Source organism: Lolium rigidum, chromosome 5, assembly GCF_022539505.1.
Source record: "Lolium rigidum isolate FL_2022 chromosome 5, APGP_CSIRO_Lrig_0.1, whole genome shotgun sequence".
NCBI classification, from domain to species: Eukaryota; Viridiplantae; Streptophyta; class Magnoliopsida; order Poales; family Poaceae; genus Lolium; species Lolium rigidum.
Genome location: NC_061512.1, coordinates 178,620,027 through 178,688,872, shown reverse-complemented (window position 1 = coordinate 178,688,872; position 68,846 = coordinate 178,620,027). Strand labels below are relative to the sequence as shown.

The 68,846-nt window shown below is 45.0% G+C and overlaps 4 protein-coding genes and 1 long non-coding RNA gene across 7 annotated transcripts; 3 read left to right on the top strand and 2 right to left on the bottom strand.

The window, feature by feature from the left end:
* Window positions 1-22,223: 22,223 nt before the first annotated feature.
* LOC124654292 lies at window positions 22,224-24,266 on the bottom strand. Its single transcript, XR_006988290.1, has 2 exons — window positions 22,748-24,266; window positions 22,224-22,591 (listed from the first exon to the last, which is right to left on the bottom strand). It is a non-coding gene; the product is annotated as an uncharacterized LOC124654292 (long non-coding RNA).
* Window positions 24,267-38,206: 13,940 nt separating this feature from the next.
* Window positions 38,207-42,331, bottom strand: LOC124657972 (disease resistance protein PIK6-NP-like). The gene is made up of 2 exons (XM_047196428.1): window positions 41,253-42,331; window positions 38,207-40,854 (listed from the first exon to the last, which is right to left on the bottom strand). Exons 1-2 carry the CDS (start codon window positions 42,062-42,064, stop codon window positions 38,748-38,750), a joined length of 2,919 nt encoding a protein of 972 aa, XP_047052384.1. The 5' UTR covers window positions 42,065-42,331; the 3' UTR covers window positions 38,207-38,747.
* Window positions 42,332-47,504: 5,173 nt separating this feature from the next.
* On the top strand, window positions 47,505-50,063 carry LOC124655373 (F-box/LRR-repeat protein 14-like). Of its 2 annotated transcripts, none has more exons than XM_047194279.1 (2): window positions 47,505-47,565; window positions 48,380-50,063. In XM_047194279.1, exon 2 carries the CDS (start codon window positions 48,380-48,382, stop codon window positions 49,862-49,864), a length of 1,485 nt encoding a protein of 494 aa, XP_047050235.1. In that variant the 5' UTR covers window positions 47,505-47,565; the 3' UTR covers window positions 49,865-50,063. The 2 variants fall into 2 exon arrangements, with proteins under 2 accessions (XP_047050235.1, XP_047050236.1); XM_047194280.1 differs by lacking the exon at window positions 47,505-47,565 and adding an exon at window positions 47,974-48,079.
* Window positions 50,064-52,041: 1,978 nt separating this feature from the next.
* Window positions 52,042-56,161, top strand: LOC124653315 (F-box/LRR-repeat protein 14-like). The gene is made up of 3 exons (XM_047192384.1): window positions 52,042-52,153; window positions 53,255-53,315; window positions 54,171-56,161. The coding sequence occupies exon 3, from the start codon at window positions 54,184-54,186 to the stop codon at window positions 55,819-55,821; it is 1,638 nt and encodes a 545-aa protein (XP_047048340.1). The 5' UTR covers window positions 52,042-52,153; window positions 53,255-53,315; window positions 54,171-54,183; the 3' UTR covers window positions 55,822-56,161.
* Window positions 56,162-62,046: 5,885 nt separating this feature from the next.
* LOC124653745 (F-box/LRR-repeat protein 14-like) lies at window positions 62,047-64,976 on the top strand. 2 transcript variants are annotated; one of them, XM_047192806.1, is made up of 2 exons: window positions 62,047-62,187; window positions 63,146-64,976. In XM_047192806.1, exon 2 carries the CDS (start codon window positions 63,159-63,161, stop codon window positions 64,617-64,619), a length of 1,461 nt encoding a protein of 486 aa, XP_047048762.1. In that variant the 5' UTR covers window positions 62,047-62,187; window positions 63,146-63,158; the 3' UTR covers window positions 64,620-64,976. The 2 variants fall into 2 exon arrangements, with proteins under 2 accessions (XP_047048762.1, XP_047048763.1); XM_047192807.1 differs by having other exon boundaries at window positions 63,122-64,976.
* Window positions 64,977-68,846: the final 3,870 nt, after the last annotated feature.

The following is a 68,846-nucleotide window of genomic DNA, read 5'->3' as shown; positions in this document are numbered from 1 at the left end:
GAGCCGCTCGCCGTTTTCTCGCCGTTTGTGGTTTCGGTAAATCCTAGTAAAGAAATATTCTCGGAATTGGACGAAATCAACGCCCGGGGTCCTATTTTTGCACGAAGCTTCCGGAAGACCGAGGGGAAAGGAAGTGGGGCCACGAGGCGCCGACACGGCAGGGCGGCGCGGCCTGGCCCTTGGCCTCGCGGCCCTCGGCGTGTGGGGCCCTCGTGTGGCCCCCGCGTTGCCCTTCCGCCTACTTAAAGCCTTCGTCGCGAAACCCCCAGTACCGAGAGCCACGATACGGAAAACCTTCCAGAGACGTCGCCGCCAATCCCATCTCGGGGGATTCTGGAGATCTCCTCCGGCACCCTGCCGGAGAGGGGATTCATCTCCCGGAGGACTCTTCACCGCCATGGTCGCCTCCGGAGTGATGAGTGAGTAGTTCACCCCTGGACTATGGGTCCATAGCAGTAGCTAGATGGTTGTCTTCTCCTCATGTGCTTCATTGTCGGATCTTGTTTGCTGCCTAACATGATCAAGATCATCTATCTATAATTCTATATGTTGTGTTTGTCGGGATCCGATGGATAGAGAATACTATGTTATGTTGATTATCAATCTATTACCTATGTGTTGTTTATGATCTTGCATGCTCTCCGTTATTAGTAGAGGCTCCGGCCAAGTTTTTACTCTTAACTCCAAGAGGGAGTATTTATGCTCGATAGTGGGTTCATGCCTCCATTAAATCTGGGAAAGTGACAGAAAGTTCTAAGGTTGTGGATGTGCTTGTTGCTACTAGGGATAAAACATTGATGCTATGTCCGAGGATGTAGTTATTGATTACATTACGCACCATACTTAATGCAATTGTCCGTTGTTTTGCAACTTAATACTGGAAGGGGTTCGGATGATAACTCTGAAGGTGGACTTTTTAGGCATAGATGCATGCTTGGATAGCGGTCTATGTACTTTGTCGTAATGCCCAATTAAATCTCACAATATTCATCATATCATGTATGTGCATTGTTATGCCCTCTCTATTTGTCAATTGCCCGACTGTAATTTGTTCACCCAACATGCTATTTATCTTATGGGAGAGACACCTCTAGTGAACTGTGGACCCCGGTCCATTCTTTTACATCGAATACAATCTATCGCAATACTTGTTCTACTCGTTTTATGCAAACAATCATCATCCACACTATACATCTAATCCTTTGTTACAGCAAGCCGGTGAGATTGACAACCTCGCTGTTTCGTTGGGGCAAAGTACTTTGGTTGTGTTGTGCGGGTTCCACGTTGGCGCCGGAATCTCCGGTGTTGCGCCGCACTACATCCCGCCGCCATCAACCTTCAACGTGCTTCTTGGCTCCTCCTGGTTCGATAAACCTTGGTTTCTTTCTGAGGGAAAACTTGCTGCTGTGCGCATCATACCTTCCTCTTGGTGTTCCCAACGAACGTGTGAGTTACACGCCATCACCTTCCGGGGGCAACTCCCCCGTCCCGGCTGCGTGCCGGAACAGAGACTTCTGTCCCCCGAATCTTGGCTTCGCGATGGCGGCGGCTCTGGAACTTTTCTCGTATCGTGGCTTATCCGTCTAGGGTTTTCGCGACGGAGACCTTAAGTAGGCGGAAGGGCAGCCTCGGAGGGGCCCTGGTGGGGCCACACAATAGGGGGCGCGCCCCACCCCTTGGTCGCGCCACCCTGGCGTGTGGGGCCCCCTGGCTCCTCTCTGGCCCTTCTTCGGTGCTCTGGAACCTTCCGGGAAAAATAAGATGTTGGGCGTTGATTTCGTCCAATTCCGAGAATATTTCCTTACTAGGATTTCTGAAACCAAAAACAGCAGAAAACAGGAACTAGCACTTCGGCATCTCGTTAATAGGTTAGTTCCGGAAAATGCATAATAATGACATATAATGTGTATAAAACATGTGAGTATCATCACAAAAGTAGCATGAAACATAAGAAATTATAGATACGTTTGAGACGTATCAAGCATCCCCAAGCTTAGTTCCTACTCGCCCTCGAGTAGGTAAACGATAACAAGAATAATTTCTGAAGTGACATGCTACTTACATAATCTTGATCAATACTATTGTAAAGCATATGAGATGAATGAAGTGATTCAAAGCAATGGTAAAGACAATGAGTAAACAACTGAACCATATAACAAAGACCTTTCATTAATAGTACTTTCAAGACAAGCATCAATAAGTTTTGCATAAGAGTTAACTCATAAAGCAATAGATTCAAAGTAAAAGGCATTGAAGCAACACAAAGGATGATTAAGTTTCAGCAATTGCTTTCAACTTGTAACATGTATATCTCATGGATAATTTTCAACACAAAGTAATATAACAAGTGCAATAGGTAAACATGTAAGAATCAATGCACACAGTTCATACAAGTGTTTGCTTCTAAGATAGAAAGAAGTAGGTAAACCGACTCAACAATAAAGTAAAAGATAGGCCCTTCAGAGGGAAGCATGGATTACTATTTTTGTGCTAGAGCTTTTCATTTTGAAAACATAGAAACAATTTTGTCAACGGTACTAATAAAGCATATGTGTTATGTATAAGATATCCTACAAGTTGCAAGCCTCATGCATAATATACCAATAGTGCCCGCACCTTGTCCTAATTAGCTTGGATTAACATGGATTATCATTGCATAACATATGTTTCAACCAAGTGTCACAAAGGGGTAACTCTATGCCGCCTGTACAAAGGTCTAAGGAGAAAGTTCGCATTGGATTTCTCGCTTTTGATTATTCTCAACTTAGACATCCATACCGGGACAACATAGACAACAGATAATGGACTCCTCTTTAATGCATAAGCATTCAACAACAGTTAATATTCTCATAAGAGATTGAGGATTAATTGTCCAAACTGAAACTTCCACCATGAATCATGACTTTAGTTAGCGGCCCAATGTTCTTCTCTAACAATATGCATACTCAAACCATTTGATCATGAAAATCACCCTTACTTCAGACAAGACGAACATGCATAGAAACTCACATGATATTCAACAAAGGTGTAATAGTTGATGGCGTCCCCAGAAACATGGTTACCGCTCAACAAGCAACTTATTAAGAAATAAGATACATAGGTACATATTCTTCACCACAATAGTTTTTAAGGCTATTTTTCCCATGAGCTATATATTGCAAAGACAAAGAATAGAATTTTAAAGGTAGCACTCAAGTAATTTACTTTGGAATGGCAGAGAAATACCATGTAGTAGGTAGGTATGGTGGACACAAATGGCATAGTTTTTGGCTCAAGGATTTGGATGCACGAGAAGAATTCCTCTCAATACAAGGCTAGGCTAGCAAGGTTGTTTGAAGCAAACTCAAGTATAAAACGATGCAGCAAAACTCACATATGAACATATTGCAAGCATTATAAGACTTTACATCGTCTCCTTGTTGTTCAAACACCTTAACCAGAAAATATCTAGACTCTAGAGACCAATCATGCAAACCAAATTTTAACAAGATCTATGTAGTTCTTCATTACTAGGTACAAAGTACATGATGCAAGAGCTTAAACATGATCTATATGAGCACAACAATTGCCAAGTATCAAATTATTCAAGACATTATACCAATTACCACATGCAGCATTTTCTGTTTCCAACCATATAACAATGAACGAAGCAGTTTCAACCTTCGCCATGAACATTAAAAGTAAAGCTAAGAACACCAGCGTTCATATGAACAAGCGGAGCGTGTCTCTCTCCCACACAAGCATGAATTTATTCAGAGAATGAAAATAACAAAACGAAAATAAAATCACACAAACGCTCCAAGTAAAGCACATAAGATGTGACGAAATAAAAATATAGTTTCACTACAGGTGACCTGATAAGTTGTCGATGAAGAAGGGGATGCCTTGGGCATCCCAAACTTAGATGCTTGAGTCTTCTTGAAATATGCAGGGATGAACCACGGGGGCATCCCCAAGCTTAGACTTTTCACTCTTTTTGATCATACTGTATCATCCTCCTCTCTTGACCCTTGAAAACTTCCTCCACACCAAACTCAAAACAAACTCATTAGAGGGTTAGTGCATAATTGAAAATTCATATATTCAGAGGTGACATAATCATTATTAACACTTCTGGACATTGCACAAAGCTACTGAAAGTTAATGGAACAAAGAAATCCATCAAATATAGCAAAACAGGCAATGCGAAATAAAAAGCAGAATCTGTCAAAACAGAACAGTCCGTAAAGACAAATTTTTCAGGGGCACTTAACTTGCTCAGATGAAAATGCTCAAATTGAATGAAAGTTGCGTACATATCTGAGGATCACGCACGTAAATTGGCAGATTTTTCTAAATTTCGTACAGAAGGGGCTGCTCAATTTCGTGACAGTAAGAAATCTGTTTCTGCGCAGTAATCCAAATCTAGTATTGACTTTACTATCAAAGACTTTACTTGGCAGAACAATGCAATAAAATAAAGATAAGGAGAGGTTGCTACAGTAGTAACAACTTCCAAGACACAACAAAACAGTAGCAAAACAAAAAAACATGGGTTATCTCCCAAGAAGTGCTTTCTTTATAGCCATTAAGATGGGCTCAACAATTTTAATGATGCACTCACAAGAAATAAGAGTTGAAGCAAAAGAGAGCATCAAAAGCAAGTATGAAACACTTTTAAATCTAACCCACTTCCTATGAAAAGGAGTCTTGTACACAAATAAATTCATGTAGAACAAAGTGACAAGCATAGGAAGATAAAACACAAGTAACTTCAAAATTTTCAGCATATAGAGAGGTGTTTTAGTACCATGAAAATTTCTACAACCATATTTTCCTCTCTCATAATAATTTCCAGTAGCATCATGAACAAACTCAACAATATAACTATCACATAAAGCATTCTTACCATTAGTCTCATGCATAAAATAATTACTACTCCCAACATAAGCATAATCATTCTTATTAATTGTAGTGGGAGCAAATTCAACAAAGTAGCTATCATTATTATTCTCATCATCAAATATAGGAGGCATAGTATAATCATAATAAGTTTTATCCTCCATAGTAGGTGGCACCAAAATACCACTATCATTATAATCATCATAAATGGGAGGCAAAGTATCATCAAAGAAAATTTTCTCCTCAAAACTTGGGGGACTAAAAATATCACAACCAGCTTCCCCAAGCTTAAATTCTTCCATAGCATTAAAAATAATGGTGTTCGAAGCGTTCATACTAATATCATTGCTACTAGCTTGCAAATAAGATTCCATAGGTTTTTTAATTTTCGCATCAAACAATCCATGTCTTAACTCAGGAAATAGAGTAAAAAGATCACTATTATTTTCCATTATGCCTAACTAGTGAACAAGAAACAAAAAGATGCAATTGCAGGATCTAAAGGAAATAGCTTCGAGCACTCACACACCGGCAACAGTGCTAGGAAATAGCTTAGTAGTCAGAGGATGTGAATACCTTTTACCTTACCTCCCCGGCAACGGCGCCGAGAAAATAGCTTGATGTCTACACACGCTTCTATTCCTGTAGACGGTGTTGGGCCTCCAAGAGCAGAGGTTTGTAGAACAGCGAGCAAGTTTCCCTTAAGTGAATCACCCAAGGTTTATCGAACTCGGGGAGGTAGAGGACAAATATATCCCTCTCAAGCAACCCCGCAATTACGATACAAGAAGTCTCTTGTGTCCCCAACACACCTAATACACTTGTCAGATGTATAGGTGCACTAGTTCGGCGAAGAGATAGTGAAATACAAGTGATATGGATGAATATGAGTGGTAATAGCAATCTGAATAAAATATGGCAGCGAGTAAACATGCAACAGAACAGTAAGTAAATGGAGTTTCGATGCTTAGAAACAAGGCCTAGGGATCATACTTTCACTAGTGGACACTCTCAACATTGCAATCATAAAGGAAAGAAATAAGCACTTCACTATGCGATTCTGAATTACTCTTTGGCAAGATAACGAATACTAATTCATCATGTAGGCAAACCTTAAAGATGTATTCCCAAGTACTAATAAACACCCCACGCTGTCACTTGTGAGCATTCATAGGAGGTACTAACACACCACAATTTCATAGAGACATCCAACTCAAATCATAACTCGGTGAATAAGTATTCTGTGAAATATAGCCTAAGAGACCCACACGATGCACACACTCGTCACCTTTACACACGTGGGACAAGGAGTCTCCGGAGATCACATAAGTAAAATCCACTTGAATAGCATAATGACATCTAGATTACAAAGCTCATCATATGGATCTCAATCATGTAAGGCAGCTCATGAGATCATTGAATTGAAGTACATGGGAGAGAGATTAACCACATAGCTACCGGTACAGCCCTTAGCCTCGGGGGAGAACTACTCCCTCCTCATCATAGGAGACAGCAGCGTCGATGGAGATGGCGGTGGTGTCGATGGAGATGCCTTCCGGGGGCAATTCCCCGTCCCGGCGGCGTGCCGGAACAGAGACTTCTGTCCCCCGAATCTTGGCTTCGCGATGGCGGCGGCTCTGGAACTTTTCTCCTATCGTGGCTTATCCGTCTAGGGTTTTCGCGATGGAGACCTTAAGTAGGCGGAAGGGCAGCCTCGGAGGGGCCCTGGTGGGGCCACACAATAGGGGGCGCGCCCCACCCCGCCCTGGCGTGTGGGGCCCCCCTGGCTCCTCTCTGGCCCTTCTTCGGTGCTCTGGAACCTTCCGGGAAAAATAAGATGCTGGGCGTTGATTTCGTCCAATTCCGAGAATATTTCCTTACTAGGATTTTGTAGCGACCTCACCTTTTAAGGTGCCGATCTCTGTGCGTATCTGTGCTAGTCCCTAGATCAATCGCTAGCACACACAATACAAGATGTAATACCAAGAAATAAAGGTCTTTATTACATCGTATGATCCAGAATTTACATAAAGGATTACAGATTGCATAGCACAAGGCTATCATATCATCAGAGTTTCACAACGAATAAACATAGACAACATGGAGTCCTTCGTCTTCGTGTGCCACAGGCGAGCATGTTGAGGATAGACTCGTAACCCTAACCATGGTAACTCACTCGTCTTTCAAAACATCTGCAACATGAAAAGTTACAGCCACGAATGGTCAATACATTTGGAATTGTATTGGCAAGATGACACTATAGTGGACTCAAATGGCAACCTAACATTTAAGTGTACATTTGGCTGGTAGAGCTCAGGCATATTTGCATAAAGCCACTTTTCTCCTATTTTTGTCAAATCATTTTCTTTCGTACTAATTAAGTGGTACCATTGATAGAAATCAATGAACCTGGAAACCACCGGTAAAGCCCCGGTGAATCCTCCTATCCACGATCAACTTGGTTTGGGCGAACTACCCCTGTAGACTCAGGCCATAGACATGGCACGGGACCTACTAGCCGATAGTCACTTACACCAATTGTCATAACCCCGTTCACCCATCAAGTTTTATTTAAGAAGTTGGGATGAGGAGACTTTCGAACATGTGTCTTGTCAGTTCGCTCAAATTGTCCGTAACCGGGGACACGGCTAAGTACTTAGATTTAACACTTTGCAGAGGTTGTACAATTTACCCACATGACCTAGTCTGCTCTTCTTCCATGATGCACATTTTGCTCAAATGGACAGATGTTGACTAGGACGAGACTTTTCCGAAGTGATCACCCAGACCTTTCTCTACGGACCCGCTCCAACCTACATTCCCCTACATCATCATGTCGCGTAGGGCCCAGGTTCACACAACATACTCCATCAAGCCAAAGCCCATATAGCATGTGGTTGTACGGTAAGCTAATGAGCAAGGTTGTCTATTATCTCTTTGTTCCTGGGTGGCCGTCCACAAGTGCGATACACACGACCGCCATAGATATGACTCCGGTGTAACCACTCAACATAATCCAATCCAAGCCACATTCCACCCAGGCAATTCATTGAATTTAGTTGTTTTTTTCATAACCACTAATAAAACATTTTCATAGCATAGCTAAGCATCAACTAAATTCAATGGCGACAAAAATATAGTCAGGTGGAAGTAGCTATCTACTGGGATTACAAAAGCAAAGCATATCCCTAGACTTACTACAAAAATCACTACGATGCATGAATAAAATCTAGGACATTTGTGAGGGTGTGTCACTTGCCTTTTTGGTAGTCTAAGAGCGTTCTCTTTTCTTTCAACAAAACACGTCGCTCTTCATACGAACTATAAGAGAAAATATAGCACAACATAAACACACAATTCATAACAACATAATACAATCAAGATAAACCATTTGGAAAACGCTCTATGGTACTAAGGTGTGGCATGAGGTTTGACTTGTAAGGTATGGTCTTGAGGTGCTGGAATGACAAGGTCATCAAGTCCAATACTCATAAGAAAAATGTTCAATTAGGTATATTGGAAAGAAATAGGTTAACACAGAACATAGATAGTCTTTGGGAGGGTCCATGTGGATAGCATTCACATAGACTCAAATGCAATTTGACATAGTGTGATAACACTTATCAAAGTAGCACAATATCATACATAGCATTGGGTATGAACTAATGCTATGTTGAACTACTCAAGTAACTCATTTAAAAGTTGAATAGTTCGAACTAAGTGAAAGGATTGAATGGTATGAGGGTGTATGGGTATGAATGATATGGGTTTGGTTCGCGGAGCCTAATCTTCTCTTTCTTAATAGATGGCCCCATTTTGCTGGTCTCACAATGAGCCACGTCACTAGATTAAAAGTTTTCAGCCAGCGACACGCCCAATGGCCCTCTCCCCATCGATCTGTGCTTGCCAGACGACACGCCCGATGGCCACACGCGTGGACCAGATGGGCCGACACCGGCCCATGACCTGGCCGACTCTCTTCCTCTTCCTCGCCTACTCTCCGTCTCTCCCCATCGATCTCCACCCCACCACGTTTTCACCCGGGTCCGCCATTCGTTTCCATTGTAGTGGTACCATCGTCTCCCCTTCCCATGCTACACATTGATTAACGCCTAATTCAACTCTCCATTAGTGCCCACCATTCATTAGTGCAGCAATTATTTCCCGTTTTACCTTCTCCTTCCCAGTCATTATTCTCTGGCCATGCCAACCGACGGTGAAGCCACCATCGCCCCGCGGTTATTTAAGCTCGATCTGCAGGGCCAAGGGGAACACTATCGTCAAGGAGGCTGACGGAAGATGCCAATTACACCAATAATATTCATCTGAACTTCTGAACCCCCATGCTCAGAAGATTTTCCACGGCCTCGACTTGAATCTTTGTGCTACCCAACACAGGTCCTGAGTAATCTAAGGTCGCACGTTTTATCTTCAAGTTGTGGCATTTTCCACGCCTTATTTCAGCTGAAGAGCCGTCGATCTGCGAGGTCGATCATCTCATGGCATTCGTGTTGTTGCTGGTAAGACTGAATGTTCAGTATCGATTTATTTTTCTTGCACTCCTTTGACTTCGGTTCTCTGTAGTGTCTACATGAGAATCTGTCTTTTGTGCTGCTACTGTTGCCGCCACTGGTTTTACAGTATTGTTAGATTTGGGTTACACGAAAGAGAGATTAGCATGTGTGTACACAAGAAACTAATGTTGCAGTATGACTTTCTCTACCTTGAGATCATATTTCTCTGTCAATGTTCCTTGGGAGCTTCTTTTCACATATAAAATCTTATGGCTTATTGTGAATCAGGCTACCTCAGGTGATAACTTTATTTCAACTAATCTTCTATGCAGGCATCGTATCCAATCTATATGCTGTTTTCATTCCTCCTTCCTTCTCATGGAATAACCAGAGGTGACAGCTTCTTTGATTCTTCAGCTGTCCAAGCACTCTGCCATAGAGAGACACGGGCATTCAGTTTTTTCCACCAGCATATCTGTATTGCTTTAATTAGTGTGCTTTTATGAAGCCATAGCATAGCCCGGATCTAAAATTTGGTCTGGTACAACATGAATTGAGTTTGGACTTTGGAATTGTTATTGTATGCAAATTTGTGCGCTTCTTCTTTGCAATGAAAGTTTGGGTATGCAGGTTCTGGAGGTGTATTGGAAGTTGGAACTAAGGCTTATGTTACAGGATTTGATCATGAATGACTTAGCTAGAGGTTTATTTCTGCACAACTATGAAATTTATAGCTCCACTATGATATAATTTGTGATGTGTGGACACTGGTTTTCAGATTAAGGTACGAAAGTGTGATGTCCCATTTTTTCCAGGTTTAATTCTCCAACCACGACGCAGTTGAAGTTGTATTTTTCAGGGAGAAGTAAAATTTATTGGTATATTTAGTGGATGTGTAAGAAGTGATTTGGAGTAGCAAATGCTTTTTAGGACGACATGAACACCCACAGTACATTATCATTTTAAGGACGACATGTACTACACAGATGTTGACATGATTTATACAAATAGTCCAGTGTTATAGTACCTAGGAATGTAATACAGAAAATGTGTACGTTTTACTCAGCTCCTTACTCACTCTTTTCATACACCAGGCCAGTGCACTCTTTTCATGATTATATATGTAAATACTACCTTATCGGGTGACTGCACTCTTTCTTATTGGCCTGTTACTATTGTCCCATAGTAATCATGCCGGCCCCAATGCTAGAATAGCATTCAACATTTCTTTTTTTTCTTTGAACTTGCTGTTTAAGAAAGGATCCAATTAAATACACTGCATGGTCTGGTTATCCTCTTTTACACCACAATAATGTACCACCATTCATGCAGTTTCATCCTAGCACTTATCAGTAGTGTGACCATTCTCAATTAGGCCACAGTGTTACATGTCAAGTCTTGCCTCATTTCACATCTACTTCAAACTGTGCCGACTGAATCTGAAAGACACCTTATGTTGTGCTCTTCGAACTGTGACACACTTTTGTTCTTGCTCATCAGTTAGTTACACTATTGGTCCAAGGTGTTACACATCAAGTGTTGCCTCATTTCACATGTACTTCAAACTGTGACGACTGAATTTGAAAGACACACTAGTGGAAAACGGGGCAATAGGCCCGGTCCATTTGGGCCTTTAGACCCGGTTCCCGAACCGGGACCAACTAGGCGGGACTAAAGGGGGTACCCTTTAGTCCCGGTTCAAAGATAAACCGGGCCTAAAGGCCTCAACACGTGGTGCGACCAGGGAGCTCGCGCTGGAAGGGCTTTGGTCCCGGTTCGTGGTACGAACCGGGCCTATAGTTTCTCTGCCGCGGCAGAGAATTGCTATTTCTCTGCCGCGGCACAGATTTGGGCTGTACCAGCGTTTCTCTGCCGCGGCAGAGAAACAGTCTGTTTCCCTTGCCGCGGCAGAGTTTCAGCAATGCATATATATATCATTCAAGAAACCACAGAAAATCGTCATGAATATATATAGACATCGTCAACAGTACACGACATCGTCAACACAGTACACGTGTAATGCATGCATATTTACAATACAACACGTCCTCGACGAACATCCTCCGCCGTCACGATCTTCCGATAGTGCTCTCCACCTGGGGTAAGGACCTCGGTAATAAAGAATCCCGCGATTTCCTCTTGAATTGCTTTTATTTGATCCGCTGTTATGAGAGTGTCCCGCAGGCGTGTCATCTATATTTAAAAAAGGAGATCAATATATGAATGGAACTCAATACAATAGATGGTACTAATTAAGATTAATTGTGAAAATTTGTTATCGTACACGAGTGTGGTGTATTTGGGCATCCCCACCCTTGGGACAGGACATGTCACGCATGAAGGTGCGGACGTAGTATCCACATAAGTTATTCCCTTGTTCCTGCCTCATACACTTTACGAAAAAATAGTTCGATCAAACTAATAATCAAGCATCGTATTGAAAGTAAATATCATATATAAAGTTTCACGGACATAGCTATATATATAGTACTACTTACAGGGTAATCTCTAAATGTAAGCTCCGGTTTCCATTTACCCGGAACAGTATTGATGAACCGTTTCCAAGCCCTGCCCGGCAAAAAATAATGAGTAAATGAGTAATTGATTAGTTGATGATATCTTCGAATTAGAGCAGATGAAGATGCCAATACGAAATTGATTGAAACTACCTCTGGAGGATGGCAGCCATGTCCGCCCATTCCGCATATTCTTTACGTTTCGAGTCCATGACGTTTACGACTCCAAGGTGAAGATCAATGATTAGGAGAATAAAGTGGAAACCGCACAAGCATAGCTCAATGATTACGAGAATAAAGTGGAAGGTGCACAAGCATAATGTATGTTATATATAACACTCACTTGAAGTTGTAGGGAAAGAATATATCCTCTTTGTCCGCTTGCTTCTCTAAAAACATTACGATGTTGTCCTCTCGTGTCCTTGGGGTACTCGTCGAGCCGTAACTTCATGAACTGTGTTTGGGTCTATGAACCCCAGCGGTAGGAGCTTGCCTCTTTTGTATTCCAGCTTCTTCATTCCGCATAATTAAATGTATAGCGTACACAAAGAATATAATAAGGATAATTGTTAGTGCAAATGAATGAGCTACAAACTTAATTACACAAATAAATCACTTACAGAGCGTAGCAACCGATAACGACTTTGTCGAGGGCGTCTTGATTGAATAATCGAAACAGCTTCTTCTATCTCAATGTTTATCTCGTCTTCCCCCGGAAGTAATGCTCATCTCTAAGATACACCGTGAGGTAGCTTTCACTTCTTCGACAGGCTTTCAGGTACCATTCATGCAACCTTCGCATCCGAGTCCCTAGACGCGCGAGCTCGCCGGGTTTGACGAGATCTTTTCCGTATCTATACGTGTTTACCACTTGAGCCGTTGGATAGTAATCTTCGTACTCAACCGATGCTCCCCGAGCTCTAGCCGCCCGTTCGATCATCGATGCCGTCTCCGGATCATGATATGGCTCCACGATGAAGTGGGGTGCGGCCCGAATGTCCTCGCTGTCCAAGCTGTGCGACTTTTTTGCTTCTTTACTCGCTCTAGAGGATCTGTCCAAGAGAGCGGTCATAATCAGCTCTCAGCTCAGGTCTCTTCATTCTCGTCTCGGCAAAGTGCTTCACCGTCCGCGGTGGAATAAACATCTTCTTCGGCGCAGTTGCAAGAAACGCCTTTTGCTCTTCGATCTGCTCATGTGGTAACAACTCCGGAGTCTCGTGCCCTCATTGGAGTTGATGATCTCTTCGGAGCTGTAGGAGGTGCCGCGGACAGCTTCCTCTTTTGCTTAAGTGGAGGCGGCGGAGTCTCCCGACGAGGAGGAGGAGGAGGCGGAGGAGTATTTTCACGCGGAGCAGACCGGTCATGGATAGGGGAATCATCATCGCGCACGGGAGAATCATCACGCGGAGGAGACTCGGGTGGCGGAGGAGGCGGAGGTGGCATGCTTGTTGGCTTCTCACCCGGAAACACAATGTTCTCCTTCCGCCATTGCACGGTGGTTCTACGGGCTTCTCCCAGTTCTTTGATTTCCCCATCTTCACCTGCAGGGTGCTCAAGCACCAACCCCTCATAAGCTGTCATCACTTCATCCACCATCACAACAACAAAGTCGTCTTGGACCGAACGGCAATGGTAAGACCTTGTAGGTAAGAGGATGCCGACCGCCGCCTTGAAGGATAGGTTGAAAACTTTAACATGCAGCTCACAAGGACGGCTCTCAGTGAGATCATCCACGGGGGGGTAGCGACGAGGCTCGACCACCTGGTCATCATCATCATCATCATTATCCACCTGCTGAGAGGAAGCCACGCTGCTTTTCCGGTGTGGTTGAGATTGCAGCGGGGCGATGGCATTGAGCAGTGCAGGATCTACAGCCTGCCCCCGAGCCATCGGAGATGTAAGTACTTGGGTTACCATGCTTAAGTGGGCTTGCGTGGTGCTCATACCCTCCTCTAAGTTAGCCGGGCGGTCTGTTTCCCTTGCCTTCCTCCTCTCATGGCTTTTATCGGAAATCTCTTCCTTTCCGCGGAAAGCCATACTTCCACGGAACGGAGCCTCGCCGTGCCTCGTGTTCGTCCGCCGTGTTCTTTGTTCCCAAGGGCGCGTGTCGGCTCATCGTTCTCTCTTTCGGGCTGGAACAACCCCGCCTCCACGTCCCTATGTGCTTTTTCCGGGGCATCAATGGGAACCTTCGGATGAGCTTTCTTATAGATGCACTTCCCTGTTTCTGGATCCAACGTTCCCCCAATCCCGTAGAACCACTCCTTGCACCGTTCGATCCAACCGTGTGTCCCTAATCTGATCCCTTTACTCGGTCAGTTCCGCCTCAGCTGCCTGCCACTTAGGACGGTTAGCCCTGTATCCACCTGGACCCTGAATTTGGTGATATAGCTTCAACGCAGCATTTGCCTTATTTATTTCCGACCTTCTCTTAAATTCTTCTGACTCCGTGCTGTACTTCACGAATTCGTCCCGGTGAGTTTTTACCTTCTCATTGTCCGGAGTCTTCTTTATCTTGATAAGGCGGCGCAATCTTTTCTTGTGGCTCTTGAATAGTTCGGCCATCTTCTTCTTGCCAAACTCGCGGAGGGCCTGCTCCATCTTGGCCTTTTCAGCGTCACCCCCTCTTCGGGTACTATGTTGAAATGTGACATGAGCTTGTCCATAATGCTGTTTTTGGCTACATCATCGATATAAAGACCTTGACCTTCTTCCTCTGCAGACAGCACTAGTCCCTTCGGCTTGTGCCATTCTCGAACGGTGATCGGGACGTGGTCCCGAACAAGCACTCCGCATTGAGCTATAAATGCCTTTGCACCTTTCTCTGGAGCAATCGGTTTACCATCATTTTCGATGTGGGTGATGTCGTGCCTAACACCGTCATCCAACTTTTTGGCCGGGCCTCGCTTCCTCGACTTTACAGAAGAAGTGCTCGATCCGGAGGGCTAAAAAAGAAATAATTCATAGTCGGTACAATTTAATTAGTTAATGCATCTAGTCGATCAACAGCGGCTTAATTAGTTTATATACCTCGGTGATAACTACGGTTCGGGAGCCATTATGATGATCTTGTTCCTCACCGGCGCCACTAGGATCTTCTTCCTCAATATTCTCCGCTCCCTCACCGGAGTCATTCAAATAAGTTGCGGTGACATCGTCACCGCCATCATCTGGAATAACGTCGTCGTCGCGATCATCCGGAGTACCGTTTGCTATGAGTTCCTCCATGAAATTTTCTTGAATTTCATCTCTCTCCATGCTTTCTACAACGACCTGCAAGCTATACATAGGAACCATCATATGATCAAATTAAGGATAATGCGGAAAACTGAAAAAATGGAGTTACATATGTGTAGTTCTTAACTAAGGATCGATAATATAGTGCTAAAAGCAGATAGTGCAGTTACATGCATACATAGATCGGGTTCATGTTTATTTAACCCTAATACATATCAATCACTAACCACTCAACCGCGCAGACCGGGTCCTAGAGGGCGCCGACCGGGTCCTGAGCCGCGCTGGGTGTGCCCCCAAAGCCACGGAACAACAACGGGAGCATAGCTAACATGAGATCCCCGCATAACGCTCCATCCGGTCCTATACATGTTGTCTAACGCGTACATGTAACGGCGAACGTGCTCGTCCTCCGCCGCAATGCGCTGAGCTACCTCCTCGGCGGGGCCGGCTCCTCTCGAAACGACCGTGGCCCATAAGACCTCCACCATAGAATATCCGGGTCGACGACGGGACCCGGATTCCGCACCAAGGTGCGCGACCCTGAAGCTAAGACCTCCCAGTGCCACCCCGGCGGAGCCCAGTCCCGGACCTCCCCCATCTGCTCCATCTCCTCGGTGAGAGTCGGACCACGGCCCGCCGGCTGTCGCCTGTCGCGGCATCGTAGCTACGAAAACAAATCATATATATATGTACCAACGTTAACATACATTAAAAAATAACTTCACTACTTAGTCGGCGCCGGCACTACCGTTTGGGGGCGCCGGCACTACATACTTTATTTTGGGCCGGGCGCGGTGGCACTACATACTTACTAACTAACACTAACACTAACTAACTAATTTTTCACTAACACTAACTCTAACACTAACTTTTTCACTAACACTAACACTAACTTTTTCACTAACACTAACACTAACAAACTAACTAATTTTCTATCTAACACTAACTTTTTCACTAACACTAACACTAACAAACTAACTAATTTTTTATCTAACACTAACACTAATTTTTTATCTAACTAATCTAACATATATTAATCTAACATATATTAATCTAACTAATCAAACTAACTATTTTTGTACTAAACTAATTAATCTAACATATATAAAAACAAAAATCTAAAAATCTTAAAACTTAAAAAAAAAATGGTGGCCGGCTCACCTTGGCGCCGCGGCGGAGTGGAGGCGCGCGGCGGGCGGCACGGCGGACGGCGGCGGGCCGGCGGCGGTCGGGCGGACGGCGGCGGACGGCGGCGGGCGGACGGCGGCGGCGGACGGCGCGCGGCGGGCGGACGGCGCGCGGCGGGCGGACGGCGCGCGGGACAGCAGCCGCGGGCGCGCGGGCGTGGCGGTGGGCGGCGGCGCGGTGGGCGGACGGCGGACGGCGCGCGCGGACGGCGGCGCGGCGACGGCGAGCGGTGGGCGGCGGCGCGGTGGGCGGCGGTCGCGGGCGGGGCAGCCTGGCGGCGTCGGTTGCTTCGTCTCCGCGGGATTGATCTCCCGCGGAGACGAAGTGTTTTCTTATATAGTCCCCCCTTTGGACCCGGTTCGTGTTACAAACCGGGTCCAAAGGCCCCTTGGACCCGGTTTGTAATACAAACCGGGACTAAAGGCCATTTTTGTTGCGTTTTCGCTGCGCGCACAAAAAGGCCTTGAGTCCCGGTTTGTAATACAAACCGGGTCCAAAGGCCAAATTTTTTTAAAAATTTTCATTCCCGCCTTATTTCAAATGAAAAAAAGCCACCGCACATCTAATCCTAGAGGGCAGACAATCTTCTTCGCTTCGTACGTACTGGCGGGCAATTCGTTACCCCTTGGAAGCTTCCTCTTAATTATTGTCAGCAACTTTCCAAATCCTGAGTCGGTGACACCGTTCTTCGCCTTCCATTGCAACAATTCCGATGTAGTCGCCTAGCTTTTTATGGCCATCTTCGCAAGTTGGGTATAACAATTTGTTGTGATCTTCTATCATCTTGTCGAAGGCCAACCTTTCCTTTTCGGTTCACATTCTCTCCTTGCATCGAGCAATGGCCCGGCCAAGATCATCATCGCGAGGCTCATCCGGTGCCTCTTGATCTTCTACTTCATTGTCTTCATTGCCTTCTGCAGTATCATCGTATTCGGGGAAATTGGGATAACCGTCATCATCCTCTTCCTCTTCGTCATTGTCTTCCATCATAACCCCTCTTTCTCCGTGCTTGGTCCAACAATAGTAACTCGGGCATGAAACCGGATCGCAGAAGGTGGCTGTGAATGAGACTCGAGCGAGCGTAATTTACGGTATTCTTGCAGTCCACACATGGACAATACATGAAGCCACCATGTTTGTTTGCCTCCGCCACGGCCATAAAATTATCCAGGCCCGCAGTGAACTCGTCAAACCGTCGGTCAATGTACATCCATTGCCGATTCATCCGCATGATATAATTAAGCTGATCAAAACCATTACGAGAACATCACGATGTATATATACACATGCATTTTATCAATTGCGGATGAAAAGGATAAAGTTGTTAACCTCGATGAAGAAGAAAAAAACAAGTTAAGTGTGGCTTGATTTGTGTAAACTCAAGTGGCAAACCCTCTTAAGCATTTCATCAAACACCTCTTATGCATGTGAAGAAGAGAGGAGAGCAATACACCCTCTTGTGAAGATAGTGAAAAAATGGCTAAGTGTGGCTCACACTTGGGCAAGGGCAAGGTTATATAGCCGGAGGGGGCCTTTGGACCCGGTTTGTCATACAAACCGGGACTAAAGGGTTCCCCAGGCTGACACGGCCTGCCGCGCCTGCGGGTGGACCCTTTGGTCCCGGTTTGTGTGACAAACCGGGTCCAAAGGCCGCTACGAGACAGGGCGCCAGCGGGTGGGGTCGTCCTGGGCAGAAACGAACCGGGTCCAATGGGGGCATTGGACCCGGTTTGGTTCAGCAGTGGGTCATTTGCTTGGGTCCAAAGGCCTCTTCTCCACTAGTGACACCTTATGTTGTGCTCTTCGAACTGTGACACACTTTTGTTCTTGCTCATCCGTTAGTTACACTATTGGTCCCATGAGATTATTTATAGAAATTATCCGCAGCAACGCGCGGGGTATCACCTAGTGTATAACAAGAGTCCAACACATGTGATATGGGGTAGAGCATCTCCATCCCACTAGATCAAGGTAAAAATCGAAAATAGAGCATGTCACATTTTACTCAAATAACTCAATTGTTATTTCAGTAATGTGGAGTAGGATAATATGTTGTGGAGAGATGTGATCATGGGACATGGTGATTGTGTTTAAAAGATTTTCATAATGGAAGAACAATATCGCGAAACATAGAAATACTGCGAAAATAAAGTGTGTGAAATCGACATGCAAAATGTCTAGAATAATCTACACATTTTACTGATTCCAACGGTATAAAGTTTGTCAAAAACCGATGGGTAGAACTAAAGATATGGATTTTACATTTTGCGGTTAAGCTCTAATGGTGTCCGAAAAGTTGTCTGAACAAGTTGTTCGGATGGAGAAACTTCCTACATAAAAGTTGTAGAGAATAATTTTATAAACTTAACGCAAGAACCAGTATTCAAAATGGAGATCTAGATTTAAAGTTACGGAATTTCAAAGTTATTCATGAGCTAGATCAAACTACGAATTTGAATGGATCGATCGATGTGCAGCTAATCAAGCATACTTGATTTAGATCTAACGGTTCTAAGATGCTCACCATTCATCTACTCTGAACCTAACACTACAGATTCAAACTAAAATCGATGAGGGGAGATGAATGGAATTACCGCGGCAGAGCTGAAGGACGTGGACGATGGAGATAGCTGCGGCGTCGTGCTGTGCGCGTCGCTAAGAGCATCCCCACTCGTTTGGGCTCCCCACGCCCAAATCCGGCGAAATTTAGCGTCGGATGGATGTAGTTTTTGGCCTGGGGAGGCCCATTTTTCCAGCCGCGAGCCCATGGACGCGCACCCACCGCGTGCATAGCGACGGCGCAGTCACCGGGAAGGGCAATCGTCGGAGTTCCCTCGCCGCATTGAACCGTCGCGAAGTGGATCTGGAGAGCCGAAACGACTCGTCGGGAACGGTCGAAGTGGCCTCGATGCGAGAACCGCCGTAATGGAGCACGAACTCCGCGGAAGAGCAACCGGCGCTCTCTTTCGTCGAGAGACCTACATAAACGGTTTTCGACGGGCTGAGCCATTCATCTGTTCTCTCGTCACCATCCTCCGTCAACCATGAGCGATATCTCTTGGCCATCGGACACCGACGGCGAGGGAAGCCGCCCGGATGGCGCCATTGGTGGGATCCAGCCGCATCGTCCAGGCAGCGACGATTCCCCCCGCCGGCCGGCGAGGACGAGTGGGACGACGAGGAGGAGGACGAAGAGGCCGTGGAGCGAGGCCGAGGAGCGAGGCCGAGGAAGAGGCCGAGGAAGAGGAGGAGGAGCAGGGAGCAGGAGGAGGAGCAGGAGGAGGAGGACGAAGAGGGCGATGAGGACGACGACGAGGAGGACTCAACTTCCTCCGACGAGGAGGTGACGAGCCGGAAGCGTCGCCGCGACGACGATGAGGCGGGGCCTTCTAAGAAGAAGAAGAAGTAGTTTAGTTTTAAAGTTTTTATATGTAATTTTTATGTTTATTCGAATTATATTCGAAATATATATATAATCTATCTATGTTGCACCACTTGAGAGTTCAAAGCTTTCGTTCGACGAGGGTATTGCCGTAGATCGGGAAGACGAGGGTTTTGCCGTAGATCGGGAAGACGAGGGTTTTGCCGTAGATCGGAGGCCATTGTCGCCGACAAGTTGGGGCCACGCCCGCTTTTCACTCGTCCGGAGTCCTCGAGCGCTCCCGGGGGCCGGGGATGGCGTGGGATCGCCGGATGGATTTAGGCCCAAATCCGGACGAAAACGAGGAACCGGGGGCGCGACTGGGCCGAATTACGCCGTCCGGATGGAAAAAAACGCTCGCCGGGGGCCTCGTCGGGGGGACGAGTGGAGATGCTCTAAGAAAGTGCAGAGCTGCCTAAGCGAGATCAGGAGAGAGGGGTCGTGTGCTTTTGGTGTGAGGCTTGGGCTGCTCACGGAGGGGTATTTAGGGCATGTCCAATGCACTGCTCTAGAGGTGCTGCTTCACACCTTTAGTTAGGTTTGGGTGGTCCAAAGTAGGTTCGGATGAGGAAGTAGTCTCCTCTTCAAGAAGTGGGATCTTAAGCCCTAAAAGCATGCTTTTTGGAAAGAGAAAGAGATACACAGTGTCATATTTGTGGGGTCCATTCTCTCTTTTTTCTAACTAAAGTTGTAGCTTCTATTGAAGAGATAAAATTCATCATGTTGCTTCTTACAACTTTTTTACATGGAGCAGCTAGTTGTGTATACCACCGTTGCTCATGCCCTTATAGGAACGTTGATGTCCAGGTTCATTGCACATGCGTGGGCGGAATTCACGCCAGCGAGAATCACGCGCGGAGGCGGCAGCTGGGGGCAGTCGCGTGCGGGCGCTCGGGCGTGCGGGAGGCGAGCGACGCGGCCGGTTGCGCTGAGAGCGGGCGAGTGGGCTGGTGCGGGGCTGGCTGGGCCGTTCGGCCTGGCACTTTTTTTTTTTAAATCAAAGATTTGCAAAATACACTCTGGGGCTTTAAAACAAATCGGAAAAATGCAAATGAGCTGCCGTAAGATTCGTTAGGAAAAATACTTTAACATGAGATCAAATTTGAGAAAAAATATAAACGTTACAAAATCAAATTTTGACATACATGTCTATGTAGCTATAGTGCCTTTTTAGGGTTTAAATGTTTTCACAAAATAATGATTTTATAATTTTCAAAACCTCAGAGCAAAAATCAGTTATTGTTGGAAAATCTTTTGAAAACCAAGGTTTATGAAAACTCTATTTTTTAAAAAAACCTTTTTAATAAACACAAACATTTTTAATTCCTTGTGAAAATTCAATTATGACAAACAAACAAACACTCACTTTATTTTATTTTCACATTCTAAGATTTAGAAAATCTTAGGATGTGACAGACTACCACCCTTAAGAGAAATCTCGTCCCCGAGATTTGAAGAGGCTAGAAAGAAAAAGAGGTTTGGCATACGTCGAGGTGGGCTACCACCCTTAGGGCTCGTTTGGATGCAAGCAATCCTCCCGGGATCCCCGTTCTTTCCCAGGGCGTGGAGTCCGCGCGGAAACTTGGCCCAGGTTTTTATAGCGGGCCATTTGGTGCCCATCGGGGAAGGGAATTTCTGGCCCGATCCGCCCCATCCGCCCAAAATCCCCGGCCGTCGTTCCCCACCTCCGCACATCGGGAGGATTTTCCCCGGTTTCTCTCGCGACGAGGCAACCTCGGCCCGCCTTGCCCTCCTCTCGCCTCCGTCCGTAGCCAAGTCCTCCTCCTGCTCTATTCCTCCGCTCCCCACCCCCATGGCTCCGCCGGCTTGGCATCCTCGCCGTCTCGAGACATAGTACGTCGACCTCTCCCGGCCGACGGCCAACATCCTCCGCTAGTCCGGCTCCCTCCGGCGTCCGCCTCTCCTCAAGCCTGCGGTATGAGTTGATTCTCCGTCCATGGCTCTGCTCCCATGATTTTCCTAAAATTTCTGTTCCCTTCGGTACTCTATTTTCTATTCCCTTCCCTTCCGCGTGATGTCCAAACGCCTGGGGTGATCTCTCCCAGGGTGGAACGGGGATCCCTTGTGCCCAGGGAAATTCCGGTTGGGGGCGTACTTCCCAGGTTTTTTGGTACCTGACAACCAAACGAGCCCTTAAGGCTTCGTTTGGCTGTCCGGGGAGTTAAAACCAGGGAACAGTTTCCCCACAGGGGAATCTAGGGTGCACCCGGGAAACCCTCCCGCAGGGGAAAATGTGGGTTGCCCATTTGGTTCGGTCAGGGGAGCCGCTGTTGCCTAGCTGTACTGTTCTAACAAATGCGATGCTTTTGCCCAGCTGTACTGTTCCTATGAAAGCGATTATCATGCAACTAAAACAAACATTTACAAATCCATAACTTTTCACTGCTAACCGGGTCCTTTTTTTATAAAAAAACATAGTAAATATCAATTCTACAAAATCACAAGTAGATAAAAAAAACTATAAATAATTCGAACAAAGATTATTGATGAATGCACACATATTGTGTACTTCCACCATCCGGAATTAACTGACGTGGCCACAATACAAATAAGTTTTGGAAAAAAACTACTTAACAAACAGGGCTGCAAGTTTGAAATTTGAACTCAAATCTTTGTCTCCGTCTCCATCCTCCCCGCCGTCCGCCGCTCCACCGCAGTTCATTGCCGCTCCGCTCGCCGTCGGAGGAGCCAAAGGAGCAGTCACAACCGACCTAGCCTGGCAGAGTGCGCGGTGGGCTAAACCAAAGCTTCTTCGCTGTCCTCCCACACCGCCGGAGCATCAAAGCTTCTCCACTGTCCGAGCATGCGCCCTCCTGCAGTTTCATGAAAAAGCTTCAGGTTCAGATTAACATTCCATTCCAAAATATCCAACATCTAACAATATATTCCTAGTACTTGCTACTATAACAATCTGAATAGAGTATTTGAGTATGACAATATCAACCAAACATGAAACCTCTGTACCGTACCGGCTGGTGGAACACCGGCGGCGACTATGTATGGGCGCGGTGACCGCTCGCTCGGCGCCTTCGAGGCAGAGCACCGCAGCACAGAGGTACATTCGCGGAAGCCTCAAAAACAAAACAGAAGTTGAGTTTCGTGCAGTGCACAACGGCTGCAGCTGCTGCAGAGGCGAGGGACATGCGGCCGGACAGGCACCCGAGCCGTTACAACCACCGGCCGGGCGGGAGTGTGGAGGGCGACTTCATCGTGGACTGCCTCCAGTGGTGCTTGCCAGGGCTGATTGACCTCTGGAGTGAGCTGCTATTCCACTGCCCAACAAACAGAGCTAGCTAGCCACGAGACAAAAAGAGCTACTGCGAGCTAGCTATCCCGCTAGCGAGATTAACATAAAATGAACTCCACTGTACTATCTATCATTACCAGAAACTGTAAAAGTCTACCATGCCACGGACTCCTGATGGTGTAAGCGAATCAACCAGAAGCTAGCACTGGGTTCTGAACTTATATGTTCTTCCAAAGGTATAACAAATAAATACAAAGCACAATGATGTACCGAATGTATATATCCTGCATGCACTTATACAAAAAGAAAACATTTAATTGAAACGTGCCAATATGGTACTACAATGAAACAGAGGATCTGAACTAGCAGCCAATGTTTTACTGCAAGTTAATCACAGTGAACATCCAAGCACACATATTATTTCTGAAATAATGTTACAGTGTAGGTTTATGTCTGACCCTAAAGTAAGGGTATTATATTCATCCATCAGCTTGGCTTATGTACTCAGGGATGCAACAGAACACTTATAACAGGGCAACACCACACAAGTTCTATGCTACCAGGAAAACGGTCTTTAATATTCAGAGTCATATGTAAATGGAGCTGGGGTACAGTAGTATAACTACTACTCTGAATAATACTAGTCTATATTTTCTTGTTGATGAATTTAAGATTGAACTAGGTCAGTTTGGCACTTGTTTGCACAACAGGAACCACATGTAGCGCTACCTACTATAAGGCAACACAAAATTACCAATTGTGAAAATACCACTGCCCTGGCAAGCTGCAGAAGAACCACGACATCAGAAGTATTCCACAAACCAGGAATGCAACTTATGCTCAGTACTAATGCAGGTAGCAGTAGTGTTCTAAGCACTCAATACTAATGCAGTTTGCAAGCTGCAATCATTCAGAGAAATTAGCAATGCTCGTGCGGCGTCGCAAGCAACTGATCTGCTAATTGGTATGTCAGAGACGCATAGTCCATTAATCCGATGCAAACGGCAAGCAATAAAGCAAAAGAGCTTGAAGCATTCATGCTCAAGCCACTCAGTTATCAGCAATCTAGTTGTGGAAAAATAATCTGTTAATACTAAACGAGGGCTACACATGAAACGAGGGTTTAAATTGGAGAGAGGAGGGGAAGGAGGTTGTGCTGGAATGCTCACTGTGATCTGAGAATGGAAAAGGTCATTCTTCACGTTTCTTGGTCCTGGCTCGTTAATCTGTAGCAAGCTTTTGGATCTAGAGCAACAAAGCTTATCTGTACAGATCGGAGAAGGAAAGGAAAAGGGGAAAAGGAAAAATGAAGAAGAGGTGAAGGGGATTAACTTGCTCGCCGGACTACCGTCGTCGTCGCCGGAGCGGAGAAGCTTCAAGGCGGAGTACAGATCAGAGGGAGGATGGTGGCGGAGTACAGCTCGAGGCGATGCGGTTGGGGAGGGGCTTGGAGTGATGCTCTCGTGGATGGGCTTGGAGTGATGCGCTCGTGGAGGGGTTCGATCCGGTCGCCGGAGGAAATAGCTCGTGGGCCGGAGCCGATGCTCCCAGCGCCGCCACCTCCATCGCGAGAGCGAGTCGCGGAATCAGTTCCCCACCTGTCGAGTGGTGGAATCCTCGCCCGGGGAAACGACGCGGAAGGGCCGGGCTTCCTCACCTCGTGGACAACCAAACGGCGCTGTTGATTGACCCGGGGTAACTGGGCCCGTGTTTTCTCCACCCGGGGAAAACGCGCGGATCCGCCCGGGAAAAGCTGCATCCAAACAAGCCCTAAAAGAAACTTTTGTATGTAGGTTTAGGTCTTAGGTCTAGGCTAAGTTCATCTTGGTATGACTTGGTATTTGGTCATGTCTTGAAATATCTATGGATTCTGACATCCAATAGGGATTGTTTATTCACATATAGTGAATAACAAAACTCTTCAAGGTAACTTGAGTAGGTTTTTTCATAGTTAGGCTTCATATGGGCTGGTGGTTGAACTACGTTTGACAGAAAGGGGTCACTCTTTAGGCCTATCACGAGACCAAGATGAGCAACTTCATGAGATCCTTCATCTTTTTACTTGAAGGTCTTCCACTATTTTTCATCTAGTGGTTGGGTCTTCAAACTCACTGTAGTCCTGCGTTTGACAGCACTTGCCATACTATAAGGGTATAATTTTTCTCCACCCTAAGGTTCAGGCTTATCATCGACATCCCACATGTAGGTACATCTCTCTAGATTTACCATTCCTCATAACAAGAGCAAACAATATGAGTAGTCGCCATGGGGGCCAATCCATGTCGCACCCAATCATTTCCTTGTATTTAGTTTGGTTCATCTCGCATTCTAACACTTGGTCAACCTCACTAGTTTGATAAAAGATCAATGGAGAATTGAATCAATGGTTCAATCCCCATTGAACTATTTTGAAAAATTTCTATCGATCCCTAACTAGGGTTTTGCGTATCTCACACTCTTCAGTTCTTCATCTTGATCGGAAACATCAAGTTTGGTTTTGCTAAGGTTGTCTTCATGACGGTTTATCGAGAAGACACTTGCTGGGTTGGATATAGATGAGAATAGATAGAAAGATTCTAAAGAATATTCCTACCCAAACACCGCAGATCACAACAATCTCTGAACTTCCTGCTTACTTGGGTTCCCAACGGACGTGTGCTTTACCGTCACAAGCAAGTACCAAAATTCTTCAATCTCTGAACTTCCTGCTTACTTGGGAGCTTGACTCTGTATATATTATCTTTAAAATGGAACACTTCCCAATTGAACTTCTCAGAAGGTACTATCTTCTTTAGCTGCTCAATTAATTCTGGTATGGTCATGGTATCTCCATCAACAGTTACTTTCGCTAATTTTGGGTTTTCAGCTTTGGCCTTAAAAGCACCACATGGGATTTCAAAAAACATAAGTCCCTCATTTGCATACCCATGAAGAATTGTTGTGGGTTTTGGAGCATTCGGAAGGTGACAAGCTGATGTTGCATGGTGGATAGACTCACAGAGGTCACATAAAGGCGTGGGACAATCATCAATATAATGTACATGCTTCTTACACCGAAAGCATCCCGTCTTGTCTTCCTTCTTCTTCTTTAGAGCCCCCTGTCCCTCATTCTCTTTTCATTTTGATCCCACACCTTGATTGTCCTGAGGCTCCTGACATATCACTGTCGGCAGTTGAGAAGTTGTTGGTGCCGCAACCGGCATCCCCACCTGCTGACCCCTGTCACCCTCCACACCCATGTGATACTGGTACGGCCGATGGCTCAACAGCCTTTGTAGCTGCCGTCACCGCAGCAACAACCTCCTGCACCGTCTGCTGCAATAGACCCGCATCAATGGCACTCCTCGACGGTGCCCCCGTTTCAGTAACACGAGGACGATATTGGAAACCTCCACCACGTCCCGAATTCGATCGCTGCTGATTTGCACCATGACCAAACCTAGCATTGTTATTGAAATTGGCCCCTCTCTGGAAATTTGTGTTCATACCTCCCCAATTCTCGTCGTGGTGACCAGATCCCATGCCTGTCGTGCCACTCAACTCGCCATGTGCATAGTGGCGGCCTCCACCAAAACCATTGTTGCCATAGTGATGCGTGTAATTGACACGTCCGTTGGGAACCCCAAGAGGAAGGTGTGATGCGCACAGCGGCAAGTTTCCCTCAGTTAGAAACCAAGGTTTAATCAAACCAGTAGGAGTCAAGAAGCACGTTGAAGGTTGATGGCGGCGAGATGTAGTGCGGCGCAACACCAGAGATTCCGGCGCCAACGTGGAACCTACACAACACAACCAAAGTACTTTGCTCCAACGAAACAGTGAGGTTGTAAATCTCACCGGCTTGCTGTAACAAAGGGTTAACCGTATTGTGTGGAAGATGATTGTTTGCAGAGAAAACAGTAAAACAAGTATTGCAACAGATTTGTATTTCAGTATAAAAGAATGGACCGGGGTCCACAGTTCACTAGAGGTGTCTCTCCCATAAGATAAAAGCATGTTGGGTGAACAAATTACAGTCGGGCAATTGACAAATAGAGAGGGCATGACAATGCACATACATGTCATGATAAGTACAGTGAGATTTAATTGGGCATTACGACAAAGTACATAGACCGCCATCCAACTGCATCTATGCCTAAAAAGTCCACCTTCGAGGTTATCGTCCGAACCCCCTCCGGTATTAAGTTGCAAAGCAACGAGACAATTGCATTAAGTATGGTGCGTAATGTAATCAACAACTACATCCTTAGACATAGCATCAATGTTTTATCCCTAGTGGCAACGAGCACAACACAACCTTAGGGGTTTCGTCACTCCCCAGGTGTCAATGCGGCATGAACCCACTATCGAGCATAAATACTCCCTCTTGGAGTTACTAGCATCAACTTGGCCAGAGCCTCTACTAATAACGGAGAGCATGCAAGATCATAAACAACACATATGTAATAACTTGATAATTAACATAACATGGTATTCTCTATCCATCGGATCCCGACAAACACAACATAGAGTATTACAGATAGATGGTCTTGATCATGTTAGGCAGCTCACAACATCCAACAATGAAGCACAATGAGGAGAAGACAACCATCTAGCTACTGCTATGGACCCATAGTCCAGGGGTGAACTACTCACTCATCACTCCGGCCGGAGGCGACCATGGCGGTGTAGAGTCCTCCGGGAGATGAATCCCCTCTCCGGCAGGGTGCCGGAGGAGATCTCCAGAATCCCCCGAGATGGGATTGGCGGCGGCGGCGTCTCGGTAAGGTTTTCCGTATCGTGGTTTTTCGCCTCGGGGGTTTCACGACGGAGGCTTTAAGTAGGCGGAAGGGCAACGTGGGGGCCACACGAGGGCCCCACACCACAGGTCGGCGCGGCCAAGACCTGGGCCGCGCCGCCCTATGGTGGCGGCCCCTCGTGGCCCCACTTCGACTCCTCTTCGGTCTTCCGGAAGCTTCGTGGCAAAATAGGACCCTGGGTCTTGATTTCGTCCAATTCCGAGAATATTTCGTTACTAGGATTTCTGAAACCAAAAACAGCAGAAAACAAGAATCGGCTCTTCGGCATCTTGTTAATAGGTTAGTTCCGAGAAAATGCACGAATATGACATAAAGTGTGCATAAAACATGTAGGTATCATCAATAATATGGCATGGAACATAAGAAATTATCGATACGTTGGAGACGTATCAGCATCCCCAAGCTTAGTTCTGCTCGTCCCGAGCAGGTAAAACGATAACAAAGATAATTTCTGAAGTGACATGCCATCATAACCTTGATCATACTATTCGTAAACATATGTAATGAATGCAGCGATCAAAACAATGGTAATGACATGAGTAAACAAGTGAATCATAAAGCAAAGACTTTTCATGAATAGTACTTCAAGACAAGCATTAATAAGTCTTGCATAAGAGTTAACTCATAAAGCAATAAATCAAAGTAAAGGTATTGAAGCAACACAAAGGAAGATTAAGTTTCAGCGGTTGCTTTCAACTTGTAACATGTATATCTCATGGATAATTGTCAACATATAGTAATATAACAAGTGCAATATGCAAGTATGTAGGAATCAATGCACAATTCACACAAGTGTTTGCTTCTTGAGGTGGAGAGAGATAGGTGAACTGACTCAACATAAAAGTAAAAAGAATGGTCCTTCAAAGAGGAAAGCATCGATTGCTATATTTGTGCTAGAGCTTTTATTTTGAAAACATGAAACAATTTTGTCAACGGTAGTAATAAAGCATATGAGTTATGAAAATTATATCTTACAAGTTGCAAGTCTCGTGCATCGTATACTAATAGTGCCCGCACCTTGTCCTAATTAGCTTGGACTACCGGATCTTTGCAATACACATGTTTTAACCAAGTGTCACAATGGGGTACCTCCATGCCGCCTGTACAAAGGTCTAAGGAGAAAGCTCGCATTTTGGATTTCTCGCTTTTGATTATTCTCAACTTAGACATCCATACCGGGACAACATGGACAACGAGATAATGGACTCCTCTTTAATGCATAAGCATGTGGCAACAATTATTATTCTCATATGAGATTGAGGATATATGTCCAAAACTCGAAACTTCCACCATGGATCATGGCTTTAGTTAGCGGCCCAATGCTCTTCTCTAACAATATGCATGCTCCAACCATTAACGTGGTAGATCTCTCTTACTTCGAGACAAGACGGACATGCATAGCAACTCACATGATATTCAACAAAGAATAGTTGATGGCGTCCCCGTAAACATGGTTATCGCACAACAAGCAACTTAATAAGAGATAAAGTGCATAAGTACATATTCAATACCACAATAGTTTTTAAGCTATTTGTCCCATGAGCTATATATTGCAAAGGTGAATGATGGAATTTTAAAGGTAGCACTCAAGCAATTTACTTTGGAATGGCGGATAAATACCATGTAGTAGGTAGGTATGGTGGACACAAATGGCATAGTGGTTGGCTCAAGTATTTTGGATGCATGAGAAGTATTCCCTCTCGATACAAGGTTTAGGCTAGCAAGGTTATTTGAAACAAACACAAGGATGAACAGTACAGCAAAACTCACATAAAAGACATATTGTAAACATTATAAGACTCTACACCGTCTTCCTTGTTGTTCAAAACTCAATACTAGATATTATCTAGACTCTAGAGAAACCAAATATGCAAACCAAATTAGCAAGCTCTAAGTGTTTCTTCATTAATGGGTGCAAAGTATATGATGCAAGAGCTTAAGCATGAGCACAACAATTGCCAAGTATCAAATTATCCAAGACATTTTAGAATTACTACATGTAATATTTTCCAATTCCAACCATATAACAATTTAACGAAGAAGAAACTTCGCCATGAATACTATGAGTAGAGCCTAAGGACATACTTGTCCATATGCTACGAGCGGAGCGTGTCTCTCTCCCACAAAGTGAATGCTAGGATCCATTTTATTCAAACAAAACAAAAAACAAAAACAAACCGACGCTCCAAGCAAAGTGCATAAGATGCGACGGAATAAAAATATAGTTTCAGGGGAGGAACCTGATAATGTTGTCGATGAAGAAGGGGATGCCTTGGGCATCCCCAAGCTTAGACGCTTGAGTCTTCTTAGAATATGCAGGGGTGAACCACCGGGGATCCCCAAGCTTAGAGCTTTCACTCTCCTTGATCATATTGTATCATACTCCTCTCTTGATCCTTGAAAACTTCCTCCACACCAAACTCGAAACAACTCATTAGAGGGTTAGTGCACAATAAAAATTAACATGTTCAGAGGTGACACAATCATTCTTAACACTTCTGTACATTGCATAAAGCTACTGGACATTAATGGATCAAAGAAATTCATCCAACATAGCAAAAGAGGCAATGCAAAATAAAAGGCAGAATCTGTCAAAACAGAACAGTCCGTAAATATGGATTTTATTAGGGCACCAGACTTGCTCAAATGAAAATGCCCAAATTGAATGAAAGTTGCGTACATATCTGCGGATCACTCACGTAAATTGGCTTAATTTTCTGAGTTACCTACAGAGAATTAGTCCCAGATTCGTGACAGCAAAGAAATCTGTTTCTGCGCAGTAATCCAAATCTAGTATTTACTTTACTATCAAAGACTTTACTTGGCACAAAAAAACATAAAACTAAGATAAGGAGAGGTTGCTACAGTAGTAAACAACTTCCAAGACTCAAATATAAAGCAAAAATACTGTAGTAAAAACATGGGTTGTCTCCCATAAGCGCTTTTCTTTAACGCCTTTCAGCTAGGCGCAGAAAGTGTAACTCAAGTAACATCAAGAGATGAAGCATCAACATCATAATTTGTTCTAATAATAGAATCATAAGGTAACTTCATTCTCTTTCTAGGGAAGTGTTCCATACCTTTCTTGAGAGGAAATTGATATTTAATATTACCTTCCTTCATATCAATAGTAGCACCAACGGTTCGAAGAAAAGGTCTTCCCAATATAATGGGGCAAGATGCATTGCATTCAATATCCAAGACAACAAAATCAACGGGGACAAGGTTATTGTTAACCATAATATGAACATTATCAACTCTCCCCAAAGGTTTCTTTTTAGCATTATCGACGAGATTAACATCCAAATAACAATTTTTCAATGGTGACAAGTCAAGCATATCATAGACTTTCTTAGGCATAACGGAAATACTTGCACCAAGATCACATAAAGCATTACAATCAAAATCTTTGACTCTCATTTTAATGATGGGCTCCCAACCATCCTCTAGCTTTCTAGGAATAGAAGTTTCAAGTTTTAGTTTCTCTTCTCTAGCTTTTCCGAGAGCATTTGTAATATGTTTTGTGAAAGCCAAGTTTACAGCGCTAGCATTGGGACTCTTAGCAAGTTTTTGTAAGAACTTTATAACTTCAGAGATGTGGCAATCATCAAAATCTAAATCATTACAATCTAAAGCAATGGGATTATCATCCCCAAGGTTGGAAAAAATTTCAGCAGTTTTATCACGAGCGGTTTCAGCGGTTTAGCAGCTTCGGGTAATTTTGCGCGCTTTGCACTAGGAGTAGAAACATTGCCAACACCAATTATTTTACCATTAATAGTAGGAGGTGCAGCAACATGTGAATCATTAGCATTGCTAGTGGTGGTAATAGTCCAAACTTTAGCTATATTTTTCTCTTTAGCTAGTTTTTCATTTTCTTCTCTATCCCACCTAGCGCGCAGTTCAGCCATTAATCTTATATTCTCATTAATTCTAACTTGGATGGCATTTGTTGTAGTAACAATTTTATTTTCAATATCCCTATTAGGCATAACTTTCGATTTCAAAAGATCAACATCAGAGGCAAGACTATCAACTCTAGAGGCAAGAATGTCAATTTTATTGAGCTTTTCCTCAACAGATTTGTTAAAGGCAGTTTGTGTACTAATAAATTATTTAAGCATAGCTTCAGGTCCAGGGGGTGTATTCCTATTATTGTTGTAAGAATTCCCATAAGAATTAGCATAACCGTTACCATTATTATAAGGATATGGCCTATAGTTATTACTAGAATTGTTCCGATGAGCATTGTTGTTGAAATTATTATTTTTAATGAAGTTTACATCAACATGTTCTTCTTGGGCAACCAATGAAGCTAACGGAACATTATTAGGATCAACATTAGTCCTATCATTAACAAGCACAGACATAATAGCATCAACCTTATCATTCAAGGAAGAGGATTCTTCAACAGAATTTACCTTCTTACCTTGTGGAGCTCTTTCCGTGTGCCATTCGGAGTAATTAACCATCATATTATCAAGGATCTTTGTTGCTTCACCAAGAGTGATGGACATAAAGGTACCTCCAGCAGCTGAATCCAATAAATTCCGCGAAGAAAAATTTAGTCCTGCATAGAAGGTTTGGATGATCATCCAAGTAGTCGATCCATGGGTTGGGCAATTTTTAACCAAAGATTTCATTCTTTCCCAAGCTTGAGCAACATGTTCATTATCCAATTGTTTAAAATTCATTATGCTACTCCTCAAAGATATAATTTTAGCTGGGGGATAATATCTACCAATAAAAGCATCCTTGCATTTAGTCCAGGAATCAATACTATTCTTAGGCGGAGATAGCAACCAATCTTTAGCTCTTCCTCTTAATGAGAAAGGAAACAATTTTAATTTTATAATGTCACCATATACATCTTTATACTTTTGCATTTCACACAATTCAACAAAATTATTGAGATGGGCAGCAGCATCATCAGAACTAACACCGGAAAATTGCTCTCGCATAACAAGATTCAAGAAAGCGGGTTTAATTTCAAAGAATTCTGCTGTAGTAGCAGGTGGAGCAATAGGTGTGCATAATAAATCATTATTATTTGTGGTTGTGAAGTCACACAACTTAGTATTTTCAGGGGTGGCCATTTTAGCAGTAGTAAATAAAACAAACTAGATAAAGTAAATGCAAGTAACTAATTTTTTTGTGTTTTTGATATAGCAAACAAGATAGTAAATAAAGTAAAGCTAGCAACTAATTTTTTTTGTGTTTTGATATAAGTGCAGCAAACAAAGTAGTAAATAAAATAAAGCAAGACAAAAACAAAGTAAAGAGGTTGGGAAGTGGAGACTCCCCTTGCAGCGTGTCTTGATCTGTGTAATTGACACGTCCGTTGGGAACCCCAAGAGGAAGGTGTGATGCGCACAGCGGCAAGTTTACCTCAGTTAGAAACCAAGGTTTAATCGAACCAGTAGGAGTTAAGAAGCACGTTGAAGGTTGATGGCGGCGAGATGTAGTGCGGCGCAACACCAGAGATTCCGGCGCCAACGTGGAACCTGCACAACACAACCAAAGTACTTTGCTCCAACGAAACAGTGAGGTTGTCAATCTCACCGGCTTGCTGTAACAAAGGGTTAACCGTATTGTGTGGAAGATGATTGTTTGCAGAGAAAACAAGTAAAACAAGTATTGCAGCAGATTTGTATTTCAGTATAAAAGAATGGACCGGGGTCCACAGTTCACTAGAGGTGTCTCTCCCATAAGATAAAAGCATGTTGGGTGAACAAATTACAGTCGGGCAATTGACAAATAGAGAGGGCATAACAATGCACATACATGTCATGATAAGTACAAAGTGAGATTTAATTGGGCATTACGACAAAGTACATAGACCGCCATCCAACTCGCATCTATGCCTAAAAAGTCCACCTTCGAGGTTATCGTCCGAACCCCTCCAGTATTAAGTTGCAAAGCAACAGACAATTGCATTAAGTATGGTGCGTAATGTAATCAACAACTACATCCTTAGACATAGCATCAATGTTTTATCCCTAGTGGCAACAACACAACACAACCTTAGGGTTTCTGTCACTCCCCCAGGTGTCAATGCAGGCATGAACCCACTATCGAGCATAAATACTCCCTCTTGGAGTTACTAGCATCAACTTGGCCAGAGCCTCTACTAATAACGGAGAGCATGCAAGATCATAAACAACACATATGTAATAACTTGATAATTAACATAACATGGTATTCTCTATCCATCGGATCCCGACAAACACACCATAGAGTATTACAGATAGATGATCTTGATCATGTTAGGCAGCTCACAAGATCCAACAATGAAGCACAATGAGGAGAAGACAACCATCTAGCTACTGCTATGGACCCATAGTCCGGGGGTGAACTACTCACTCATCACTCCGGAGGCGACCATGGCGGTGTAGAGTCCTCCGGGAGATGAATCCCCTCTCCGGCAGGGTGCCGGAGGAGATCTCCGAATCCCCCGAGATGGGATTGGCGGCGGCGGCGTCTCGGAAGGTTTTCCGTATCGTGGTTTTTCGCCTCAGGGGTTTCGCGACGGAGGCTTTAAGTAGGCGGAAGGGCAACGTGGGGGGCCACACGAGGGCCCCACACCACAGGTCGGCGCGGCCAAGACCTGGGCCGCGCCGCCCTATGGTGGCGGCCCCTCGTGGCCCCACTTCGACTCCTCTTCGGTCTTCCGGAAGCTTCGTGGCAAAATAGGACCCTGGGTCTTGATTTCGTCCAATTCCGAGAATATTTCGTTACTAGGATTTCGAAACCAAAAACAGCAGAAAACAAGAATCGGCTCTTCGGCATCTTGTTAATAGGTTAGTTCCAGAAAATGCACGAATATGACATAAAGTGTGCATAAAACATGTAGGTATCATCAATAATATGGCATGGAACATAAGAAATTATCGATACGTTGGAGACGTATCACATAGCTACCGCGGCCAGCAGCGTATCCACGGCCACCACGCCCCGCCCCCTGCGTTGGCGCCACACCAAAGCCACGACCGCCACGAGCAGCATAGCCGCCGCGGTTGTTGCCACCACCGCGTCCAGGCCCGAAGCCACCACGTCCATTGCCGAATCCGCCCCGGTCGGCGTTGAATCCACCCCGGCCTGGGTTAAACCCCTCCTGACCTCCATTGCCATCCATGGAGTCGAGACGATGCGGCGACACCAGGGGAGCTCCGGTCTCACACCGTTTGCAGGCTAACCCTAGAATACCACGAAAAGCGTGTCCAGTGACAACACTTCCGACCTTGACCAACCTCCTGGGACCCCGATCAGCGATCGATCGACACGGAACAACTCCCTGTGTCGCGCGGTTTGGGCCCGTAGACTTCTGTCGAAAATGGGCACCAGCCCGTGACCTCAACAGGCCCACAGTTCAAGTTTTTTGTACTTGCCTGATTTCTCGGATCGTGTGTCCTTTCGTCGATAATCGGCGACCAACGTCGCCGATGAACGACTGTCAATCCCTCAGCGTCATCATCGACGAAGACAGATGGATCCAAAACTGGCATCGATCTAATAATGGTGGAGACCGAGCTCCTGCCCAGCGACATGGATGAAGGAGAAAACGTACCTTCCGACGCCGCGAACATCATCGCCGCTCTGGACGCCATGCGCTGGTCGTCCCGCCGCTTGATCCGCTTGATGTGTGTCTTCGCGTGAGCTCCGTAGTGTCCTCGTCGAGATCCACATCGCTTACCGGAAATGGCGTGTGACATAGATATTTTACCGATAGTGAGCTGCCACCGGCCACCGAGCTGTTGTCCGCTTGTCCCTCGTCTTCGTCCTCATCATTCGAGGTCTGCAGCATCCAGAACCGACTCCCGCTGAGCCATTCCGGTGGACAGACCTCCCCTCTCGCCGTCGACGCCCTCGCCGGCGCTGGGATGGCTAGATCGCCACCCGTGATGCCAGTTTCGGCTTCAACGGTCATATTCTTTTCCTCACTCCTTTTCTCCTAGTAACTGGTTTTTCTGCTGATTCATCAGAAAGTGGGGCATTCTCTATGGCCATTAGAAACCTTGTACAGTTCACATCTTCATGCCGCCACACAGGACTAATTGTCTATGCAGGTTGTTTGCTACATCAATGTGGCATGTTTCTGCCTTAGAGCATCTCCACCGGCGCCTCCGATAGCGGCCCCGATAGCATTTTGGGGGCCGGGAGCGAAAATGGGCTCGCACCGGCGCGCCCCAAACGGCGCCGGTCAATTTTGGAGCCCAATAGAAGCACCGGCAACCCCGTGCCAGCCCCTTCGCCAAGGGCGCGAATCGGGCGCGCCGGCGCCTCGCGAGGCTGAATTTTTTGGGCGTGGGAGCCGCTTGTCAGTGACGCAGTGCGCCGCGCGGGAAATTCTCCCGCCGCGACACCACGCGGGAAGTTTCCCGCCTCACTGGCGGTCTATATTATCCCTCCTCCCCAGCCATTGCTGCAAAAACCCTAGAAAATAGCACAATGTGGGATTCGTGGGAGGATGCGGCGCTAGAGGCGGCCGTAGAAGTCGTGGAGGCGGACCCGCAGCTCGCAGAGTACGAGGCGTGGGAGGAGGCGGTGCTAGCGGCGACCGTAGATGCCTATGTCGTGGACGAGCGGCAGCACCAGGAGGCGGAGCGGCGGCTGCGGGTGTCCGAGGAGGCGCGACGGCGGCGGGTGGCGCGGCAGGAGGTGGCGCGACAACAAGAACAGGCGGAGCGGCGGCAGCGGGCGGAGGCGGAGCGGCTGGAGTTCTGCGCAGCAGCGGCTGGAGGAGCTGACCCAGCGCCGGTGGGAGGTGCGCCATCAGAGGGGGTGGGAGGAGCTTGCGCTGCGGTGGTTGCAGCGGGAAGAGACGCAGATTCGGGAGGAAGTCTGCGAGCGGCGCCGTTTGGCGGAACTGCAGCTCCACCTACAAAGGCAGGAGTTGGATCATCATCGGCGGCGGGAGGACCTGGAGCGGCAGCTGCGTCAGGAGGCGTTGGCCGCGGATAGAGTCGCCTACTTGACGTTCGTGGCAGAGAGAGCAGGGGATCATCGACGGAGGATCACCGTAGAGAGTAGGGGAGACCACCGGAGAGAGCAGCGGGCGATCATCCACCTCCATAGAGCCAAGTGATCAGTAGAGGTAGTAGGCTAGAGGTGAAGCGGGTTTCATATATGTCATCCAGGGTTGAGGAGTGAATAATGTTTTTATCGGATTTGCCTGAAAATATTATTCATTCCTCGATCCTGAATGACATTAAAAATGAAATTTTAAACATAATATGTAGTTTCTGTAAAAAAAATCTATCGGGGCCGCCGTTTTGGGGGTGCCGGTATGGAAACAGCTCCCCCAAATAGAGGATGCAGTGCCGGCGGCCCCTAAACGAAGGTGCCTGCGCCTATTTGGAGGCTACCGGTGGAGATGCTCTTAGGCCCGGTGGTCTTGGATGTGTGCTAAAACTTTTCATGTTGGTTATATTTGCTGTGAATGAAGCCATTGGATGCATATACTTTCCGGTTTCCTCTGCGGTGCTTTCCCATCCGGGCACGTGTCAAGAGCTCCTGGGTCCCCTCCTCCCATATTTCTCTCCTTGCAATCCAAGAGGTGGCTAGTTGCGGAGCAAATGTTTCCGACGGTGATGGTTTGGTTGGTCATCTGTTGATTTGTCGGAGTTTGGATGAAATGTTTTGTTACCTATTTCTTGTCGTCGGCATATTTAGGTTTTGAACCTACTTTGGCATATCAAAATCAAATTATTTGGGTTCTAAAGCTACTTCAAATATTTGTTGGAGTAGCTTACTAGGCAGATTAGGCTTGTTGTTTTTGTATGTTGAAGTACCTTAGGTGAGACCCACGAGCCCTCTCTTGCGATATGTTCAGGCTCCGCCCCGCAATCCCCCTCATTGACGTTGATTACCGGGGAACAACACAGTCTCGTGGAAGCCTGACCTGTTTCACCCGAGAGCTCCATCCTCTCTCCCTGAATTTTTGTATATTTTGAAAATTGCCTGGGTTGAAATCAAACAGGATGTAGTAGGTACAGAAAAGCCAACAATTTTCTCATTAGACCTCTAGTGACTTGAATGAATGTGATCAACTGTGAATGCCTGCAGCGCTCTAGACCTCTAGTGACTTGAATGAATGTGATTACAGACCTTTATGCAAAAAAGCTAGCAGGGGCTAATATAGGTTGCAGAAGCAGGATCCCGCATAACTTAATTATTAGTGCAAACTGTACTACGGGCTCCCATTCCACATCTACTTAAATTGTACTAATCGGACTCCAATCCGCCCCGCATGTGGCGCCGCTTGCGGCCCTAGCTAATACATACATGACCAAAGTATCACAGTACATAAATAATGAAAAACACCAAGATAATAGCACACTCCAAATGAAGCATCTCTGAACGCCGAGTTGTTACTGAAAGATACATAGCTAAATTCGCTTTGTTCAAATCATGCACACAAAACATAACATTCAGGGATGTTACACAACCCAAGCTTCTCCAGTGGCAAGCTAACACACATCTACGGTTTGTTCTACCCAAACAACTCGACACGATGGGGGACTCGCAAATAGATTTATGAAAGAAACAGCTCATATTACAAGCAAAACACCTTGAACACATCTACTCACAAATTCGGCTGAGAAATCTACAGGTATACATACAGAATCTGGTTGCAGGTTCAATGCTGGTGGCTGGTGGCTGCCTGGCTGGTGGCTGGGCAGTTGAGTTAACATTGCAGACTTGCAGCAACCAGGATTGAACGACCGTGTACCTGTAGCTCTCAACAAGCATGCCTTGGATCAACGCCCTGATGTTTAACATGGATACAGAATACTCAGCACAGTGTATATAGAACATGTTCTTATTGCTTCAAAGTGACGAGTGCAGGATATAATGTAGATAATTGTTTCTCGTGGTGTCAGTAAAACCATGTCTTTTGAAGAAAAAAAAACAGGAGAAGGGCAGCTAGTTGGTGGTGGCTAGTCTCATTTCTTCCTCCCTGCTTTCTTCGAGTTTCTGACGGTGTTCTTCGAACTCCTTTCTTCTTTCTGCGACGGCCTCTTCCCACTGCTTGTCATCCTTAAACATGCCATCTTCAAGGAATCTGTCGACCTGGAATTCACAACTGGGGTACAAGTCGATTGCTTTTTCAATGGAAGACTCCAGAGCCTCCACCCTGCCTGGAGCTGCTCCGTCACACCAAAGTGTAGCACGGAGGTGTGCAAGGCCTGAAAAATGCTGGAACCCTAGGTTTGCGAAAAAATCGGACGTCACCTCCATTGGGCTCAACATAAGATCGAGCCTTTGGAGTGCTGGCACAGCACCTGGTGCAAATGTTAGTTGCAGTAGATCTGCTGGCTCCACTTTAAAAGGGTAACCTATCCTGTATCTGAAGAGGAACACCTTCAGGACCTTGAATCCGTTATTACCAATGGTCAGATTTTCTTTCATCCCATCTCTTATCTCTAGCCGAAGATGGGACAGAGAACGCATGTCCATAAGGACATGCAGGCCCTCCTTATCAAATTCCTCAACCAGTATGTCTAATTTCACCAGATTTCTGAGGGAGGTCATTCCCTTGGGAATCATTTCAATGTGTGGATGAATTGCAAGATCATGGAGGTACGGATAGGTGCAGCACAGGTCCCGGAACAGACGCTGACCAACCTTACCATCAGTGACAAGGTATTTAAGGTTGCATTTGGCCAACTCACTCACAGACGACACCAAAAGTTCCAGTAATTTTTCTCTCATTGCAAAATCTCCGATAGGATCCACAATGTGATGCCCAAGGTGTCGCAGTTTTCTCAATTTTGTTAGATGCCTAAGCTCTTCTGCAAATCTCATTGGGTCGTCCGTATTCCAGAAGTCCACCTCCTCCAAGGCATCCATACTTCCAAACTCAACTGCAGGCAGCACTGTATCAAAGCTGACAAATAGACGCACCAATTTCAGCAACTGCACCACCGTTGATGGCAGTCTTAGAAGTGCAGAACAACGTCTCAAATCAAGAGTCTCCAAGTGTCGCAGCTTTCCAATTTCGCCAGGAAGCTCAGTAATCTTACGACTCTCAATTCTTAAATACCTCAGCTGACGTGAACTTCCTATATTTCTTACATGCTTGTTTTCCAACCAATCACAACCTTTGAGATCCAACACCCGCAAAACATGGAAGTCCACCATATGGGGTATCTGCTTACCTGGCCTGAACATAGTCAGTGAGCGAACATGTAACTTGGTTTCTGTAATTGCGTGGGCTGCCCCTTTATACTCTTTGTCACCAGATTGCATGGACAGACGGCGAATCTTCCTTGGAAATGAATTGCAGACATGTCCATTTAAAACAGTGGCAAAGTTATCTTCAACTGATAAAGATATGATAAGGTCAAACACCATATCATGGACCCGGCAACTTCTCACAGAACCATCGTACTTAAAAACTGGTTGGATCAGATTTCTATTAACAAGTTCGTTGAAACAATCCTCTGCTACTTGATCCATATGCCCCCATTGTGGAGCAAGGAATCCTTCAGCAATCCATTTCCACTTCAACTCTTTACGCTTGATTTTGTAGTCCTCAGGATATATACATAGGTACAATAAACAAGTCTTCAGGTGGTGTGGAAGATCCCAGTAACTAAGCAACAATATATCTTTCATTCCTTTCAAGTTTCCATCATTTTCAAGAGAAGAACCAGTACCAATGGAATCTTGCAGTCTCTCCCATTCATCCTTGGTATGTGTCTTATTGGCAAGCAAACTTGCAAATGTAATTATAGCTAGTGGCAGACCGCCGCATTTTTTTAAGATCCTAGCAGAAACTTCTTCCAGATCAGCGGGACAGGAATCCTCCGAGCAAAAAATTCTTTTAAAGAACAATCTTCGAGAATCATAATCATCTAGAGGTGGCATATGGTAGGGTTGACCACCGGAGTTGGAACAACACAGTTTAGCTACACCGGTAATGCGTGTAGTAGCAATTACTCTGCTGCCATTATTATTATCGGGAAATGTTGCCTTGATCAAATTCCAATCTTGTTCATTCCATACGTCATCAATAACAATGAAGTACCTACATTCAGTAGTGTGCATTGTTATAAACTTATAATTGTGATGACTTGCAGTAGTATCACTTAGTAATTTGACTTGCAGTAGTAAATGGTTTTTGCTTGATTTTCTGTTCACTTTTTTTTGAATCAACCAAACTATAAGAAGTAACTCACTGCATCCCCATGGCAAGGGAAAGAAGATCTCATCTGAACCATACCGTGTGACTAGATGGCTTTTCTTTGATACAAGAAAGAAACAAGTCTACTTTATCCTGCTAAACTACTGTACAAGTTTAAGTTCCACCCCTGAACTCTATTGCCATTTTAAAGATTCTCAATATAACTAGAGCCATTGACTCAATTTTCCTTGGTTAGACTTGTACAGTGGAATAAATCAAAACTAAACATTGTATTTCCATACCTCTTTCCAGTCAAGATCAGTTTGGTTTTTCGGATTAGTTGCTCTATTTCCCAACACTCTGACTTGCATTTTCTATAAGCATCTTCGTCGATTTGAGACAGGATATCCTTCAAGAGCTTGTCCAGGTCGAGAGTGCGTGACACAGATACAGAGGCTCGGCAGTGAAAGTCTCCTGCAATCCTGCGATACACCTCCATGGCCAGGGTCGTCTTCCCCAACCCTCCGGATCCCACGATCGCCACCACTTTCAGCTCCATTTCCTTGTCATCCGTCAACAGAGCGGTGACATGCTTCGTCGGGCTGTCCATGGCCACCAAACCCCTAACCTCCCCGTGGAGCGCAGTTATCCGCGGGTCGATTTCCACGACCCTCGTTGATGGAGCGTAGAAGCTCTCATCAAGCCTGTACCTGTTACGACGCTCGCTCTCCTCAACGACACGAGCTTTGAGCTCCTTGATCTGGGTGGCTATGTCATGGCGCGCCCACAGCGTCCTGAGCCTGCGCGCGGTCCTCTTCATGAACTTGGGCTTGGCGTCTCCGTCGCCAAGCCGGTCCATGAAGCGGTCGATGCAGTCTTCTACGTCGTAGCTGAGGTCGCGCACTTTGCCTCTCCAGTCCTTGGCCACGCCGTCGAGCCTCTCCTCCATGCCCGCCAGCTTGTCAAGCAAGATTCGCATGCTGCTGAGCTCGCGTTCGAGGAACTCGATCTGCTTGCGGACCCCCGTGAGAAGCTTGTACTCGTCGCCGAGCAAGGCGGCGAGCTTGCCAATGAGAGAACCCATGGCCCCCGTCCCAGCGCTAACTCCCGCCATCTCTAGAACTGCCTCCTCCCGAAGGAAGTTGTTCGCTCGATGGGGTCTTTGATGAAGGGGTGGGGGAGACCGGTTCCTCTCCACACCGCCGGCTGCGCCTTGTCGAGTCGTCGCTGGGGCCGCTGCTCCCCAACCACCGGATCTGGAGGAGGAAGGTGATGATTGGGGGCGGCGCTGTAACAGAGCTCGTCGGTCGCCTGACAGGAGAGATTCCGGGACGGGCACTGGATAGAGGTGGCGTCTCCGGCGAGGTGGGACTGTGGGAGAGTGGAGGAGGAGGAGGGAGGTGGCCGGGGAGGTTGAGAGAGGCAGACAGGCGGTGCCGGAGAGGAGCCGAGACGAGACAGAGAGAGAGTTGACCTGTGTAGTGTACTTCGTTCAATCTTCGTTTCTTTCACTCGAGTAGGAAGAATGGGCTGGGCCTCGCCTCGGCCGCTCGCCGCAAGAGCTTTGAACACCGCGCGTCTGAGTACGAGTGTACGACGAACCGAGCCCAAATTCAGAGAAAGTACTATTCCTCCAATACATCTAATTTTGTGTTCAGAAAAGTACATGATTATGTCTTGTACGAAAAAAGTGTTTGAAAACCTCAAAGATTTGCTAGTATCTTTTAGACTTTATTTTGTAATCGCTGGAGACAGCTGATGTATTTCTACCATGTACTATTTATTATTATGAATATATGTGGTATTGATTATCAAAAAAAGAGCAATTATTTTAAATTGAAGGAAGTAAACTTTTTTAAATGGCCTGAAGTAATGTAAATGTTCTATGTTGGTCTACTATGTGTTTTGATTTCATCAACATGATGAACGGGATTATAACAGATTAACAGTGATGATAGGTTGATCTTGCTCGGTGTCATCATCACACCACAATATCGTCACACACATGGACGGAGCCAGGATTTCCAGTTTGGGTGTACAGAGCATCATTTTTTTCCAGATATCCAACATATTAGTACAATACTTTCATAATAGTAATTTAGTTTCTAAAAGACAACATACTGGCGTAGATAAACCTGTTTCTCTCTAGTTCACAGGAGACGGTATCTTACGAGAATTTAGATAAACTACATAAGAAAGAGAGTAAGTAAATTAAACTACTCTATTTTTGCTCAAAACCGGGAAATAATGGCCTCATCCCGCGCTATTTGGCCGAGGGAAGGTTGTTCCTAAGGATGCTTGCGAGTTTAAGTGACCCAGGATATAATGCAAGACACATTTGACTTTAATTTACAGGGTTTCTAATGTCCACAGATAATGCCCTATGATGTTATAAGATAAAACAAACATGAGCCTAACAATCTGGTTTGCCAAAGGGGAGAACAAGAAAATACTATGCTTAGAGCATCTCAGTCGCGTCCTCCAAAGCGTCCCCCAAAGCAATTTGGGGCGCGCCGGACCAAAAAAGGGTTCCAGCCACGTCCCCCAAAGCCAAATTTTGTCTAGTGCGCCCCGATACGGTGTCCGGCGTCCCGAGCCCGTCCCCGCCCCACAGGGGACGTCCCGGGGACGCCGGACACACCGAAAAGCGAGACGGGGAGTGGCGGGGTCGACCCGTCAGCGACACAATAAATTTTAACCTAACCGTCGCCTACCTCGCGACGGAAGTTATTGGCATGCAGCGATAGTGCAGTTCCCGCAGAGGCGTAGGGACGCGTCTCGTCGCGCCTAGCTCTGCGTGTCGGCGTTAATGTGCGTCATCGCTCCCCCGCCTCCCTCCGGCCTATAAAAAGGGCCGCCTCTCATCGTCCCTCCCACACACAAATCCTAGTGCCTCTCTCCCCAACCCTAGCCGCCACCATCTCAACAAGAGTCGACGCCATGTCTGGTAGAGGCGGAGGCCGAGCTCGTGGCCGTGGTCGTGGTCGTGGTCGTGGTCGTGGTCGTGGCAGAGCTGCACGCTCGTCGTCACCTGCCACGCCGTCGTCTTCATCGTCGGAGATGGACGTGGAGCCGGGCGTGCTGTTCGAGTTCTTCCTCGTCCTCAAGGGCGACCCACGCGGCATCCAGAGGCTGCCGGACTCCTTCGCCGAGTACGTCGTCGGCGACGACCGCCCGCGCACGATGCATCTGTGCAGTGGCGGAGCCACGTTAAGGCTGTGTAGTCGGCCGACTACACAGGAATTTTCCAAGTTAAATACCCCCACCTAAGAATACTCCATTGATTAAGGCAATTATTCAGGAAATTGACCACACAGGCCCAATACTGCACAGGCCCACATGGCCATATGTGTAATTTCCAGGGACAGATAACAAAGCGAAGCAACGGAACCACTGGATACTTCTCAATCCCCACGATTCCTGTACGCCTCGGCTTCTTCGCTTCTGTTACACCTTCCTCTAATCCCGTTAATTCCCAATTCAGTTCCTTCTAATGCGCTAAATCTGTAATCATGTCTCCTTTGTTCCCAATTCTTATCGATGCCACCATCTCCGTCTTGCCGTCTTGGCGATCTCTGAGGGCCAAAGGCTGCGACTCAGCCCGGAATTGGCCGGCGACCATCTCAGGCGTTCAGGCGGACCTTGTCGCCTCCGGTCGGCAATCGCCGGTCGAGCTATTCAGTATTCACCAGGGGCGGTTTCATCCATCGGCGTCGAGGCGTCCAACAGCAACAGTCCAGGACGAGGTCGATCAGTCTCCCCTTTTATTTGTATATTTACAAGTTCTGCATTGTTTCACTTCTAATTTACAAAAGATTAGTGTAGTTTAAATCTGGAATTGATGTTCTATGTGATGAATACAAGGATATAGTTTATGTAGATTCAAAATTGCCCGGACTGTCAATAATGGATTTAACATCTGACAATGGGTGGACTGTCCATGTAGATTTCGTTTAAATATTTCAGATTTGTGTGTATATCTAGCTGCTATCAGCTATCTTGTATTTTAAACTAGTTCATTTGGATCCAAAATTGGTCTACTGCTGATCTATTCTCTTATGGGCAGTAGCTGTATGTATCATTTTTCTTACAGAAATACCTTTTTATCATCAGATCTTAAGTTCTGCAAATGGACAAATTCGTCAAGAAGTGGAAGTCGGGTTCAAATGCTGAAACTTCACAAAGATCAACTGAAAAGGAGGAACAAACCCCTATTGATGCCAGAGCTGCTTTGGAAAGGGTGTTACTTAATAGCAATGCAAGGCCACGCGCAATCGAAGAAAATGAACTAGTTGATCTATCTAAACTTCCACCAGATCCTGCAAAACGAAAGCCTATTTCTCAATACAAGACGGCCAAAGTTCGTGATGATGTGCGGAGAACTTACCTACAGAGAGGCCCATTCCAACCTGTAGGACATGATTTTCCCCGAACAGATTTCAGTGGGATTAAGCGCCATTTTAATGAAGATTGGTTCATCACATACAAGCCTTGGCTAGAGTATAGTATAAAGGAGGATGCAGCATTTTGTCTATGCTGCTACTTGTTTCAGAGTGAAAGTCTAGGGCATGGTGGTGGAGATGTATTTTCAACCAAGGGATGGAAAAGTTGGAATAACCTTAAGAGATTGGATACTCATGTTGGTGGTCCTTCGAGTTCTCATAACCAAAACATGAAGAGGTGTGATGATCTGATGAACCGGAGCCAATCCATTGCAGCTCTTGTGATGATCTGTGATGTATGCTGTTATCGATCTATTGCGTGTAGAGTTAGATGACCGCTTTAGTGAGAGCAGCACGACCTTGCTTCTTGGAATGGCATGCTTGGATCCTTCAGATTCATTCTCTAACTATGAAAAAGATAAAGTACTAGCAATGGCTCGGTTATATCCTGATGATTTTGAAAGTGAAAGCAAGATGGAAGATCTTAGCATCCAACTTGACAACTTCCTTGAAAATATTCGTGATGATTCAAGACTCTCCAATTTGAAAGGGGTTAGTGATCTTTGTAGAAAACTAGTGGAGACAAAGAAGCATACAAGTTTTCCTCTAGTATTTCTTTTGGTGAAGCTAGCGTTGATTCTGCCGATCGCGACGGCTACGGTCGAGAGAGCATTTTCTGCGATGAAAATTATCAAGACTGATTTGCGCAATAGAATAGGCGACGATTTCTTATATCATTGTCTCATTACGTATGTTGAAATTGATGTATTTCTGTCTATTAGTACCAATGCTATTATGCATACATATCAAGGTAAGCATGATCGTAAAGGAATTCTACCATAAAGAAATAAAGTGTGATCTTTTGTGCTACCATTTCCACTGTGCGCTCATGTTTATTTTTTCTACACTAGTGTGTTCTTAATTTTTTTTGTCAATTATTTTTGATATTATTTAAGCTTGACATCACAAGTTTTGGAAGCTGGCTCCGCCACTGCATCTGTGGGAGGCTTTGTGCGGCTACTACCGGTGGATCGTCGACGCGATCTACGACGCGCGCGGCAAGATGTACCTCAACATCGACTGGGAGAAGTTCGCGCGCCACCATAGCCTCGAAAACGGCTTCATCCTCCTGTTCTCCTACTTCGGCGACAGGGACATGAGGGTCAAGGTCTTCGACGAGACGCGCTGCCGCCGGGACTACCACGGCGACATCACCGACGAGGAAGACGACTGATGAAGAGTGTTGTTTCTTCGCAACAAATACGTGCACGGAGGTCTCTGTCTGTTCTTCTTCCTCGGTAGAACCAACAAGGGCACCATCTCCTGCTGGATTTTCCAGTTTGGGTGACTGGGTGCCCTCGAGTGTTCTTTCTTGGCAGCGAACACACGAAACCTTCGATGCACGGTCTAGTTAGGTTTAGTTTTTTTTGCAATATTTTATATTTGTGTCCATCATGGTTCAAACTATGTATTAGTTTGTGGAAAACCATGTTCCAAACTATGTTTTCGTGTAAACCACATTCCCAATTATTTTTAGTTTGTGGAAATTGAAATAAAAATGCCAAAAAAAGTATTTTCAATGTTTGGGGGTAGCATTTGGGGACTGCGACTGGGAAGCGACGTCTCCCAAACGCTCAATCCAGCGCGGTTTGGGGGACGCTTTGGGGGACGCGACTGGAGATGCTCTTATATACTATATGAAGGAAGTAAGGAGAAGGAATATAAGATACAGTGTTATGTTAAATGTATCACAAAATTATAATTATACCTGGCAAAGACATAATTGGGTGTGTTTCAACATTTTTCCTTTTTTTTTGCCTAATTAGTTTCCACGGCTGTAACAAATGCGAAAAAGCGGAGTTCAAAAGAAAGTAAAAAACACAGATGGGAAAGAGGGACGTCCGGGAAAGAGCAACTAGGCCCGGAAAGGAATACTGATGTCAGCCCAGTACTCTGCTCGGCCCTCGGGAGCACTCTTCTCCTTCTTCCCAGAGAGAGAGGCTGAGACAGAGGGAGAGAGTAGGCGATGCGACCGACACTAGGGTTTTAGTACGGGACCTGGTTGATCGAGCGACGCCTTCATCACAATCGATTGGAAGCGGAGGATCCTCCCGCCGCCGACCCACGACCTCTGGCGTTCCTGCCCCGTTTTCACCTCCCGGGCGTGCTGAAGGTACTGCCTTTCCCTTGGCTCCGGCACCCAAGCCCGCTTTCCGGCTGGCTGTCCCTGTTGGTTGGTTCGTCGATTCGGGACGCATATGGATTTTTGTTCTTGTTTCCTTAAATTCGTTCAGTTTTGCTCCCCGTTCTTTTATAGATGGCATACGCCCCGCTTACAAATTCGTTCAGCCCAGTACTCTGCTCCGCCCTCGGGAGCACATTACCTGCATTTTTTGGGTTACAAGATTATAATACAGGCTCCAGGTCAATTCAATAGATCCCAGAACAGCGCCGTCTCGTAAACTTTTTAATTATTTCTTTGTTTATAAAGCCCCCCTTTTAATTTTTCATAGTACTCAGGAAGCAACATTACGTGGTTTTCTTTTTGTATTTGATCAGTGAGGTTCCTCTAAGATGTAAATTCAGCACGAGGATGTTCTTTTGCAGATCTGATTGGGTTAATTCTAGTTTATTTGTTTGTGGATCCCTTCTTCCATTCATTATTCAGGCAACTCCAACAAGTTATGGTGGGTAGCTTAGCTTCATGACATAGCTTTTAGTTTCATTGCTGTGTACTTCTCAGTCTATGGTGCTACACTTGTTTATCAATGTTGGTTTGATTTCCCGCAAAAAAAAAGTCTGATGAAGCACACACGAGCTTTAGATGGATACAGAGTTGGTTCAAACTTTATATTGTACATATATACATGTATACTTGCTGAATATCGCTAGTGATCTCTATCTTCATCTACTTCATTATGATATCATCGATTTTAGTCTAGCTGTACAGCTATCTTCTGAACCTTGAGTTTACTAAATTCATGCAGATGCATTGCTCGATGGTGGATCTCCCTGAGGCCATGCTGGCAGAGATCATTAAGAGGGTTACCAAGACAAGTGATCTGAATTCTATTTCCCTTGTGTCGAAGCAGCTCTACTCAATCGACGCGGTTCAAAGGGGTGCTATCCACATTGGCGGCGGCCTTTGCCCTGCTACAGAAGCATTGACATTAGAAGCCTTGAAATCAATCTGCTCCCGTTTCCCAAATCTGCAGAAAGTGGAAATTGACTACTCCGATTGGATACCTAGCCATGGGAATCAATTGGACAACCAAGGCATCCTTGTGTTTTCATCTCGCTGCCCGTCGCTCACCGATATCACCTTAAGCTTTTGCTCATACATCAATGACTCTGCTCTTGGTTGTCTAGCTTATTGGAAGCATTTGACGGCCCTCAGGCTGAACTATGCACCAAAAATAACTTCAAGTGGGCTTCTCTCGGTGGTGGTTGGTTGCAGGAGTCTATCTACTCTCCACCTTATTGAGTGTGACAAGATAGACAACATAAAGTGGTTGGAGGTCCTTGGTTTGGAAGGATCATTGGAAGAATTTGTGGTAAAAAACTGCAAGGGAATCAGCCAGTATGACCTCCTAAAGTTCGGTCCAGGGTGGATGAAGCTCCAAAAGTTTGAATTTGAGATGGAGGGAGAATTTTGGGCCCGTGGAGCTGTTGATTATGATTCCTCATACAATGCTCACAACCTGAATAAATATGATTTCTGTTGTGAGAACCTGAAGGATTTGAGGTTGGCACGTTTTCAAACTTGGCCAGAGATAGGACTTCGTTTTGTCCTTGGGAAGTGCAAAGCATTGGAGAAGATTTGCTTGCAGTATGTTCATGCTCTAAATGACAATGACATGATTGCATTATCCCAGAGCTGCAACAACCTTAAAAGCATCTCACTTTGGCTCAGACCTCACTTCTATGATGGTGATTACAGGACATCATTTACTGATGACAGCCTTAAGGCTCTAGCCTGCAACTGTCCTATGCTTGAGACTGTTGAGCTCACATTTGTATGTTGTGTTCCTGAATATCCATCAGAAACAGGATTCACACATAAGGGTCTTTTGGTGCTCATTCAGTCCTGCCCAGTTCGCGTTCTCATGCTAAATGGCGCCCACTTCCTTGATGATGAGGGGATGAAGGTCCTCTGGTCTGCACCACTCCTGGAGACACTCGAGCTTATGTTTTGTGAGCTGATAACTGATATTGGGATGCGCTCTGTCATACATATCCCATGCTTGAGTAATCTCACGCTCCGGTGGTGTGAAAGTGTGACTGATGTTGGAGTCGCTGGGCTGGTACATGGACGTACGTTGGAGTCTTTAACTGTCGAAGGTTGTCATCGGGTCTCTGAGCAAGCAGTGCAGGGAGCTGCCAGATCAGTTCACTATTCTACTGCTGCTCCAAGCCATGCCTTCCACAAAAAATGTACTATTGATGAAATGGCCTCCAGAACATTTAGTTAAAATCTCCGTCTGAATTCATTAAGTTGTTGACCCCGCATCATGGAGAAAACTGCATTTCTGCACCCAGGTTTACCGGTTGTCGTTACGCGATTTTTCTTTTGAGTAAATTGAGACTCCACCTCATCACTGGCATCACATGGCCATGTCTGTGAAATCTGCTGTCGAACTCCTCTAACTTGGAAATTTGGGTTCCGTGTTACTCTTTATTCCTGAAGTTGTGCTTTCATGTTATAAATCCCTGAAGTTCTGGTTCTGGAAAAGTCATGTCGATGAAGTTATGTGTTACTGCAATTTACTCGTCTTTTCCATCCTATTGTTTACCGCTTGTCTGCAATTTCTTTTACCTTGTACCGTACCTGCTATGATTCACCTGCTTATGAGAGAGTAATGGTGAACTATGGATGGCATCTGCTGATGAATGAGACCTCAATACTAGCAACTTGTGTAGCTGTATTTTTAGCTACTCGTGTCATAAATCTTGTTGCTTAATGTGATAATGTCTACGCTTTTAGATACCCATTCTGAAATCTGCATAAATCGGTCCTAAAAGATTCCTGTTCAGCTCTAAATCTTTTTATTGTCACATTTGAGAAAATACTGTGAAAACATAATTGTAGAAAAGTTGTTTCAGAGAATGTATCCGCCTGCTGGTACCAGTGTATCAATGGTCATTGTGAAGTTGTTGCGTATATGCAACGAAAGCAACTTGCTTCTTTTGCTGATGTTGATTACGGAGTATATGATTTGAAGGTGTCTTTGCATTCCTTCTCAGCAACAAAATTGGGGCTTTTATAGTTGGCATGCATGCCTTTGTAGTTCCAAGATGACAAAGGTTAATGCAGCATTGTCAATTTTCATATAGGAGTGCATATTTTTTGTCAGTAGATGCAATTCCTCTATGGGCTAGAGTTAAAAACATATAAGCTTCAACAAGAGTACTAGAGTAGTATATGCTATGTGGTACGAAATCAAAAAATTGATTGGAAATATATGGAATAGCATCACCGGCAATATGTGTTTGGTATAAAACACACGAAAATCCTAAGAGTTGAAACAGAAAAGGAAGCAACACCTTATGAGTTATTTGGCTGCTCCATCTGTAGTGAATTGTGTCTACATGCAACATATGTCTAATATTCAAAATTCTGTACTAGAATTGTTATGGTTTATCCCTCAAGAATATAATCCATATGGTTTATGCATTTCTTGTGCTGACAACACATTTCAATTTATCGAAATGCCGTGGTGTGTCGTTGGTAGCCAAGGCTCTGGGGAGCATATTGTGGTTCAAGAGGAATGATGAAGCATTGCCAGTTCGATAAGGAACAGACAATCTTGCCGTATTTCAGGCTTACCAATTAACAAATGCCACCCCTACCATTCAAAAAAAATAAACAAACCAAATGCCACCCGATCTAAAGCAGTGTTTCGTCTATTGTTCAATATTTCGCAGAAGTCATGAAATCGACAAAGACAAGCTTCCCTTTTTCTGTTTCTATTTCCTTTTGTTTTCCATCTTTTCTATTTCCCTGCTTATTTTTTTTGTTACTAGGGAAATTCATGACTATTTTTATGAGATACATGTCTCTTCCAACATGTTAACATTTTTAAGTATAAAAGTATTTCCGTTTTCCAAAACATGAACATCTTTGTAAGATATATAAACATCTTTGTAAGAAAACTTATTTGGCTGCTCCATCTGTAGTGAACATCCTTGTAATTTTATTGATGCACATGAACTTTTATTTTGGCATGTGAACATTTCTTCTTACAACATTCATTTTACATACAAGAAACTCAAAAATTACATGAAAACTTATAAAAGGCAAGAAAAATTGTTTTAATACCTGTGATTTTTTGCACACATGAACATTTCCTTTAACATAGAATATCATTTAAGAAAAATGCATGAACCCTTTTTAAAATACATGAACGTTTATTTCGGTGCACATGAATGATTTTTACAACACCTGAATATTTTAATTATTTATTAAAATATTTATATGAAATATTTATAAAAAGAGTTTTATTTAAAAAAATGTGTACAACCTCTGATACGTAATAAGTATCGGAAATTTAGTACGGAGTACTAAAGTTGTACACGTTTTTTTTAGATTAATCTGTACATGTTAATGGGCTGCAGACTTGCGGGTGTTGAAGCCAGCACAACGTTCCTGGGCCGTCCCATGTAAGTGAGGACGACCCATATTCTTCCGCTGGAGAGGAGACGAATGGCGATGCGAGTGAGACTAGGGTTTACACTCTCCTCCGCTGCGCACTAGGCTGATCGATCGACACAGGGGCGGATCCAGGAATTGAACATAGGGGGGGCGAAGAACACAATGACCATAAAATAGGTAGAACACGAAAAATTTCAATTATTATGTCTACTAATTTGAATTTAGATCTATGACTGGGCCTATCAAACAAGTCAATAATCATGTCAATGTTGATGTTTGCAGCAATTTACTTCCCAAAATGTATATAACCATGTAATTGTCGTATATTATTACATGTCGATCTAATAGTAATCTCGAAAGAAAGTCGACACCCATTTTATTTCGAAACATGTCTTCATAAACTTCATTTCTGAAAAGGTTTGATCTATGGTTGCAGTTGACCAATGGCCACATAAAAAGCATCTACTTTGTAATGTTAATTCATTGTGGACTAGCATTTTCAGCAGTAGAGGTGGAGCTCAAACCAACTAGCTTGAAAAAATTACTAATTGGCAGTGTACTCTTCTTCATGACAAGCAACTCTATTGGTACAAAATAGTGAGTAAACTATTATAACTAGCAAAACAAACTAGCACATAGAAAGTATTGTATTCAGTAATTAAACTGGAACGTAGCATCTACCTTGGAGTGATCAGGCTAGGAACAGAGCGTGGCGGCGTGATGTGCGCGCGCCAGGTCTTAGTTGTCGTCGACATTTGACAGAAAAGTGTATGTAACACAGTTTCGCTAATCACTGATGCAGCGACCAGGGTCTGGCAGCGACCCTCGAGTCCTGTACCGCTGTACGGCCGGCCGATTGTGTCATGGCGGCGGCGATGCTCAATCTAGAAAGCGTGTGCGGCTGGTCAGCGGGCGAGGAGGAGAATATGATCGACGGATCGAGTAGATGGGTTTCGTAGGCAGCTATGCTAGCACGTAAGAGGAGTTGTGGCCTTTGGGCATTGCCTAATTGCTTTGGGTTTGGCCCATCAGATAACATGCTAGTCTGCTCGCTTAACATGTGGATTAAGCCTTGTGCAGTTGTGCTAATGGCCGGAGTATTAGGACTGATACAGGTATACAACTAGTGGCCCCTGCTGCATTTCATTGGGGGTGGCCGAACCATGGGGGTGGCCTGGCCACCGCTCGCCCCCCCTTGGATCCGCCTCTGGATCGACATCTCCAAGGTCGCGGTCCGGGGGTTTCTCCATCGCCGCCTCGTTGTGCTGAAGGCACCTCCCTTTCTTGGTTCTCCAGCCCGTGTTCGTTGGTTCCCCGATTCGCCATGTACATGTTTTTCTTTTCGATTCGCTTTCTTGATTGGGGAAACCGTCAGTATCATCCATTTTTTGAGTTAATAATGTTGTAAAGCAGTTCTCTATATAGAAATTAAGCCTTCTGCAATGGAGATCTAGCCTAGGGTTGCAGCAAACAGTATTTCTAGTTGAACAGGGCGCTATCTATTGATGACCGCACCCCATAGGATTTAAGGGGACACGCTCTAGTGTGGCCTGATCACCTAACTTCGTTCCTTTCGAATTTGTATGCACCAATGTGAGTAATAATATTATGAGTTCTCAACAAAATCAGAGTTATCTAGCTAGTAGAAAATCATCCCTACTTTCTTCCAGGGAGCTACAAGTACTAATTTACATGCTCTGTTCTCATGTGATTCACTAGGGGCCTCCAAATAAGTAGGTTTAGATTCATCACATGGGTCTTGTCCTGCGAAGTTGCTTGCGTCAGTTCTAGTTTGTTTCTTTGTATTCTCTTCGTTCGCTATTCAGGCTCTGCTAGTTATGGCGGTAGTTTAATTTAATGATGTTGCTTGTACCGTCATTTTTTTCTTAGTACTAGCAACCTAGAGACAGATAAGGTGCTAGCCACTTTAATAAATCTCCTTTCTTTTGAAGAACGAACAAGTTTTGGACGGATACAGTAAATGCTCAAAGTCCATCAGTATACAAGTTTTCGTAATGTGTGTTGCCAGTGTGGTCTCCATCTTCACATGCTTTATTCTTATATCATAAGTTCTACTCCACCTCTTTGATTGTTTTCTGAACCTTGATTTTACCTGATTGGTACAGCTGAATTTGCTCGATGGAGGACCTACCGGAGGCTCTGGTGATGGAGATTCTCAAGAGGATCACCAGGACAAGTGATCTGAATTCTCTTTCCCTTGTGTCAAAGCGGCTCTACACGATAGAGGGGAATCAAAGGGGTGCTATCCATGTTGGTTCTGGTCTTTGCACTGATACAGAAACACTGACATCATTGTGCGCCCGGTTCCCAAATTTGGAGAAAGTGGAAATAGATTACTCTGAAGGACAGGCCTCGCGCAGTGGTTCCGGTCTTTGCACTTGTGCCAAGAGGTCCTGGGTTCGACGCAGCCTCTCTGCATTTTACATTGCTGGGGTAAGGCTTGCCTCTATAATCCTTCCCCAGACCCCATTTAGTGTGGGAGCTTCTAGCACTGGGTCTGCCCTGGAAATCGATTACCCTGGCTGGATACTTGGACATGGAAATCAGTTGGACAACAAAGGCCTCTCTGTGCTTTCATCTAACTGTTCCTCGCTGATTGACCTCACCTTAAGCTTCTGCTCATACATTGATGACTCTGGGCTTGGTTGTTTAGCTTATTGCAAGACATTGACATCTCTCAGGCTGAACTCCACACCCCAAATAACTTCAACTGGGCTTTGCTTGGTTGCAGTTGGTTGCACGAGTCTATCAGCTCTCCACCTTATTGATTGCGAGGGAATCGACAGCGTGGAGTGGCTGGAGTACCTTGGTAGGGGTGGATCATTGGAAGAGCTTGTAGTGAAGAATTGCAAAGGAATCAATCATCATGACCTCCTAAAGTTAGGTTCAGGGTGGATGAGGCTCAAGAAGTTTGAGTTTGAGAGGAAAAGAGGAAAATATCATCTTTTTCCATCCAATAAGATATATGACTCCTTGTACAATGCTCACAGCACGGACATATATGATTTCTGCTGTGAGAGTTTGCAGGATTTAAGGTTGGCACATATCAAAACTTGGCCAGAAATAGGTCTTCGTGCTGTCCTAGGGAAGTGTAAGGCATTGGAGAACCTTTGGCTTGAGTATGTTATTGCCCTAAATGACAACGACATCATTGAATTATCCCGGAGCTGCAGCAACCTCAAAAGCATCTCACTTGGGCTCAACCTCCAGCGCTACTGTAGTGACGTCATGTATTGTGAAACCAGGACGTCATTTACTGATAACAGCCTTTACGCTCTAGCCCTAAACTGCCGTATGCTTCAGATTGTAGACCTCAAATTTACAGGATGTGATCGGGGCTGGCCGTCAGAAATAGGATTCACACAAGAGGGTTTTCTGGTCCTCATTCAGTCCTGCCCGATTCGTGTTCTCGTGCTAAATAATGCCAACTTCTTTGATGAGGAGGGGATGAAGGTCCTCTCATCCTCACCATATCTGGAGACAGTGGAGCTTATATTGTGTCATGGGTTAAATGATGCTGGGATGCACTTTATTGCGCACATCCCATGTTTGAGTAATCTCACACTTCGGTTGTGTCATAAGGTGACTGATGTTGGAGTGGCTGAACTGGGACGTGCACATAAGTTAGAGTCTTTGGTCATTGAGTATTGTGGCGAGATCTCTCTGCAAGCTGTGCAGGGTGTTGCCAAGTCAGTTCAGTATGCTAAGGACTGTTCAACAGCCACAATGAAGAAAATAGGTTTCGGTCGCCCTTAGGAAGGAAATTTTCAGTATAAAATTTGTTGGCGAAGTCATTAAGTTGTTGAGTGTGCACCATTGGGCAAGGCTGTGCATCATTTGACCAGAGTATAAATTCACTTCTCTGAACTTTCTATTGCCGTCTACCTTTACTACAACGAGTCTCCTTTATACACTCTAATGATGAAACTTTGGACGGCATCTGGTCAATGAAACTTTGGACGGCATCTGGTCAATGAAACTTTAATATTAGCCACCACCTGTGTACTATCTACTTGTACAATTCTTGTTTAATTTCTACTCTGTAACCGTTTTGAAATCTGCATGCTCAGCTCCAGGATTCCCTGTTTTTTTTTTCTGTGGATGTAGTTCGTGACCGTTTGGTTTTGTGTGTATTACTTAAGCAGATGTCATGGATCTTTTTTTTTTCCTCGTGGAAGTGATTTTGGAGACACGTCTGCCTGGTAATTTGCATTGAGCTACACAACGGCGGCATGATATTGATTACTTAAACCTGAACGACCAGTGAAGGCATATCGCATAGCTGTTTTGTTAACTACAGCTAGTCACATCATGTCGTTGTGACAAGGCATATAATGCAGCATTGTTAAATTGTTTTGTATCTTATTTTGTCAGTAGAACTGACAAGAAAGGGATGGCTCGGTGGACCTTGGCATTTTGGCAAGGCTCCTAGTTACCTTGTTTGATTAATTTCCTCTAGAATGAAGAACAGATCAGTTTCAGCAAGAATATTCATGTTTCATATTCTTAAAACTGCCACTGCAAGTGGATAGTGTCCAAAGCCGAGGCCGAAACCATGCCTCCTAGATGCTATAGCAGATTTATCAACAGTTGCGAAATGTTACCAGTTGGAAGGATGATCAGGCCATCATCTACGGCATCTACATCACTTCTCCGGAGATTGTCGCCATGCAACTTCCGATGAGTGGAAGTTGTTGGAGCAAATTAGGGGATCTCATTACTGGGTACCGTGAGATGATGCGTTTTCTCCCCGAAGTCATCACTCAACAGGCACTTCATTTAGTATGCTGCGGAAACTGAACATTAACATGTTTGGACGTCCTTCCTGAATGGCAAGGTGATCTTCTAACGGTTCAACATCTACTGTCCGACATGTCAAAGAGTCGCCAAGAATGCCATCTGACATAGATAGACCTTGAACTGCGACATTTTATAGCTGGACGCGACATAGAGTCTTAGAGCATTTTCTTTCCCTCTTCACTATCGCACAGTGGGCAGGTAGATAAACCTCGCACCGCCTGTGTGGCACCTATTTTATATGTACCCATCGTGTCAGAATTTATTTAATCACACGCTAACTGGATTTTGGTATAGAATGATAGAAGTATTGGTTTTATGAAAACTGACAGAAAAGCTATGGTTTTGTGAAAACGAAGATCAAGAATTTAGATATGTTATAGTAGGTCAACTACGAACAGGCTAACCACCAAATCCATGGCTAAGGTTCTTCTGTAAGGAATGACTAGGTCACAATATGCCTGGCCTCCTTTTCAGTAAAAAAATGAAAATATGCCTTCTCAACTCCCTTTGTTCTGTAAAAGAAGATGGCATACAAATTTCGTCAAAAGTCAAGTCATTTAAAGTTTGCCCAAACATTAAGAAAAAATTATCAGCCTCTACACAGTCAAATCAACCTTATTAGATACATCATTAAATATATTTTCAAATTAAATTTATATAATATTATAATTGTTGATAGTTTTATGTCCAAGTGTAGGGCTGGCGTACTTCCAAGTGCAGCACGGGCATATTTTCAAGTACAAGGAGTGCGTACTTCTAAGTGCAGCGCAAACAAATTTCAAGTGTGGCGTGAGAGTACTTATAATTGCAGCACGGCGTACTTCCAATTGCAACGCGGGCATATTTTCAAGTACAATGAGTGTGTACTTCTAAGTGCAGTGCAAACGAATTTCAAGTGCAATAATTGCAGCACCGGCGTACTTCCAAGTGCAGCACAGGCATATTTTCAAGTACAATGAGTGCGTACTTCTAAATGCAGCGTGAGCGTACTTATAATTGCAGCACATGCGTACTTCCAAGTCCAATATGTGCGTAGTTCCAAGTGCAGATCGATCATACTTCCCAGTGCAGCCCGTGTACTGCCCACATGTACACTAACAACACGAAATAGAAGTATACTTAAAACATGAGTACTTTGAAGTACACCTTTACTAATTTCAATATGTGATCTAGTTCTGAAACCTCGACGCATGACATGAAGAAGCCCAATGAGTACTTGGGTGTGCACCCATTATTTGTGAGGAAGAAACTTTGCCTATGTATAATACACATATACATGACAACACATCTCTGATAATCCTTTATGTTTAAATATTTTTGTGTACACACATTATGTGAAAAACGTGGCTCCCCCACTTACACTGGGAACATAGTCGTGAAAACGTTTCATCAATGGATGAGCGGATCAAAGATATATTTTTTGATCTGGGAAGCAAATTTGGTGCACATGAGCATCAATGCTCCCGGTTTTCAAAATATTTGAAACTTGTACTCCTATGTCTTCCGAAAAACCATCAAATTTATTGTATGGATACATAGGCATGTCCCAAATACTCGACCGAAGTTTTAATACAAATTGCGTTGTATTTTGAGCTACAGGAAAAAAATTTATGGCCGTGTAAAGGGGCATATATTTGTCAGAAATTTGTTTTTTTGTATAGCTCAAAATACAACACATTTTTTTCAAATTTTCTACCGCACCTTCGAAATGTTTATATGTATGAACGTATTTTTTTTTGAAATCCAATAAAAATGATTTAAAAAACTCAGGAGCAGTGGTGCTCATGTGCTAAAAGCACTTTTCGTTTGACTTGTTGTTTGTATGAAAAGAAATAGATGTCCTCCTGACCCCGTGTCCCTCTCTCTTATCCCCATCCCACTTTGGTCCTTGAAACACATGGCGAACCATTGTACTCAGTAAAAAAAAACATGCGAGCACAGATACATTCCATAGTGGTCTTGGTGGAAGGAGAAGTTGACACTTAGCAAGCATAGAGCGAGTGCGGCGAACCTTCGATGAGGTCGGTCTTTTCCTAATCAATTCGCCTTCTTCTGCATGCACTATAGTATTTCACTTATGCAAGTCGTACCAGGAAGGTAGGAACCGCGCACCTACGCACTCTTTCATGGGATGCGGCCCAAGAATACCATATCATTTCTTATCTTTTTACTATGTCTTCTGTTCATGTTTTCTTTTACATCTTCAATATTAATTTTTAAACTGTTTTCTACATGACTACTGAATTTTTTTTGTATGAGATACATAAAACATGAACAACCCTATAATATATATGAACATTTTTGCTCTTATAAGAATATTTATGAAAAACATGATAATTTTTACTGATATACATGAAAGTTTATATTCACACATGTGAACACATCTCTTAGAACACATGAAAACATTTTAAAGAAACGCTAGTTCGATACATGTGAATTTGTTTGCCACACATGAACACTTCTTTTCACATACAAGAGCATTTGAAAAAACAAGCAAGAAAATGAAAAAATGGATATTTTTTACAGCACCGAAAACTTTTATTTACACTCAAATGGTTATATAAATTTACAACAGAAATATATGTTGGAGATTTATAAAGACAGAAAAACAGTTCGTACATGCTAAGAGCATGTCTAGTAGAGCCCCTAAACCCCTAAATCTGTAAAAATAACCGCTTTTTTACAGTTTTTGACGAAAAAATCGCAAAGACTAGAGCCCCTAAAACTGTAAAACTGTAAAAAATTTCCCAGGTCCGACCTGGGAATCTATTCTTGGCCTGTACAAAACCGGGTTGGAGAGGGGTTGACCCTCTAAACTGCATTTCCATTTCGTTTCGGGCGGGAGGGAAATTTCCCAATCCCACCCACCCGCCACCGCCGCCCGCCGCCCCGCCCCCGCCCCCGCGCACCGGCCGCCGCCGCCATGGACGCCTCCCCCGCCCCGCCCGTGCCGCCCGTGGCCGCGCCGCCGACGGCCCCCGGCCCGCCGCCCGCCCCGCCGCCCGTCGCTCCCGCCCCCACCCCCGCACCGGCCGCCGACCCGCACGTCGCCGCCGTGGTCGCCGCGACCCACGCCGGCGCGAAGCGGCGGCGTGCGGGGCATCACCCGTGCCGGCCGGTCGCCCCCGCACCGGCCGTCGCTCCCGCCCCGCCCCGCACCGGCCGCACCACCCGCACCTCCCCGGGCACGGGCGAAGGTGTCCTCCGGTGGTCCTCGTGCTGCCAAGGCCAAGGCGGCTTCCTCCCCGGCGCCGAGGAAGGCCGTGGCCAAGAGGAGGGCCCCGGCGAAGCTGCCAGTGGCCGCCGCCGTGCCGCCCGCCCCGGCCGCCCCGGAGGTGTTCGACGAAATGGCCGCCCCGGCCGCCGTCGTGCCGCCCGCCCCGGCCGCCGCCGTGCCGCCCGCCCCGGCCGCCGTGTCCTTCATGGACATGCTCAATGAGGTGGAGGTGGACATCAACGCTCCACCGCTTGATCCCTATAGGGATGATGATTTGGAGGGAGGAGAGGATGCGGAGGGAGGAGATGAGGAGGAGGAGGATGATGATGATGAAGACATCACAGAGATACAAGAGGAGGCGTTCACCGCCGTTGCTCTCCCCCCGTCCGCTCGTCGAACTACACCGACGCGGAAGATATACTCTTGGTTCGAGCTTGGGCGTCGGTGGGGTTGGATGCGGGCACCGTACCGACCAAACCGGTAAACGGTATTGGCAGCGCATCGAGGACGCCTACCTTAAGATGAAGCCGAAGAGGAGTGGGTTCGCTTCTCGCTCATTCCGGTCGCTTCAAGGCCGGTGGGACTTGATGAAGCCGGCATGTGCGCGTTGGAGTGCCGCCATGGACCAAGTGATGGATGCGCCGCCGAGTGGCACCGTGGAGAGTGACTATGTAAGTTTGCAAACCTCACATCGTATGGTTTCTCTCATGTGTGTTGTATGGTTTCTCTCATGTGTGTTGTATGGTTTCTCTCATGTGTGTTGTGTGTGTTGCTTGGTTTGTAGGAGAAGATTGCCGGCTTGAGGTACAAGGAGATGGCCGGCTCCAAGGGCAAAGAATTCCCATTCAAGCATGTTTGGTCAATTCTTCAAACATATGACAAGTGGAAGTTGAGAGATGATGAAACCGCACCGAAGAAGTCCGCAATGCTTGACATGGATGATCCGGATGTTGAGGAGAGGAACTTGAACAAGCCCGAGGGAACCAAGAAGGCCAAGCTTAGGGTGAAGATGGAAGGAGAGGCGGCTAGCCTAAGGGAGAAGATGGATCATATGATGAAGGCAAGAGAGGCTTTGGCAACCAAGACGTTGGAGACAAAGCTTCTCATCACCGAGCAAAAGAAGGTGGTCAAGCTTGCACACATTGAAGCAAAGCGTGAGGAGGCAGCCCGCAAGGCCGACTTGGAGGAGAGGATGCTCAAGGTGAAAGAAGCAAAGGTATGGAAAGAACTCATGGTGGAAGAGAAGGAGCACATGATGATGTGCAAGAAAGACATGGATGAAGAGCAATTGCAATGGTGGAAGGAGTACAAGGAGGACATCGCCGAGAGGAAGAGGATGTTCCGAGGGTCCTCCTCTACCTTTGTAGTTGACACTACCATGAGCGATGGCGGTGTCGACAACTCGCATGATGGTGGGGTTTGATGGTGGTGGAGTGGCCTAGCATATGGCACCGACGTGTAATTTTTTGGTGATGGTGCCAATGAGATGGGCAAGATGATGATTATGTGATGTAAAAACTACTAAACCATGCATCCATGATTATTACTTTTGTAGTATGTTTGATGATTCATTGTGTTTTTGTGTCATATTGTGATGAATATGTGACAGGTTTAGAGGTTGGGGTTGAGGCAAAGAATAGAACCCCTAAACCCTCAAACCCCTAAAACGGAATATTCTGTTACACGGGTTGGATTTAGGGGTTCTATTCTTTGCCCCTGTTTTTCAACCTGTAAATGTGTCCAAAACTTGCAAATCTCGGCCTGTAAATCCTAGAAAACTTTTACAGTTTTAAGGGTTCTACTAGACATGCTCTAATGGGTCACCAAGTGCTCGGTCAATGCTTCAGACTTGAGGTTGTAGAAAGTCAGCCCATGTGAGCGAGGCGCCGCTACAGCTCGCAATAGGCGGTATATACGGCAAACCCATCTTCTTCCTCTTCCGCTGGAAAATGAGTAAAGGCGATGCGAGCGAGACTAGGGTTTAGCACGCTCCTCCGAATCTCCTCCACCGCGGACTAGGCTGATCGATCGACATCTCCAAGGTTCAGCGGGGCCGGAGCTCCGGTCTATCCTCTATCGCCGCCGGGTCGTGCTGAAGCCTGAAGGTACCTCCTTTTCTCGGTGCTCCGGCCGTGTTCGTTGATTCCGCGATTCGACATGTACACGGTTTTTTTTTTGTCGATTCGCTTTCTTCCGGTAGTATCATCCATTTCAAAGTTAATTTTGTAAAGCCATTCTCCTACTAGGTAAAAAGTACGATTTCTGCAATCTAGGGTTGCATCAAATATCATTTATAGTTGAGGAAAACCGATTTAAGGACACGCACTGGTGTGGGCGTGTGGCGTGCTCACCTAATTTCGTTTCTTGTGAATTTGTAAGCACCAATTTGAGTAGTAATATATACGTGGGGATCCTCCCCCTGGTGAAGTTCTGAAAAAAATAAAATCGATGTTATGTAGTAGAGAATCATCTCTAATTCGTTTATATTTAAATCCCTTTCTTGCGAGGGAGCTACAAGTACTAATTTACATGCTCTGGTTTTCATGTGATCAATTTGGTGCCTCCAAATAAGTAGGTTCGGATTCAGAACGGGACTCTTGTCTTGTGGAGTTGCTTGCGTCAGTTCTAGTTTGTTTATTTGTATTTTCCGTGTTTTTTTCATTATTCAGGCTCTACTTATGGCGGTAGTTTAATTTAATGATGTGGCTTGTCGCTTCATTGTTTCTTACTAGCACACTAGAGACAGATAAGGTACTAGCCTACTTTAATTAATCTTCATTCTTATCAAGACCGCACAAGTTTTGGACGGATACAGTAAATGCTAAAAGTTCATTACTCCCTCCGGTTCAAATTAATTTCCTAAAAATTGATGTATCTACACACTAAAACATGACTAGATACATCTACTTTTGGGAAATTATTTTGAAATGGAGGGAGTAGTATTCTTCGTAATTAGTGTTGGCCAGTGTGATCTTCATCTTCACATGCTTTGTTCCGCTATCAAAAGTTTTAGTCCAGCTCTTCTGTTGTTTTCTGAAGCTTGATATTACCTGATTGGTACAGCTGAATTTGCTTGATGGAGGATCTACCAGAGGCTCTGGTGTCAGAGATTGTCAAGAAGATTAGCAGGACAAGTGATCTGAATTCTCTTTCCCTTGTGTCAAAGCAGCTCTACACGATTGAGGGGAATCAAAGGGGTGCTATCCGTGTTGGTTCTGGTCTTTGCACTGCTACAGAAGCACTGGTATCATTGTGTGCCCGGTTCCCAAATTTGTTGAAAGTTGAAATCGATTACTCTGGCTGGATACCTGGACATGGAAATCAGTTGGACAACAGAGGCCTCTTTGTGTTTTCATCTAACTGTTCCTCGCTGATTGACCTCACCTTAAGCTTCTGCTCATACATCGATGACTCTGGGCTTGGTTGTTTAGCTTATTGCAAGACATTGGCGTCTCTCAGTCTGAACTCCACACCCCAAATAACTTCAACTGGGCTTATCTCGGTTGCAGTTGGTTGCACGAGTCTATCAGCTCTCCGCCTTATTGATTGCGAGAAAATCGACAGCGTGGAGTGGCTGGAATACCTTGGTAAGAATGGATCATTGGAAGAGCTTGTAGTGAAGAATTGCAAAGGAATCAATCATCATGACCTCCTAAAGTTTGGTTCAGGATGGATGAAGCTCCAGAAGTTTGAGTTTCAGAGGAAAAATGGAATACATGATATTCATCCAGGTTATGAGTTCTTTGACCCCTATTACGATGCTCACGGCACGGATATATATGATTTCTGCTGTGAGAGTTTGAAGGATTTAAGGTTGGCGCGTATTAAAACTTCTCCAGAAATAGGACTTCGTGTTCTCTTAGGGAAGTGTAAATCATTGGAAAAGCTTTGCCTTGAGTATGTTCATGCCCTAAATGACAATGACATGATTGCATTATCCCAGAGATGCAGCAACCTTGGAAGCATCTCACTTTGGCTCTCACTTCAGCGCTACTATAGTGAAGAAGATGGCTACTGTGAGACCAGGACGTCATTTACGGATAAAAGCCTTTACGCTCTGGCGCTCAACTGTCCTATGCTTCAGATCGTAGACCTCAGATTTACAGGATGTTCTCCTGACTATCCAACAGAAATAGGATTCACACAGAAGGGTTTTGTGGCACTCATTCAGTCCTGCCCAATTCGTGTTCTTGTGCTGAACAATGCCAACTTCTTTGATGACGAGGGTATGAAGGCACTTTCATCCTCACCATATCTGGACACACTTGAACTTATATTGTGTCATGCGGTAACTGATACTGGGATGCGCTTCATTGCACACGCACCATCCTTGAGTAATCTCACACTTCGGGCATGTCATAAAGTGACTGATGCTGGAGTGACTGAACTGAGACGTGCACATAAGTTAGAATCTTTGGTTATTGAGTATTGTGGTGAGGTCTCTCTGCAAGCTGCGCAGGGTGTTACCAAGTCAGTTCACTACTCCAGCAAGTACTCAAACGCCCTTATGAGGAAAATAGTTTTGGGTGGTGCCTGATGGAGTGGTCTCCCAAGTTCTCAGTATGAATTTGCTGGTAAAGTCATTAAGTTGTTGACTGTTCACCATTGGACAAGGCTGTGCATCATTTGACCAGAGTATAAGTTCACTTCTCTGACCTTTACTGCAATGATTGTCCTGTATGACAGTCTAAATGTCTAGCGTTGAAACTTGGGACGGCATCTGGTTAATGAAACAAATATTAGTCATCACATGTGTGCTATCTACGTCTGTAATTCTAGTTGCTCATTTTCTACTATCTGTAGCCATTTTGAAATCCGCATGGATCGTCCCCAAGATTCCAAATTTTTGTTGTGGATGAAGTATATTACAAATTGTTTTTATTGTTTTCATTTATGCAAATGTCAGGCACCCTTCTTAATTACGAAAGTGATTATGAAGACATGTATATCTGCCTTGCTATTTTCGCGTGGCATATGCTTTAGTGTAGTAATAATGGTCAAAGTTTTGTTGATATTGATTCTATTTGACGATGTCTTTTCATTGCTTCTCAAAACATAAGTTACTAGTTACTAGCATATCTTATAGTATGCTGAATTACAGCTGCATCACTTCTCGGGAGATTGTGGGCATGCATTATCTGACTAGCGGGAGTTGTTGGAGCACAGGCTGAAACCTGATTAGTGAGGTGTTATCGGTTGGAAGGATATTCAGGCCATCATCTTCGATACCATGCGTTGCCCGACTAGTGAAAGTTAATGGAGCACAAGCTGAAACTTGAGGATTTTGAGTATGTAGTGTGAAACGCTATGTTTTCTGGCTGAAGTCTAGCATGTTGCTGAAGCTGAAGATTCGCTGTTTTAGAGGTCCTTCCAGCAGTGCCTTCCAGGATGGCTAGGTGAGCATCTACAGCAGTAGTCCTGTGATGTTTCTCGATTCTATCCACAAAATACTACCTCCATCCCAAAGCTTAAAGCTTATGTTATTTTTAAAAAACAAACTATACTTACCTTTTACCAAAAATCATTAATATGTAAAATACAAAGTTAATATAATTAAATAGATAATGAAATATATTTTCGTATGGTATCTAAAAATATTATATTTGTTGATAGATTATTTTGATTAAATTTTACTTGGTTTGACATATTTTTAAAAAATTGTACAACCCTTAAGCTTTAGGACGGAGGTAGCAGTTGCCAAGTTTTCGTTCTCTTTTGGTGTGATGCTCTCGCTGACTCACCGTGTGTAAAAAAAGTGTCAGATTGTGTGACGGAAGGCATATCAGCCTGCTGGTAACACTCGCATCCTGGTTAACGAAAGTGTAACCAGTTGCCTTCTTCTCTCCTAATAAAGACTGTTTATATATTGCAAATAAATGTTAAAAAGATTGCTATTTTTAACTTGTATAATCTGACAAAGCCTGGAAGGTTTTTTTTTTCTTTGAACGAATGCTTAGAGTTGGAAAACATTCCTCCCTACTCACATTTTCTTTGCGGGGAACATTCCTCCCTACTCACATTACTATATTAGGAACATTTTGAGCCACCTCTTAATAGAACGAGGCAAAGCTTTTACATTCGTTCCAAAAAAACATAAGCCACCATTTTCCGAAATTATAACTTTTGTGTCAAGTCTTATAAAATCATAACTGCAAGAATAGAACAAGGCGGGCTCACATATGAGCGCGGAAATGTCAAAAATACGCCAAGAACGACATATGATGTGGACCAATTTTTATTTTAGAGCTGGAGGCCTTACATAGAGTTCGAAAGAAACGTTGTTCTTTGCCTTTTCACTCTCGCATTGTTGTTCCATTTCACTCTCGCACTGTTGTGACTGGTAGATAGAGATAGAGTGAGAGCATCTCCAAAAGAGGCGCGAAACGGTGCACCATCGCGTTTCAACTGTTTTTTGCCGCGCGCGCACCCTCCCTGCAGCGGACTCGCCAAATCGGTGAGGAAAAGAAATCTTTTCCCGCGCGCGCTATCACGGCATCCCGAGCGCCAAACTTGCCGTGTCGCTTCGCGCGCGCTATAAAGTGCCGCGTGCGCGCAACAAACCGCCACGGAAAGTTACACCGCTTCGCCTCGCCCCGCCGCTTCCCCGCGCCACGCGTCGCCGCCGCTCTCCTTCGTCGCTGTCGCCTCCGCTCCTTCATTGCCGGGATGCCGTCGCGCCGCTGCGCCGCTGCGGATCGTCCGGTTTTCGCGACGTCCGAGCGTGTCCGAACGGGACGTTCTACGCGGAGATTCGGCCGGCGGCTTTCGCCTCACCCTTGGCACCTACAACACGCCGGGGCTGGCGGCGCGCGCCTACGACACGGCAGCGTGGCGATTCCGGCGGCCACGGCGCGACCTCAACTTCCAGGACGTCGAGTCGCTGGAGGAGACGGAGTTCCTAGCGCCCGCGCCGTGCCTCGTCAACGAGGAGGACCGTCGCCGCCACCGCCAGGCGCAGCGTCGGATCGCCATCGCCGAGCGCGACGAGGAGCTGATGCGCCAGTGGAGGGCACAGTTCCCAGCGACGTCGACAACACGGAGGCCTTCTTCGCCGACCTCATGGCGCAACGTAGGTCATTCAGGCGCCGTCGTCGCGCCATCGCCGAGTTCAAGCTTGACAACCCGAACACGACTTGGGCCGACAATGACCCTCGCTGGGACGACGTTTGGACTGAGGCAACCTCCGACGACGAGTAGACTATATTTTTTTTATTATTTCAATGTTTTTTAGATCTTCTGTTTGGACTATGTTAAATCAAAATGTGGTTCTGGCGCTGTAAATTAGCGCTTCCGTTGCAGGGCGCTTTTTCAGCGGGCCACCCGCGCTGCGAAATAGTAGCTCTGGTGGAGGGTATTTCGGCGCAGCGCGCTAAGTGTTTGTAGCGCTCGCGAAGTTGGTTTTGTGGCATTTGTGTATGCACCCACCTTGTCAAATTATTTAATCATTTTTTTGCGAATGAAATTATTTAATCATTAATCAGGCACTCACTGAAACTTTGGCATAGAAGCTGTGGTTTACAAAAAGTAGCACAAAAATTGCGCCTTTGTGAAAATGACGACATAATGTTTGGAAATGCCAAGTATGAACAGAGACTTACTAACAAACCCAACGGTTAAGAACTGAATTAACATTTTCTATAATTATTTTGGTCAAGTTAGTCACGGGGCCACTACTCTCAGTTAGGTCACATGAATATGTGAATATCCGTATATACATCTTCTTCTCCTAACACTATATATTTCTTCCCTCAAAAACACTATATATTTCTTATTAACTACTCCGTAGATCATTTTTTTTCTTCTCATAGGTAATGCAGGAGCTCTCCGCCATCTGACGAGATTCCGTGCAAGTCGCCTACACAGCTATGCACTCTCCCACACCGCCACACGGGTTGCGGCCCCATAACTCCAGGTTCCTTTTCTATTTCTTTCTCTTTTATTGTTTTTACCGTCTTCTATTTTTATTTTCCTCTACTATTTTTCATCTTTGATGTTTCCCTGTTTTATTTTTATTTTCCCAGGTAAATACGTAACTTCTTTTTTAAAATCTTCAACTATATATCGCTTATTGCAAGTCATACTAGTAGGAGCTCAGCTGCACACTACGCTGCTACGCACTCTCCCACATGGCTTGCGGCCCCATAAGACTGGTCATAGTGGGGAGTAACTTAGAGCAAGTTTAATAGTATAGCCAGCTGCTGGCTATAAGCCATGTGCCCTGTCATTTGTAGCTAACATAGAGCCAACATGTATAATAGTGAGCTATAATTATGTACTACTTTATCAATGGATGGCCCATATTTCACTCTCACAAAGTGCCTAGGAGCACGTTCTAGAGCTGGCTTTTGCATAAGAGTCCACTCCTCTTCTCTCTCCTCCTCTCTCTCCTCCAACTAAACATGAATATATTATTTTAATCCTTATAGCCAGCTGACTAGGACTTATTATACTTGCTCTTAGACTAGTAACATATGTCATGTTACTAGTCTAAGTTACTACCTTCATAGTGGGTAGTAACTTATATGTGGTGTGCATTGTGTCATTTATTATGTTGTAGACTCATCTTATCTTGGAGTGTGTGATGTTATGGTAACATAACTAGTTACCACCTCACTCTCTTTCTTCATTTATTGACATGCCATGTCACCAAAATGTCTTGAGATGTGTGATGTTACTAGCTATGTTACTCCCACTATGAGCAGTCTAACTCCAAGTTGATTTATTTATTTTTCTTTATTGCTTTTATCCTCTTCTATTTCTGTTT

Excerpts from the sequence above, each read along its gene's own strand:
- LOC124653315 (XM_047192384.1), top strand. The coding sequence starts at position 54,184 with ATGGAGGACCTACCGGAGGCTCTGGTGATGGAGATTCTCAAGAGGATC.
- LOC124653745 (XM_047192806.1), top strand. The coding sequence starts at position 63,159 with ATGGAGGATCTACCAGAGGCTCTGGTGTCAGAGATTGTCAAGAAGATT.
- LOC124657972 (XM_047196428.1), bottom strand. The coding sequence starts at position 42,064 with ATGGCGGGAGTTAGCGCTGGGACGGGGGCCATGGGTTCTCTCATTGGC. Across the intron at positions 40,855-41,252 it reads CTGATCTTGACTGGAAAGAG|GTACTTCATTGTTATTGATG; the intron begins GTATGGAAATAC and ends TACTGAATGTAG.